Source organism: Ylistrum balloti, unplaced genomic scaffold (assembly GCF_031769215.1).
Source record: "Ylistrum balloti isolate Yb309-2 unplaced genomic scaffold, AGI_CSIRO_Ybal_v1 Utg369622, whole genome shotgun sequence".
In the NCBI taxonomy this organism is placed as follows: domain Eukaryota; kingdom Metazoa; phylum Mollusca; class Bivalvia; order Pectinida; family Pectinidae; genus Ylistrum; species Ylistrum balloti.
The window spans coordinates 701,920-769,293 of NW_026781892.1; the positions used below are offsets into that span (position 1 = coordinate 701,920).

General features: G+C 36.1%; 4 protein-coding genes and 1 pseudogene across 4 annotated transcripts in view; 3 read left to right on the top strand and 2 right to left on the bottom strand.

Moving 5' to 3' along the window:
- The first annotated feature begins 31,345 nt into the window (after window positions 1–31,345).
- LOC132550034 (uncharacterized) lies at window positions 31,346–35,288 on the top strand (annotated as a pseudogene).
- A 4,838-nt stretch (window positions 35,289–40,126) lies between these two features.
- On the bottom strand, window positions 40,127–42,195 carry LOC132550043 (thyroglobulin-like). Its single transcript, XM_060214045.1, has 4 exons — window positions 42,114–42,195; window positions 41,262–41,412; window positions 40,611–40,687; window positions 40,127–40,317 (listed from the first exon to the last, which is right to left on the bottom strand). The coding sequence occupies exons 1-4, from the start codon at window positions 42,193–42,195 to the stop codon at window positions 40,127–40,129; spliced, it is 501 nt and encodes a 166-aa protein (XP_060070028.1).
- A 2,719-nt stretch (window positions 42,196–44,914) lies between these two features.
- Window positions 44,915–47,804, top strand: LOC132549720 (thyroglobulin-like). The gene is made up of 4 exons (XM_060213678.1): window positions 44,915–44,990; window positions 45,119–45,305; window positions 46,505–46,584; window positions 47,617–47,804. Exons 1-4 carry the CDS (start codon window positions 44,915–44,917, stop codon window positions 47,802–47,804), a joined length of 531 nt encoding a protein of 176 aa, XP_060069661.1.
- Window positions 47,805–55,492: 7,688 nt separating this feature from the next.
- LOC132550277 (thyroglobulin-like) lies at window positions 55,493–57,803 on the top strand. Its single transcript, XM_060214325.1, has 4 exons — window positions 55,493–55,547; window positions 56,089–56,248; window positions 56,585–56,661; window positions 57,616–57,803. Exons 1-4 carry the CDS (start codon window positions 55,493–55,495, stop codon window positions 57,801–57,803), a joined length of 480 nt encoding a protein of 159 aa, XP_060070308.1.
- A 9,141-nt stretch (window positions 57,804–66,944) lies between these two features.
- The window catches only part of LOC132550054 (toll-like receptor 4), a 4,285-nt gene continuing 3,855 nt past the window's right edge, over window positions 66,945–67,374 (bottom strand). The window contains 1 exon segment of the mRNA XM_060214055.1: window positions 66,945–67,374. This exon segment is cut by the window's right edge and continues 2,221 nt beyond it. Within this exon segment, the coding sequence (XP_060070038.1) occupies window positions 66,945–67,374 (430 nt within the window).

Genomic DNA, 67,374 nt, shown 5'->3' on the forward strand with positions numbered 1-67,374 from the left:
ATGTATACCATCATAGATGGAAACTGAAATGGGGAACAACCAGATTTACTTTACTTGGAATAGATTTTTCTGTCAATTTGGAAGACATGGTTCATTTAAATTTCAATAAAACAATTAGCGCTATTGATAGCAAACTACAACAATGGTCGAAAAGAATTTTAACACCTATAGAGAGAATAACTGTTCTTAAATCACTTATCATTGCAAAAAAAAATACATTTGTTTATATCTACCTTCTCCAAGTAAAGAGTTCATACAATCTCTGAACAAAAGATTCTTTAATTTCATTTGGCAATCTCCAATTGATTGAATAAAACACTTAACAATTATTCAAGATTATTGTGAGGGTGGGCTCAAAATGACTGATTTACAGAATTTTATATATGGCCTGAAAACTACTTGGATTAGGAGATTTCTCCTTTCAAAAGATAGTGAATGGTCAAACTTGAGAGACAATGATATAAGAGCGCATAATTTATCTATTCAAAAACTTTTTATACCTTTCCACATTAATGTGATATTAAAAAATAAACAAGAGCAGAGCTGAACCATATACGCCAGTCCCAATTCATTCAAGAATAACCCAGAAACTATGCATGCGAGACGGGCAATTTTTATACGCGACACTCCGGCATCTCTAGACATACATGTGTACAAATTATGGTGACCAGAGAGCAAGGCGTCACAAAGTTATGGCCCGGACAAAGGAAGTTTACGAAAAATCAACTAAGGAGGAATAACTCAGAAACAATGAATGAAAGGCAACAATTTTTAAACGCGACACTCCATCACCTTGAGATATACATGTATACAAAGTATGGTGACAATAGATCAAGGACTCACAAAGTTATGGTTGGACAAGGAAAGTTTATGACGGATGGACGGACAGACGCCATACCATAATATGTCCCATCATATGACGGGCATATAAAAATGGATAACTGACTTGGGACTAATCAAAATGGAAATGGATATCCGGCCTTTGGTGTTGAACTCTCATGTGGAATGTCAAAAATATAATGTACTGTACCCCCATTTACACACATATTATTAGATCTTTCAAGCACTATACGACATACTGGAACAGATATGGATAGTAATCAATTTCATTCAGGTTTATAATGTATATACCTTCAGAAAACTACAACACTAACGGAAATATGTCAACATAAGTAACATATTGACAAAGGAGCTTCATACTAATGCACATCCTACTTGATTTTATAATTTCAGGAACAAATCTAGCTCACTCATATGCTCTTGACAAATAGAGTAACCAAGGTGTAAAACAAGCACTTGCGTGATGGCCTAGTTTTGTATAGGCAAACAAAGTCATATCATTAAAATAAAACATAGCAGAAAATATTTTCTTGACTGCTTCAACGTACATGAAAAAGAAATGAAACCAGTAAGAAGTGAACGCATATAGGTATCAAGATAAGTCGTAGATACAGAGATTTGAACTGGGGTGAAGGTAGGGGTCCGGAAAAGCACTCGTCCGGTCGTCATGAATGAGTGAAAATTGTCTCGGACAACCAGATTTATCTTTGTCAGTCGTCCGTCAGATGACTACCTTTCTCCTATGAAATTAATGTTATTACTTCAATTTCAATAAAAATGTAAAGAAAATTTAAAACAAAGAAACATGCTTACAATATTTCGAAAACAAAATATTCCAGTCTGCACTCTAACTTTTGATTACACAGGAACTCCCATGGCGTCAAATATTGCATTCGGAATACCTTAGTCATTTTCCTGCGGTCATACTGATGTCAGGAGCTCTCGGGAGGTACCAACATGTACCGGTCTGTATTTAGCAGCTCCTAGTCAGTAGGATATAAACAAACTCTACAGCTAGGCCTAAGTCGCGCACAATGTCAGACGCAAAGCAGCCATCACTGCAAAGTTTTTTCACTAAAACTTAAAATGAAAAGAGAAAAAAAGTCAAATGTCACATCCTTGCTAATTCAGTTGCCATTTCATGGCTGAATTTGGACGAGTAAATTTCCAATACGTACAAGTAAATTTCGCAGTCCACTAGTCCTGTGCCTAGTGGTTTAAAATATTTTTCCAGACCCCATATGGGGCTTTTATCAAGCGCAACACTGATGCAGACTACAAACATTTTAATTCTCAATATTAAAAAAATAAAAACTACCAAGAGATTTATTATGTAGAGAACAAATCAATATCACTTGTTTCTTATCAATTAAGTCAATTCAAGCCATAGCACTTTCAGGTAAGATTTCCGAGTTACATACTAGATGCAGATTAGAATATTTTCGGCCTTTCAAAATTGACAGGACACAATAGAAACCATACCTGTACAGGTCTACAAAATTATGATACGAGAATTATGAAATACTGAAGCAATTGTTTTTGTAGGATTTTTGCGGGCGAGTCAAGATTACCTTTCAAAAATAAATGAAAAATTACTGAAGTTATTGAGGGAAAAACTATTTTGCAAATGTCCCAAGGGCCATAACTCTGTAAATAATCTGTAAAAAATTATTCAAGTTATCAAATGGAAACCGATGTGTGGTTGCCCGCCTGCCACTGCCCATGTGAAAACAATACGTCCCATCTTTCTACGGGCATATAAAAAGTAGGGACATGTACAATACTCTCATTAACCAATAAAATACACAAACACAGCAATAGACAAATAATATCTATTAACCAGTCCTGTTCAAATATTAAGTGGAAAGCAAGTTTTGCTCTCCTTTTCAAAATTACAAAAGACAGCAGTATTCAATGGTTTATTTTTAGACTTATTTCTAGAATACTTCCTCTTAATCACTATCTAAAAATAACTGGAATTAGACAATGTGATTTATGTAACCTGTGTAAAGAAAGCAAAGAAACCATTTAACACCTTTTTCTTATGATTTTAAAAAAAATTTTATGATTGTAAAACAACACAATTTCAAGTGGGACATATGCAGATGGATACACTTAAAAAAACAACCAATCTCTTGTAATTAAAATTAAAAAAGATTATTTTATTCAGTTTTGATTTGGTAAAAAAAACCTGATAAATTATTTATCTACAGTAGCTCTAAGACAGAAAAGAAATCCAAGTTTGACCGAGTTCAAAAAATACTTAACTACCAGGTAATATGTATGAAACTGACAAGGTGAGAGCCAAAGGGAAGTATGAAAGTGAGAAGATATGGGAATTATGGTCAGGTATTTTTATCATTTACAAAAAATATAAGAAAGTATGAAGCCAATTATATTACAGCATATCCTCTACAAGTCAAGATGAAATCATAGCTGAAAACAGTGACTGTCCGTTGGATAAATATCTAAACAGTAGAACTCAACATATCTTTTTTCTCTCATATGAGTGTGATGAATAACAACTGTGAGAGGGATTCATGTACGTCAGCCATGCATTTTATTGTTGTCTCATACTAATACAAAAAGTGGTTGCCGGTTAGCTTTATCCAGACTTGGGTACAAACTAATAAAATGATATACAATAATTTCTGGATTTCAGTTATCTCCCTTTGACCATCCCCCTGTTCTCCATGCCCAGTACACATACTAATATAGAATCACAACACGAGACAAAAAATAAAATTCTAGACAATATAGTGGCAGTGGAACAAGGTATCATTACATTTATATGCAAAATAAAAAAAATATTCTACCACCTCCGACCCACTTCGTTGTAGGGGGTATCAATATTTATGTCTATATAGTAATATTGAAAAGAGACCAGTCAAACAAAACAATAGAATATAATTCTGATCCCTGCAGAAATTGTTTATAAGTGAACACAGCATGCAAGTCTGAATCTGGGATCCAGTTGGCCTAAATGCATTATACCAGTATTTAGACCAATTGACTTTCAACATGGCTGCTGAGAAGTGTACACACTGCTTTCTTGCTCTGCATTTTTTAGATCATTTCTGTCATTTCTAGAGGTTGAAATATGTTGACAGTTTGCCAGTAGTAACATTGTTTGTCTCAGTAACACGAATATGAACTTGAACTCTGAAAATTTTGTCGGAGAAGTGTGTTTTGAGAGATTTTTTACTGTGAATTCTGAAGTGTGAAAACTGTTCACTGGTCTTACTTGTGTGATGAATAACAACTGCGAGAGGGATTTACGTCATCCTCCATGCATTTTATTGTTGTCTCATACTAATACAAAAAGTGGTTGGCAGTTAGTTTTATCCGGACTTAGGTACAAACTAATAAAATGATATACAATAATTTCCTGATTTCAGTTATCTCCCTTTGACCATCCCCCTGTTCTCCATGCCCAGTACCCATACTAATATAGAATCACAACACTGGATTTACCTGGCCACATCACTAAAATATATATATTACATTTTTATCATGAACTAGGTCTAATTTATATACATATAAATTATCTTAAATATACTTTGATTAATGTAACATTAATTTATTTAATATCTGGTCCGAGAGAAAATAACATTTGACAATTCCGGATTTCCGAGTCCGGATTTCTACTTTTATTATAGTCTCTATAAGATAACTTCCGGTAAGGCTATAGACTTCCGGTATATCGGGCAGAGTGATCTTGTGTCATTAAAAGTACTATGTTTGTAGTAGAGCGAGCAAGGCATTCATGTTGAGTAGCTGTTTAGAATTTTAAACAAAAACGAGAGAGGAAGTTAGTAAGTATGTTTAAGGAAAACTTTACTGAAAAGGGGAGAGGGTTGTTTGGGAGAGTCCAGGCATGTCGTTACTGATCATAGAATATTGTTAAGTACAGTCTTTTTATATTTATCATGTTTATATTTACCATTTTATTAACCAACTCTAAAGGTTTTGTCATGGCTGGACTCTCTCCCTAGTGAGTAAGAAATGTAGGACATATGACATTCAATGTGATTTAAGTGTGTGCGTGCGAGTTTGAGAATCTGTATGTGTGCGAGTTTGAGAATCTGTATGTGTGCATGACCTGTGAGTGTGTGCAAGATGCAGGTACCAGCTGTACATATGGTTAAACTATAGTATGATTATACAGGCCCAGATTGTATGTTCTTTCCTTAAAGGAGTACATGCACCTTATTAATATATAACATATGATAAGTGCATATTTTGGTCTGGATCTGTGGTTGTGTGAACAAGTGTAGGCCACTGTATATGTGTGTTAATCCATACCTGTGTTAAGAGAAAATAGCATCAGTGAGTATGTATTCTATACATTGAGTGTTGGTAGTTGGGTGTCTAGTGATGGCTAGGTCTGTATATAGTATTTGTATCTATTGTATTTATCAACAGTGATTATATATGACAATCATTTATGAAACTACATAGTAAAATGATGAATGTGTGAAGCGGTGTGCGAGAGCCCCCCCGTGAGGGGACACAATTTGTTTATGAAGGCTGACCGGAAGGCCCCAAACGGACCTTGGCAGTCTGCCAATATAATCATGAATAAATGTTTTGTGAAAAAAAAAGTCTGATGATGATGATGATGACGATGACGAATGGATGACAATGTTATGACACAGATGATCAAGTTTGATCATCAAGTATGATGTTCTTATATCATCTAGTATTAAGTATGATGATGATGATGATGATGATGGGATGATTGTTGTGATGATGAGGATGATGAATGCAGCAGTGTTGTTGATCTGTAATGATTTTCTTGTAATTGTATAACTGTCTACAATGTATTGGAAAAAAGAAAATTAATTAAAAAAAAAAAAAAAATTCCAAACAGGCTATGGTTGAACTTGTCAGCTAAAGATCTTTGCTTATCTAGGAGACTATGTTTATCTGCACACCACACAGACAGGAAAAGAAACTTCAGCCTCTCTATAATGTACCCTTTGTTGTGGACCAAGTGTGTTCTGATCATCAGGTTATGCTCAGTGACCCTACTTCCGGGGAATGACAACCACAGCCTATTCATGTAAGCCGTCTGAAGATGGCATATGTCAGTCAGCCATCTCCTCGTCCCTACCTCACAAGTTCTATTGCCACAAGAAAGGACACGCTCAGTGGCAATTGTAGTGTTCAGACAGAAAATCCTTCTCTTCACAATGATACAACCCTTCAAAAGGAACCTCAACCAAAGAGGGCGCCTGTACAAGTGCGTCCCAAACAAAACTGTGGGAAACTTGTCTGCTATCAGGACATGGAATCCACAGATATGAGGGTAGATTCTGATAGTGTACCATACTACAAAGTTAAATGTGTTGTAGGCCAAAAGGAAACAGGATCTTCACTAAAGTACTCATCACAATTTGCTGGCAAACCTACACAGAATGCAGTATGGGTTGATGCCTGTGTTTTAAACCAAGGGTATGTGTCAAGCAGTTAAGGCACACCCACCCCTATCCTGGAATACTAGTGTACTTGTATTAAAAATGAACTCAAATTGACAGCTCAATATATTTCAATTCAGCTTTTCAACTTTAATGTTTTAGCTTGTCAGAGTACATGTCCATTAAATAGTTTGTAATTTTGATAAACAGAAATATTTGGATAGTTGATTAGAATGCTTAAAGAATTGAACAGTTTGGATAATGATAAGACCATTAACTAGTTCTGTTTCCTATATTTGTTCAATCAAATTCCAGGGCTCTTGATCTGCCAAATTCCCAATGCAAAATAGTATCTTTTTTCCCAATTTAGACCCCAAGTTTCCCCAATTCTAAGGAAAACACCATTATTTTTCCCAATTCTAAGGGCCCCAGGCCCCAGTCCCAAAATGGGGTGCGAGAGCCCTGAATTCCATTCTAGTCTAATTGTTAATGACTGTAGTAGTCTGTTCTTGACAATTCTTATATTAGGTCTTAAGTTCTGATTATGTGCCAAGACAGGTATTTAAATAATGTAATTTCATTTTTATGGAGTTATCTCCCTTGGTAATTGATGAGATTGCTGATTGAATTTACCTTATTGTTTCAAAGTGACTGTTATAATTATGAAGAAAACATCATCTATATTGACATATTTCATTAAATACCAGAGGTCTGATTCAATTAATTTAAGTCCTGTAACAATTATGAGATTATGATTCATAGAAAAATGTTACAAATTAGAATGTTAAATTGGTGATTTAGCCATGTTTGTAATGGATACACTATGAAGTTAGCGTGTGTACTATATAGTAACATGGATAAGAGTATTTCTGATAGTTGTGTCTGAAAGGCATAGTACAAACCGATGTAGGAGTTGGTTCTACTGTTAGACGGCAGTTTTGGTATTTTCATACGTTCCAGCCAATCAGAGCCGAGGATTGACTGTGACATACCTGTAGAAACTGATCCTCATGCTGAAGATAAGTCTTCGTGGTGACGATGATTTCACAAGATGACGTAACTAAAGCATCGATTGTTCATGATGTGTTTCAGGTAACATCCTCCTGTGCGCCAACCAGTCATTCCATATCGAAACACACCACATAGTTTTAGTCCTAGTTTTTTTTCGGAATCCTTTCCATATGTATCTTTGCGACATCGTCTGATGTAAGAGCGGGACCAAACCTTGTAGAATTGTGTTTTGTTTCATTTCCAATGCCGACAACGACTGTGTCGGCATAGAATATTCCAATTGTGTCACAGAAATGTCTTCACATTCTGTTTTCAAAATATCGATAAAATCGTCCCTAAAAATGTCCGCAAGGGGTACCTCAACTGATCGTTCCCCTTGCTGTATGAGATCAGTAACAAATATTAAAATCTGCCTCACTCACATAATACAACATGCTTACACCGGCAAAATTTTCATAAAAATGAACCATGTGGTCGGGAGCAAATAGAAAATACTGCCCTTTTTCAGCATCTTTCAATCAACGCATTGCCTTACATCGGTTAACCAATCATGTGCAAGCATACCCTTAATTGGACCATAATTGACTCCGCCTTGTACCACTCAGTCAGAGCACCGGAGCTGACACCTGCCAGGGTGGTGGGAGAAGGGTCAAAGGTTAAATGCATATGTAGCCGTCTAAATCTTTACATTGATCTGTCAGAGTACAAATTAATGTGATGTTTTTTCACTTAATCCTGATTGTAGTACATGAATGTGCATACATATCTAATGCCTTGGTGCATGATTTAATGGCAATGAAATCACTGTCTATGAATCTACTAGTATATTTCATACTGTATATAAATTTCAAAACCATGATGGAATGCTAATACAACTCTTTGAGTAAATGAATACTTTAGTGTAAAATCAATGTAATGCTTCAATTTCTTAAATTTGTAATGGATGGTTTTACTGACCAAACCGATAATTGTGAATCGATATTTTATTTCCATAAGATAAGGGAATCTCGGTGAATCAGATTATTTTCCGTGTTTCTTTACAGTCCGTATCAGTTTGATAGTTTGCTGACCAAATTTTTTTCGGGGGGTGGGGGGGATTAAACCTATATATAGGACTGGGGGCTATCCTTACCCCTTAGGACTATTAGTCTCTTGTAATAATAAAAATCACTAATGATCAAGCCCATCATCCTACATATATGACTATAGATGTATTCCAGAATATGTTATGACAGCTCATATATCAAATAGTCCAATTCATTGATTAAATCCAATTGAGTAAACTAAGTGAAAAACAACAAGCTTAAATGTGTTAGGATTATCATACATGTAAATACATGCCAAAGTTTGGTTATGAGAGTCTTAATAAAGTTCTTCATCGAGTTACACGGATACCCTATTGATTAGCTAAATGCATTGACAAAGTCCAATTCATAGTGAACTTTAGGCAAATTTTTTAACCTGAAATGTATGTTTGGATTGTTATATACCGATATAAGTACCCTGTATGTTCCAGGTTTAGTTCCGATAGCTTATGGACTAAGCGAGAAATAAAACTGAATATGGAGATGAATTCAAAACATGTACGAAGATGTTCCTTATTAAATATAACGATTACACAGGTATGGTGATTACAACTCTTGTGATTTAATTGTATAACTTTTAAATTAAAAAAAAAATGCTGTTTTCATAAAACGTATTTCAAACGTTTCTGATAGTTTTCACGTTTTATACCTATGGGCAACATCTTTTACACGAAATTGATTGATCGATTTGTGGAAGACATGTTTTATTAATGAATGAAACGTAATGAAATAGATGGTCAGCTCCCGCTTAGTCACTCACTGGCATATTAAATAGCTTAGGATTTTTCTAATGATATATTTTTTCTATGAGAGTTACTTCCCTTATATCGCATCTAGGTTCCAATTCTTGTGTAGAGAGATAGGCGGACTAAAAAAAATGAAATATATCACCCGCTCCCTGCAGTTGGCCATAAATTGAAATGGATTTCGGAACAAACATTGTTGAGTACTTGAAACTCTAAAACCAGAAAATTTATGACATTTGTATCAAAGATTGGCCATTTCAATTTTTTGTTATTATCGTATTTTTTTAATTAGATATGGAATATTTTGATCAGCTGTTGGAAACGAGGGCAAAACATGTGCAATATAAATCCAGAATAACGATAGGAGGGCTAGGATTTTAAGCATTCACTCACTTTCCCATATTGTGTCCAGCTCCTCCCTCCCCAGGAGGCCGAGACTTACGTCTATACACTTGGGGATGTTAGTCTCTGTTATAACAGGAATCAATAATGATCACGCCCATAAACCTAAATATATAGGACTAGGGACTATCCTTACCCCTTAGGACTATTAAACACTTGTAATAGAAATCATTAATGGTCGCGTCCTTAAACCTATGTATGGACTGAGAATTGTCCTTACCCCTGAGGACTGAGTCTCTTGTTATTAATAGAAACCAGTAATGGTCGCGTCCTAAAACCTATATATAGGACTGAGGATTATCCTTACCCCTGAGGACTACAGTGTATTAGTCTTTTATAACAGCTGTAATTATCCCACTCATGAACTTTTTTATAGAACTGGGGGCTATCCTTACCCCTCAGGACTTTAAGTCTCTTGTTATAACAGAAAGCAGAAATTATCCCGCCCATTAACCTTTATAGGACTGGGGGCTTCATACATCTTAGGACCAAAAGGTTTCTTTGTTATACCAGAACAGTAATTTCCCTCCCAAATTATTTTCATGGTTCTCACAATGTTTTAATTTAAACTACGACATGACTATGGCGAGACTCAATTTAGCTGTAAGAACTCACAAATGTTCTCTTACTCCCGTGAAAAGAATGAGATATCGTCACTACAAGAGTACAATAAGATTTGTATGGCCACACCGGGTCACACAAAGGGACAAACATGTACTTTTCCTCGTGCGTGTATACTCTACAGTCGCAACATACATCTAAAGGTTATGTTTAAAACATAAAAGAATTCTTATTTCTTTAAGTTTTACACTTAGTACATCAATAAATATGAGAAAAATGTCGCTTACATGTCGGTTCCGCAGCAGTTGTTTTCTGAATGACCAGTCTCGTGCCAAACGCTAAATTTTTTGTCGCAGCGCTGAGCAGACTTCATAATAGTCCAAGCTCATTGGTTGGCCCTTTTCTCTAACGTTTTCATTGGCCAATACGATCTTGGGACGCAAAATTCTTGCACGTGCTTGACGCACAGCTCAGGTGTACACTGTGTTATTGAAACAATAAAGCGCCCCAGCAAAGCATGGTTCTTAAATTTATCTAAAAAAACACATTGGACGAAAAGATGAAAATTTCAAGAGTATGATGATGATGATAATATTGATATTTTTTTGTTTTGTATTTATTGGAATTAAGGTTGAGATGGAGGTGGGGAAGGGGGTCGACTGTAACCAGCTTAATTACAAACTATATACATTTTTTTTTGTATAGGCACACAGGGAATTAAGATATGTATCCACATCTTAATATGTCAGGTTAAAAAATAACAGCAGTTTCAAAAGATGTTTTATATATCTACGGTACTCTGTATCTTCTATTCACATTAGAGACATTCTTCTAGCCTCATGTGTTCGTTGTATATTCAATAAAATTTGACATATTCATAACACATTTATAATAAATTGAACTTCAGGTAAAAAATCAAGAACACCGCAAACGGACGTGCGACATCCGTCTGACCAGGGACGTGTAACATATATGTCACTGATCTGACCCAGGCTGATTTTTTTCTCTTCGATTAGGCGGGTTCTGCTAGACAGAATTGCTTGAAATGTTGTTGTTGGTTTTTTTTCTTCCTCAAAACATTTTATTTCTTACGTCCTTAAATTTATACTGTCACTCTTTATCAGATCCCCCCATTCTTACCGGGGACGATTCATGTAGCTCAACAAGACTGCACTAAAATTGTCTTAATCAAATATAAACTAAAATATTTTCAGTGGTACATGGTGTAAGTACAACGTGTTTGATAGCAAATAGTTAAAGTCATATGGAACCTAATTCGTGTGCCATGCTCTCATAGGGTTTCAGAAGAGGTTTCTATTGTCTGGATGTGTGGACGGACGGACAATCTGAATCCCACCGGCAAGTTATGAACGTATTCCACGGCTGAAAGTGATATTTTTTTTTTTTTTAAACATAATATACATTGGTTATTTTATGGTTCAAATAATACACGTTTTTGTATATTTAACATAAAGTCAAAACAATAATTCTTAAAACAATCCATTGTATAACAATCAGGTATTCATGCAAGTGTATGTAGTGAAAACCGAGGTGAATTATCTCCCCTGGTTGTCACCGCTGACATATCTCGTGGAGCTCCTGTGACAGTTTGGCGCGAGACAATCGGACAGCCTTCTCTTGACTCTTGACCGGCAAACCGAACGGACGTGACTCACAAAACGTGAGTAACCTCACTGTACCATTTGTTGTTTTGGGAGCTGGGAGCAACCGTGGTGGTTCCTGTGTGTTATTCACACATTGGACAGCACTACATTTTGTGTCAGAAGTCGGCGGACTATCGCCGTATTTTGATATTTTTCAGGTTTTTTTTCGTTGTATAGTGCACGTGCTGCAGCGCGTGGTCGCCATTTTTGGCAGCTCGTGGGCACACGTGTGCAATACCTCGTATTAGTTTAGGTTTTTATTTTTGTTCATTAGATTGATTTTAGGTAGTTTGGAGCAAGCCTAGCGCTGCTCCAGCCCCTTTGTTAGGTTATATTAGTTTTTTTTTTTTATATATTGTCCTATCGCACCTGATCATGTGGGCTGGGCACTATTTGCCCAGCATGCAAAGGCCGGGTGCGTGACCTTGGACATAGGGACCTAGTGTAGGCATTATTTTTCATTATTATTTAGAATAGGTAGTGTTAGGTTTAGTAGTTAGGTTAATATTTTAGTTTAGGGTAGTTTAGGTATATTTTTGTATTTGCCGCGTAGTTGTCCTATTTTTAGAATATTGCGTCGGCACAACATTCGTCATGCTTCGGAGGAACAACTGGGTACCCTCCGTGGAATAGGCCCAGTGTTTGCTCAGAGGATCATTAGTGCTAGGCAGAGTGAAGACATTACTCTGCAGATGTTGGTAAGAAATACCAACTTAGGTATGGATGTTTGTCAGGGTTGGCTCTCAGAAGGTACTATCACAGGCTTCAGTATCACTGTGCCTGACAACAACAATTACCAAACTCGTTCCCCAAGTATACAGGAACCTAGTGATAGGATAGAGATGGACCTGTTAGATATGAAGAACCAGTTCAGAGAACTGCAACAGGAATTTAGAAAGATTTCTGTTGACAGAAACTGAGGTCCTAGTTAGGTCAGAGGCTTCATGTAGCTCTAACCCTGCTACTGTCACATGGACAACACCTAGGGGCAGTCAGTATGTCAATACCCAGGGTTATGATGCACCATTTTGGTCCTTATGGGATAGTAAACAAGTCAATACAGAAGTACAGGCACCAACAACCTTATCTCGCATTGAGGAGGTTGATAATTGTTTTGGACCCATATTACAGGCCATGCCTAGAGATGGCAGGTATGTGAGGGAACAAAATACACATATGTCAACATTATCAGGTGCTAAACCTAAAGCTAGTAAGTGGGGATTTAAGCTGGAATCAGACCCTTCTAATTTACAGGGGGAGAGTGTCTACCCAGGGGTTATTCAGTTAACATGTGATAACCAAAATCCTAATCTTGCACCGGGTTTTGGTACCCAGGCTAGTAATGTACCCGCGTGCACTTGTCTACCCAAGGGTAGGGACATATCCTCAGGTATCAGTGTATCCTCATGCCAACATCCACCCTTAGGTCACTTTTAGTCACCAGATGATAACAATACAGGTGCCTTGCCATATACCAACCAAAGTAACATGTCCCAGAGTTATACCTGCCACCCAGGACATACCCAGGTATTACCGGGGGGGTGATGTGTTTACACATACAGCAGGCAAACAACCCCAGGCTAAGTCCCCCTTGCTAGGGTACATAAACACCAAGCCAGCACTTAGCAATGCTAGGAGTGAGAACCCCATTCATAATAGAGGTAATCCTAGTGTTAAAGAAGGTACACAAGTAGATACATACAAGGGTTCTACTATTAGACTAAACCCTACTAGCCTTACCCAAGATGGATATAGGCATAGAGAGGGTAATACTGGTTTTGACCATCGTGGCTCGTGACGCAGATCGTTTGACCGTCGGGACATGGGTTCACGTCGTCCACGTGACCAATATCGGGGTATTTTTAGAGGTAGACATGCACATTCCTCCAGCAGTAACTCCTCAAGGTCGGACAACTCCAGTCAAGGGGAGGGGAGTAGCCAAGACTCCAGTAACGATTCCGACCATGGACGGAGGGGGCGTCATGGTCGCCACAGAAGTAAAAGCCCACAGAGACATAAAATGCCCACATATTCAGGGAAGGAGAGATGGGAGCCCTTTTTCCTCAAGTTCGAGAGGATAACAGAGGAGAATGCATGGTCGGACAGAAAAAAAATTACATGGTTTTTTGACTGCTTAGTTGGCGATGCATTAGAATATGCAGACAAGCTCCCTGTAATTTCCTTCCAAAGACTAAAGAAAAGATGAAGGAAAGGTTTAGCAGCAAAGATGTACCTGTAGTGGCTCGCCGAGAACTCCAATGTGCTAAACAAGAGGAAACCGAGAGTTTAGCAGAGTTTGCTCAGAGAATACAAACATTAACCTCAGACGAGTTTTCCCATGCTGACAACATAACACAGGATCAGCTGGCTACAGAGGCATTCCTAAAAGGCTGTAGAGAAAAATTAGCAGCACAATGTGCAATGGAAAGGAACCCTAAAACTATACATAAGGCACTGAAGTACATCAAGGCATCAGTTGCTAACAAAAGGGCATTGTTTGGATCTCGAGTCCCACACTACCCAGCCAGGCAGGTAGGATTTGCTGAGGGCACCAAAGATGATGATGAGAAAGAAACCCTAAAAACACTTCAACAAGAAATAAAGGAGTTAAAAAAATTGTTGTTACTTATTCATGCAGGTACAAGAGGTCAGAGACCATACTCACCGCCACCGTATGGAAGAGATCATTATGGTTACCCCCCATACCACAATGGTAACCAAAGAGGTAACCAAGGTAACCAGCTGGGGTACCCACCTTCAAGTCAAGGGTACAATGAAGCCAAGTATAGGGATAAAGGCAGTGAACAACATCAAGCCAGAAACCAGACTCGGAACCATAATCAGTCACCCGGTTACCAGGAGCAACCACAAAGGAGGCAACTAATGTGGAGAGAACCACCCGAGAGGGGATCTACAACTTCCACAAGTAACCATCCCAACCAAACATGGGATAGAGGCCGAGGTAACCAGGACAGGGGACAGAGTCCCTATCATTCAAGGAGACCCCGTTCCATGTCTCCCGAACCCGGTAGAAACTTTCAAAGTCGGTCAAGGTCTCCGACTCCATCACATACACCATCAAGGAACCAATCTCCTATGAGGGAGGTAAAGCTAGCGGTTGCTGAAGGAAGTAGCCTTGTCATACCACTTACCCTCAATGGAACTCCTGTCAGTGCTGTAGTGGACACAGCAGCCACCATGACACTAGTACGACGTGGTTTACTAGATAAATTAAATGGTCCACTTGTACTTGGAAAGCATGTTCAACTGCATGGTTTCAATGGCAATGTAGAAATTGTTTGGGAAATAAGACTTACACATAGGTATTGGTAACTCTGATATACCATGGACAGTGTTTGAAGCTCCTATCATGTTAGGAATTGACTTTTTATCCCATAACAACTTTGTGTTGGATTTGAATACAGGGGTACTTCCAATGGAAAATCAAGCAATTCCACTCACCGCCTGTAAGGAGGAACAGAGAAACCAATCGGTGGTTTCTGCTTCACAGACAACAACGAATACTGTTGAACATCTCAAAGTAGACTGAGAAACTCCAACAAAGGATATGGCCATGATACAGCCTACCCATCCACCTGGGGGACCACTGCTCAGCAACTCGCTGGTTCCCCCTGGAACCCAACATACAGTGATGAGAGTCCTAAATGACTACAGAAACCAGGGTACCTGAGTTCCTATTGGGCTGGATGCTGCTCAACAGCACCAACTTGAGGATTTATTAGTAGAATACTAAGACACATTCGCCCAACATGACTTAGACATAGGCTGTCTAATGGAAATCACACATAAAATAGACACCGGAAACGAAGAACCAGTCAAACAGAGAATGAGACGGACACCCGCCAGGAAAGGGAACATTTGGACAAAATGTTGGCCGCAGGTGTAATTCAACCCTCCTGTTCCGAGTGGTCCTCAGCACCAGTGCTGGTAAGGAAAAAAGACGGAAGTCTCAGATGGTGCATAGACTATCGTGCACTTAATGACAAGACGGTCAAAGATCGTTTTCCTCTACCGAACATCAAGGGGATTAAATACTTCTCAACACTGGATATGGCTTTCGGTTATTACCAAACAATCCTAGATGAAAAAGATCACAAGAAAACAGCATTCATCACAAGATATGGGTTATATGAACACACCAGGATGGGTTGCGGACTGTGTAATGCACCTGCAACTTTTCAACGCGCCATGAACCTCGTCCTCAGAGGATTGACTTGGTCCGAGGTATTAGTGTATCTGGATGACATTGTGATATTAGGGAAATCTTTTCAGGACACTCAACAAGCTGAGAAATGTCTTTGAATGTTTCCGGAAGCATGGACTCAAACTCAAACCTAAAAAGTGTGAGTTATTCCGGAAGGAAGCAGTATTCCAAGGAAGACTCGTGAACGAGTCTGGAATTTCCATGGATCCTAAGAAAGTGGAGGCAGTGAAAACTTGGCCGGTTCCAGTGGATCGAATCAAGCTGATATCGTTTCTAGGATTCGCGAATTACCACAGGAACCATATCACTAACTATGCTGGAATAACACAGCCTTTATACGAACTCACCAAGCTTACAACCAACTTCCGGTGGGGGGAGGAGCATCAGAAAGCTTTTGAGGATGTTAAATCTGCCCTATGTGGTGCACAATGCTTGTCATACCCGGATGGGAACGGGGACTTCATACTGGACACAGATGCTTCCGAGTCGGCTATAGGGGCCGAGTTATCTCAAGTTCAAAATGGCAAGGTCAAGGTCATTGCCTATGCCAGCCATGTACTGATACCAGCACAGCGGAAGTACTGCACTACACGCAAAGAACTCTTAGCAGTAGTTAAGTTCTGCAGACATTTCCGCCACTACCTACTTGGACGGAAGTTCTATATCCGCACAGACCAAAACAGTCTAGTATGGTTGACAAGATTCAAGCACATAGAGGGACAACTATCTCGCTGGTTGGAAGAACTTGCTCAGTAGGATATGCAGATCCTTCATAGGCCTGGAAAAACCCATGGCAATGCAGATGGACTGGCGCGTATCCCTAGTGATAAGGAAGTCTGTAACTGCTACCTCGCGGGGGCACAGGTGGAAGATCTCCCTTGTAGGGGGGGTGCTCATTTTGTCAGAAAGCTCATCTGCAATGGGAACGGTTCAGTGAAGAGGTGGACTATATTGTACCATTAGCCTACCGAGCCAGTAGCCCTCAAGTTAAAGACTCCTGTACCCATCCACCTATAGTCATTCAAGTCGTCAACACTGTACAAGGGGAGGATACCTCGTCTTCATCAGAGGAGGAGGATGAAACCGACCACGAAGTCGACCCTAGTAACCAACAATCAAATTCCCATGAATTGATCAACTGGATGAATGGATTGTGTCGAGTGGACCTCTCAAACCAGCAAAATGAGGATCCTAATGTGGGACCAGTGAAAGCATGGCTACAGGGAGGGACCAGCCCCTCCCAAGAGGAACTGTTTACACATAGTCGTGCTGTGAAGGCCTTGTGGTTAATGAGAATGTCTGGTCCTCAAAGAGGATGTGTTGTATCATGTCCTGCCGAGCCACAAGCGGCCCAGAGTGATACTTCCTGTTTCTCTCAAGGAAATAGCCTTAACATGTGCCCATGATAACCATGTGGGAGGACATTTGGGAGAACACAAGACATACACCAAATTAAAACACCACGTATGGTGGTACACCATGAGATTGGACTCCAAGCTCCATGTTAAGTCTTGTGTTACATGCGCTCGAAACAAAAAATCACCTCGTTCTAAGGCTAAACTGAGGTCATTCCATGCAGGATTCCCAATGGAAAGGGTTCACATTGACATATTGGGACCATTTTCACCCAGCAAGATGGGCAACAAATACATTTTGATGATGGTGGATCAGTTTACCAAATGGGTAGAATTAGAGGCACTTCCCACCCAATCAGCCGAGACTGTAGCTTATAGCCTAGTGAAAAACATTTTGTCAACGTTAGGCTGCCCTCTACAGATCCATACAGATCAGGGAACTAATTTCGGGAGTCAACTTTTCTCAGAGTTATGTGAACTACCCGAGATTACCAAAACCCGCACAACTCCCTACCACCCTTCCTCAAATGGACAGGAGGAACGGCTGAACCAAACAGTGCTACAAATGATCCGATATCAACAGTAAAGATGATACATGGGACCATTACTTGCCTCTAATTAAGATTTCACGCCACTGAACACAGGGGTACAGGGTTTACCCCAAACATGATGATGTTAGGCAGAGAAACACTGCAACCACTAGACTTGTTACTAGGGGCACCAAATCCTCCAGGAGCGATGGAACCTCACGAATGGGTAAAACACCTCCAGGATTCCCTTACAGAAGTGCACACCATTGCTAGACAGCATGTTGGGAAGTATCAGCGACGTCAGAAACGAGACTATGACGTCGGAACTACCGACAATTTGTTCAATGCAGGAGATGTGGTCTATAAAAGGGATTCCTCCACCAAAGTGGGAAAAAGCTCCAAGCTCAAGCCTCCCTGGCTAGGGCCATTCCTGGTTGTTGACACCAAACACCCCTTGTACAGGATCAAGAACCGCAAAGGCTCAAAATACTGCCACCATGATAGACTGAAGCATTATGTTGGTGGATAAATCCCTCTGTGGCTACGCCGGTTGAAGCACACTCTCAATCGGGGGGAGAGCAATGAACACAACGAACACTTTGATGATGAGGAAGGCCTCAAGCTCTCTCCAAGGGAACCTCGTGTACCAACTCGTGAAAGCGATCTCCCGTGTGGTCCCAGACCACCCGCGCACGCTACTGAGGGTCAAACCCGCGACACTAGGGAGAGCCCTGTTGAAGGGTCACAGGTTCCTGTAACCCTCACTCGCCGAGGAAGGCAGACAAGGGCTCCTCGGAAATTTGACAATTATGTCCTTCAGTAAGAGAGGGGAGAGGGAACCCATATGGGAATGGGTTCAGCCAGTGTAGGTAGGATAGTGTAGGTTTGATAGTGTAGGTTTATCTTCGCTGTTAGAACTTTAGACCTTAGTTTTAGAAATTAAAAGTTCTGACCAACCCCAGTTCACTAACCAGCATTGAGAAGTGATACCTCCTACACCTTCATTGGTTTACAAAGATTTAGAAGCGTTTACACTGTGTCATACATGTGGGAACAGGGAATTAAGTATACTTTGGTACCTCTTGAAGTGATTGAGTCCCTTTTCCAAGGGAATCAGTCTACCCTTAATCCTATGTCCCGCATATGATACCATCCTCATATGAAGACACCCTGTGGTTTCCGCTGTGTTGGCAAAGCCATAACGGGGTTAACCACAGGGGTGCCTCCTTAGAGGATGGAGTCCACCTAGCAGGAACAGTTCCCAGCCAGAAGGCTGGGACCTTTCCCTACTTTAGTGTAACAGCTACTTAGGTGTACTTTGCAAGAGCTGATATCCTTGAGAGGAGTGGATCCATGGCGTTACTGTGTAGCTCTGCCAGGGAATCTTCTCCCCTCAGAGGGTTGAATCCGTCACTGTTTAACCCTTACATAAAGGATCCTGTTTTATGACCGGAACCTGTGAGGGTGTCAGTATTGTCTTGTTGTATTCTCTCATATAGGTCTCTGCCTCACAACTGTGGAACATGGAACCTGGTGGGAGAAGCCTTTTCGTCCGTCAAAGTCTATATATAGTGGTAGCCCTCCGGAAACAGGAAAGAGGGAGTAGAGTAGCCCTTAGAAATCCTAGAACCCCAATAATATAGTTTATTTTGTTAGAACTGTAGAACCGTGGGTACAAATCTACAGGATGATGGACCAGGCCATTAATTTTATGGTAAGGGTTCATACCCTGGACTTGAAACCCATAGGTTAATTTACCCTCACTATGAGGGCTATTGAATTGTATAGGTCCCTTAGTATTATAGGTTAGGTATAGTCTCCAGGCACAATTAAATGTCTCGTCACAAGCTCACTTGAGCTTAAGGGTGCTCACTACCTAAGTACCCTGACGTCCTGCAACACTGATGCTCATCAAGACTTGTCAACTACTGCTTGGGCCAAATTGATCACCCTCCAGAAGTTTTGTTCCCACTATATACAGCAGGAACTCAAGAGAGGGCCTTCATAAAACGGGGAGGAGTGTAGTGAAAACCGGGGTGAATTATCTCCCCTGGTTGTCACTGCTGACATACGATGACATTGACACCGCGAGATCTCGTGGAGAACCTGTGACAGTTTGGCGCGAGACCATCGGACAGCCTTCTCTTGACTCTTGACCAGCAAACCGAATGGATGTGATTCACAAAACGTGAGTAACCTCACTGTACCATTTGTTGGTTTTGGAGCTGGGAGCAACCGTGGTGGTTCCTGTGTGTTATACACACATTGGACATCACCACATGTATGACAGTAAAGACACTTGTAACGCTGCTTGATTTCTGTAAGCTAGAAAATTAACTAAACCAACGTAAACCATAAGTTAGTGATTCCAATTAAGAACCGGACTATACCAATCGAGCGGTGGTCCCAAACCACGGATGCCTAAATATGGTATTATCACATGGGAGAGGCAAATGGCCAATCGCTAAAAGAGTATCATCACTCACATTTCCGGCATCACTGAGCATGCACGAGATACCAAATCTATGGCGGATGCGAGAGTCGCGTGGCTCTAAAACCTGAGAAAGCTAGTTTCATTAACAAAAGATTTTGACTTAAAACTACATAGTAAAGTGGTAAATACAGGTAAACTTTCGTTGTTTGGAAAGATTCAACACAGCATTTCTAAAAGGTTGTGAAGCACAGATGCTCGATCGGAATGAAAATGCCGATGAAGACGAAGTAACGTAACCACTTACTAGGCCACACTAGAGTAAATAGATCCAGAGACATACATAACACGATATATACGTCTCTGATCGATCGTAGGAAATGTTTTGTTGAAAGTTTACGTATTCGAATTGTTAGTTAAGTCATGTTTAAGACATTGGCTGTAATGAGTGGATTTATAGAAATGGAATGTCAAAGCTTTTATGTAATGGGAAAGATTAATGAAAAAATAAGGAGACCTGTACTGTCAGTGCCACTGCTGCACCTTCACAAGGTCTAGCTGTGTGACCCCGAAGACAACAACATCCCAGGTATGATATCTCCAAGGATGCATCAGAGTCTGCGATAGCTTCTACCATAGAGTGGTCAAAGGCACCAGATCTAATAGGAATGAATTATGAAAATCACCTTGCCATCAATGGGGTTTGAACCAGCAACACTTCGATCACGAGCTAGAGAATCTACTGTTGACTAAAGGGGCATTCCAACAAGCTGAGGCTAGTATGACTATCTCTATGCTCGTCTTATACAATTACATGAATTTGTGTATCTGAGCACAAGGACATGAAAATTTGCAACATAAAGTCAACTATATTTGGAATTAAGTAAGGCTAAGGACAACTTTCATGAGGGTAATATCAACATTTGGTAAATTGTGTGACTACTCCCACAGAGCCATAAGATATGTCCCTGTCATTATGTCTCGATAACATATAACAAATAAGTATATTTTAAACTAGCTAAAATCAGCGATACCTATTTGGTGGTGATGATTTCAGGCAATTAATCATTTTGTCTACATTTACCTAATAACGCCTTTTGAAGTGTGCAAAGGCAGAGAATATTATGATCAGGAAAATGCTAGGAAAAAGGGGGTTTTGATGACTTCATGGCTCAATACGTCTCAAGGAGGCTTCCCTGTAGGATATTCTTAGGGACATTCAAATTTTATGAATGTAGGAGGCCAAGAACTTAAAACACATGATATATAGTAAAACTGTGGGTATTTTGTCGATTTGTCGACTCAAAATGCATGTTTTGGGGAGTCAGGGGGAGGGGGGTGAGCTGTCATTTCATATTACTGTACATGCATTTCATATTCTCATGATGTCATTTGTATTATTTAATTGATACAAATTAATTCATAACATATTACAGCCATGTAAATATGTTAATCATAAGAGGTTGCTGGTTGACAAATTTGTTATCGAATGTTATAACATTCATGTCTCTGTGGCATCTTATGTTACAACCTTTGATCGGGGCATGCGCAGATGGAAATCTTCAGTATTGGTAATATTTGGAAACACAAACTACTTCATTGGTGGTGCGCTTTTGGTTGAAACAAAATGTAGAATGTATTTGTGTGTGTATATATATTGAAAGATATTATATATGTTGTGGAAAAAATTTCATCACTTAACCTTTATCAGAACAAATATTATCTCAAGTCCATTATGGATCTTAGGTACATATATACCAGAGATTACAGGGCTCTTGATCTGCCAGATTTGGGGCCGAATAATAAATGCAAAATAGTATCTTTTTTTCCCAATTTCCCAATTCTAAGGAAAACACCATTATTTTTCCCAATTCTAAGGGCCCCGGGCCCCAGTCCCAAAATGGGGTGTGAGAGCCCTGTATTGTCATTTCACGAATCTCATTTCAGATAGCAACCAGGGATATGATGGGAAGCACAACAGGAGTTTGGATAATTGAAAGCATGATGTGATGTTCAGATCTTGTTGATGGCATCCGTGCAGCATCACTGACTGGTTATTTCTGCAGTGTTTCTCGAAGACTCCGATATACACAAAAGACCTGTTATATCAGGTTTGTGCTGTGGTAAGTTCTGGTATTGATGTAATACACTTACCTTAAGGTTAAATAAACATACTGGATTTATGTTTACTACTGTATGCACATGGATTTTCTTCATAGACTCTGGTTTCCATCCCAAGTAATCTTGTGCCATATCATGTATGACAACTAGACAGTCGAAGAATAACCAAGATATTTTGAGGATTTCATATGATTTATACCTAAAAAAAGCTGTGTGTATTGTGCTTAAATCTGCAACATTGTTTATGCAAAATTTTAGCCCAACATCATCAAATAGTTGGCTGTTCAAGCCTTTAGCTGTTTTCTGTCATCTATCCATTACCTGTCAGTTCACAATCCTTGTTATCATTGTTTCTCTAGAGTTAAACAAATTACCAGAGATAAATTTCTCAAACATCTTATGCAGATTATAGCCTGGTTGTGCACATTCAATTTTGAATCTGATCAGTGAAGGATATTTTTCAAACTTATGTAGGTTCCCCTTTGCCCTTAATTGTGCCAAATGTAGTTTTGAGACGGAACAGTGAAACAAAATGGCCAACAGACAGCCATCTTGGATTTTGACAGTTGAAGTTTGTTATCATTAGTTCTTATGAATCCCTTAATATATATATCTCAGACTTAGCATTATGGTAAGATGGGTACTTCCTTTCTCTAGTTGTGTTCATTCAATGTTGAGTTAGATTAAAAAACAAAATGGTCGACATGTGGCAGTCTTCGCTTTGACAGTTAATGTTTGTTTTGCTAATTTCTTAAGAAGAGTACAGAAAGGATCTCTCATATTTCATATAAAGGTTCTTTTTGGTCCCTAGTTGTACCTTTTAATCTGTGTTTGATCAGAAAAGCAAAATCTTGGATTTGACAGTAAAGAAGGGAAAATATGTTACAGTTTTAAAGATCAAACAGTAGTGGGCACCACGATCCTAGACAGACTTCTTAATTCTTTATTATTGTAATGTGTATTACAGTAGTGAACTTAAAGATATTTTATTGAATTTTAAAATGTTGGTATTGTCTCATTTTATTCAAAATTTGGAATGCATGCTATTATATTACAAGCATTAAAGCCCCAATATACGTAAAAATCACTGTTAAAAAAACAAACTTTATCTTATTTTCCCCGTAATATATGTAACAAAACAAATACTTTCCTTTAATTAAAGAAAATAAAACTGTCTGTTTTCAATTTAAATAAAAATTGAAAAAATCGGAAAATAAACAATGTGGGACCCACAATAATTCATACATTACCGCTCGTAGCGATGACATTGCGCATGCGCATATTCCGCGTGTGTAAACATGGCAGACACAGTACAGACGTTCACCAGTCGCTTCCTTTTTTCCCAATCATACATCTGGCCAATTTTGAATTCTTGCGTTATAATTGTGCGTCGTATCGTTTCTAAACTAATTATTCCTTTTAATAATTTCCCAAAAACTGAATGTTTATCACAGGAATACCTCAAGTCTTCGACAAGACTTCGCAAACAATAATTGTAAACAAAAACTTACGGTAGACATATCTGCATGTGCTTCCTCTATGAGTAGAAACCTCAACTCTTGCGAGATCAGGTCATGAACTTTCCGATGTGGTTGGCAACCATCGTAATTTCGGTGGCGGCGTGTTTAAAATGGAGGTGTGTTTACAAATAGCGAGTTTCAACTGCTCATATATCAATACTTTATGCACAAAGTCATGGTAACTATTGTTTGAATAACTTAATTTTAACTACATCATAGAGAATATCTCAATAATTATGTGTGATTCTACACTGAATTTTTATTGGTAAATGTTACGTATATTGGGGCTTTAATATAATGCCACTTTTGCTTCCTGGTTGAACAAAATGACTGCTGTTGAGTCAATGTGGCTTCTTACTGAAAATTTACACATTGTCCAATGAGAAACATTTGTCGCAAATCACATAGAGTAATCCCCCCTGATTTATAGGTGACGCGTTCAGGTCCCGGAGTATATAGGCTATTAAACAGATACGCTTATACACTTATCTCACATTACAATTATGAGTGAGACAAAAGCTTCCTATGGGTTACGGGATCTTCCAAATCTTAGGAGGGCGTTAAGAGCCAGGGGAGCATGGATATCAGGCAGAAAGAAAGAGTTAATTGAAAGGTTGGGATTTTTTTCTTTTTTTTTTTTGTTGCACTAGGCTGGCTACAGTACTGTAACTGGCCTATCACTCCGTAATGTAGAATTTGTGGATCCAACCTTCACTAACATCCTAATTACAAAGTTTAACCATTATCTACGACTGAAAATAGTTTTTAAAATGTCTAGATACAATTAAATGTGGAAAACAGATAGCTTGTAGTGTTAAATGCGGTCTGTGTCTGATAGACTAGGCCAAATGTACTAGGCTATTCATACCATTGTTAATCATGTTTAAAAGAAACATTAGATCAAACTTCATCATTTTGTTTTTATAACTTCACTAATGAGGGTCCATTTGCTTGAATCCCAATTCATAGAAACTCCGGGATGTCAGTTGTCTGTCAGGCATGGAGTGATAACGTGGATTATAATAAGTGATGATTTGTTGGTCATCTGTCAGGTATACATCTATACCCTGTAATAGAATGACATAAATGTATATGAAATGTAGTTTTGAAATATACTTTTTATGCCAATATTGTTTTTAGTCTGTCAGTCTGTCTGTTTTAAGGTTTCTGTCTAATAATTTGGGATTTTTTTCAGGTTTTAACTAAATTTGGTGTTGTTTTCTATTGATAAGGATCTTCATTGAGTTTAATATTGGTTGAAATCTGTCAACACTTTCCACAGTTTGTGGATTTAAAAATCCTCAAAATAGACCATTTCTCCATGTCCATCAAATAATGTCTTTCTGTCAGATTTTAACCAAATTCTGTATATTGCTTTATGTTACTGAGCTTTCAAATGTGTTCACTATTGGTCCATTTACATTTGTCAGAGCTATGTAACTTAAATGATCAAAACAACAATAAGACACGGGGTAAAACAACAAGTCCCCTGCTTTGTTTAGGCTTTAGTTGTATTTTCGCTTTCTTTGATTTGTGGAGTATGTCCTATAGTCTACATTCCAAACTTTAGTTCATCTTAAGTCAATTGCCTTTTACAGGAAGAGCAATGTGCGTTTTGGAAAGTCTGGTCTTGGAACTCCTACAAAACCAAATGAATATTTCCAGGATTTCCTTGAGAGAAACCATATAATCCAGTCCTGTAAGTTGATGAAGAATCGTGTTCACTGATAAACTTACATTATAAATATATTTATAATAAGACAGCAGAGCTATGATTGGTTTGGAGTTCCCTTTATTTCACTTCAGTATGACAACCATGATTATTTTACAGCTGCTGACAAATATACTGTTCTTACTTATATTATGTGATATATTTGATAATTAACAGGATTTTGTGGACTATGAACTGTTCATGAGGTTTTGAGGATGCTGAAACGGGACAGAGGTTTAAGCCTTGGGAGGATTCTGTGATTAGTCTTCTTGAAGATGCCAACAAGACAATTTATACATCTACTGATTTGGAAATGCTTTTGCTCTTTGATGTGGACAGAAGGTAAAAGATGAATGATGAATGAAAGACTGATGTGTAATCTCATCATACCACACAATGGACTTGAATTTCAAGCCTTTAACATGCTTCAGCATGATCTGTTCCTCATGCCAATCTTGTCCAATTTCGCCAAATTACACAATTTACTTGAGTCTATTAGTAGTCATCACCTAATAACCTATACAAACTAGAAAACTGGTGCACAATGTCAATGTTTTTAAGCTATATACTGGTTGGTGGCTGTACTTTCCTGCTGAATTCCTTCACCCAGCACTTGATATTTGCAGAAGGGGAATACTCTCTATAAATGTCAGTCGATCACTCTTCAATGTGTTTCGGAATTTTAACATCCCAAGACTAGAAACTAAAGTAGCTAAGACAAGGGTATTTTACTGTCCTACCAATAAAAGTGTGTGAGGCTGAAAATGTTTTATACCCACATGGATATAACATAACTATAATATATATACAATATAACACTAACACCAGAATTATATATACATTATAACACTAACACCAGCCATCTATATATAGCAGAATACTAACACCAGCCTTCTATATACAGTATAACACTAACACAAGCCTTCTATATACAGTATAACACTTAACACCAGGCTTATATATACAGTATAACACTAACACCAGCCTTCTATATACAGTATAACACTTAACACCAGCCTTCTATATACAGTATAACACTTAACACCAGCCTTCTATATACAGTATAACACTAACACCAGCCTTCTATATACAGTATAACACTAACACCAGGCTTATATATACAATACAACACTAACACCAGGCTTATATATACAGTATAACACTTAACACCAGGCTTATATATACAGTATAACACTTAACACCAGGCTTATATATACAGTATAACACTTAACACCAGGCTTATATATACAGTATAACACTTATACAAACCTTCTATATACAGTATAACACTTAACACCAGGCTTATATATACAGTATAACACTAACACCAGCCTTCTATATACAGTATAACACTTAACACCAGCCTTCTATATACAGTATAACACTTAACACCAGGCTTATATATACAGTATAACACTAACACCAGCCTTCTATATACAGTATAACACTAACACCAGGCTTATATATACAATACAACACTAACACCAGGCTTATATATACAGTATAACACTTAACACCAGCCTTCTATATACAGTATAACACTAACACCAGACTTATATATACAGTATAACACTAACACCAGGCTTATATATACAATACAACACTAACACCAGGCTTATATATACAGTATAACACTAACGCCAGCTTATATATACAGTACAACACTAACACCAGGCTTATATATACAGTATAACACTTAACACCAGCCTTCTATATACAGTATAACACTAACACCAGGCTTATATATACAGTATAACACTAACACCAGGCTTATATATACAGTATAACACTAACGCCAGCTTATATATACAGTACAACACTTAACACCAGCCTTCTATATACAGTATAACACTTAACACCAGCCTTCTATATACAGTATTACACTAACACCAGGCCTATAACACTTATACAAACCTTCTATATACAATACAACACAAACACCAGGCTTCTATATACAGTATAACACTAACACCAGCCTTCTCTTTCTAGTATAACACTTATACAAACCTTCTATATACAATATAACACAAACACCAGGCTTATATATACAGTATTACACTAACACCAGGCTTATATATACAGTATAACACTTATACAAACCTTCTATATACAGTATAACACTAACACCAGGCTTATATATACAATACAACACTAACACCAGGCTTATATATATAGTATAACAATAACACCAGCCTTCTATATACAGTATAACACTAACACCAGGCTTATATATACAATACAACACTAACACCTGGCTTATATATACAGTATAACACTAACACCAGGCTTATATATACAGTATAACACTTAACACCAGCCTTCTATATACAGTATAACACTTAACACCAGCCTTCTATATACAGTATAACACTAACACCAGGCTTATATATACAGTATAACACTAACACCAGGCTTATATATACAGTATAACACTAACGCCAGCTTATATATACAGTATAACACTTAACACCAGCCTTCTATATACAGTATAACACTTAACACCAGCCTTCTATATACAGTATAACACTAACACCAGGCTTATATATACAGTATAACACTAACACCAGGCTTATATATACAGTATAACACTAACGCCAGCTTATATATACAGTACAACACTAACACCAGCCTTCTATATACAGTATAACACTAACACCAGGCTTATATATACAGTATAACACTTAACACCAGCCTTCTATATACAGTATAACACTTAACACCAGCCTTCTATATACAGTATAACACTAACACCAGGCTTATATATACAGTATAACACTTATACAAACCTTCTATATACAATACAACACAAACACCAGGCTTATATATACAGTATAACACTAACACCAGCCTTCTCTTTCTAGTATAACACTTATACAAACCTTCTATATACAATATAACACAAACACCAGGCTTATATATACAGTATTACACTAACACCAGGCTTATATATACAGTATAACACTTATACAAACCTTCTATATACAGTATAACACTAACACCAGGCTTATATATACAATACAACACTAACACCAGGCTTATATATATAGTATAACAATAACACCAGCCTTCTATATACAGTATAACACTAACACCAGGCTTATATATACAGTATAACACTAACACCAGGCTTATATATACAATACAACACTAACACCAGGCTTATATATACAGTATAACACTTAACACCAGGCTTATATATACAGTATAACACTAACACCAGGCTTATATATACAGTATAACACTAACGCCAGCTTATATATACAGTACAACACTAACACCAGCCTTCTATATACAGTACAACACTAACACCAGCCTTCTATATACAGTATAACACTAACACCAGGCTTATATATACAGTATAACACTTATACAAACCTTCTATATACAGTACTACACTAACACCAGTCTTCCCTATATAGTATAACACTTAAACCTTCTATATACAATATAACACAAACACCAGACTTATATATACAGTATTACACTAACACCAGGCTTATATATACAGTATAACACTTATACAAACCTTCTATATACAGTATAACACTAACACCAGGCTTATATATACAATACAACACTAACACCAGGCTTATATATACAGTATAACACTAACACCAGCCTTCTATATACAGTATAACACTTAACACCAGCCTTCTATATACAGTATAACACTAACACCAGGCTTATATATACAATACAACACTAACACCAGGCTTATATATACAGTATAACACTAACACCAGGCTTATATATACAATACAACACTAACACCAGGCTTATATATACAGTATAACACTTAACACCAGCCTTCCCTATATAGTATAACACTTAAACCTTCTATATACAATATAACACAAACACCAGGCTTATATATACAGTATAACACTAACACCAGGCTTATATATACAGTATAACACTTAACACCAGGCTTATATATACAGTATAACACTAACACCAGGCTTATATATGCAGTATAACACTAACGCCAGCTTCTATTTACAGTACAACACTAACACCAGCCTTCTATATACAGTACATCACTAACACCAGCCTTCTATATACAGTATAACACTAACACCAGGCTTATATATACAGTATAACACTTATACAAACCTTCTATATACAGTACTACGCTAACACCAGTCTTCCCTATATAGTATAACACTTAAACCTTCTATATACAATATAACACAAACACCAGGCTTATATATACAGTATAACACTAACACCAGGCTTATATATACAGTATAACACTAACACCAGTGTACTGAAGTCGGAGGAAGTCAGAGGACCCTCATTCAACATCAGTCGAGATAGACATATCTCAACGAAAGATAAAAGATACACATTGCATTTGCAAAGCAGGGTATGAGATTGCTGTCATGTTTAGCAGTTCTCATTTCTTTCTATGTTCTATCTCCAATTCATGTTTGAAGACGACTCCAATCACAAATGCGATGATCCAGGAACAGGCCTACCATTGAATCCAGTAAATATATCTGCTAGTTTGCATTAGAATTATGAAGTCAAACACACAAGTAAGGCGTTACCATAGTAAAGAGTGTGAGTTTGGGTTATACCAATATACATGTATATTAATATGTTATGTATATCATAAACAATGTAGATTCAGGGGATCCATCTATCTAAAGTCTTAACTATAAGTCATCCCCTCATTTATTCCAAACAATAAAATTCATCCAATGCATGTTTCTTGGGTTTTTTTACGGAATTTGTAGGAGTATTAATATATGTCTATCTGCCAATGAAAATATTTATTGAAATATGCATGTGCATCAAAATGATATTATGCTTCTGTGGTGACATGTACATTCGTTTTTGTAAGCAGTATAAATATGTAATCTACTTTATTGAAGTCTAGCCAGGTGTACCTGCTAATTAATACAACATGTGATGCTAAAATCAGTTTTACCTGGATCATTGCATACTGCTCAAATTTCGAGTTCATTCATTCAGATCATGTTTTGTTCATTTTTACCTAATTTTTAAAAATTGGTATGTGTAATAGTAAAATGGAGACCCTAATATCTTAATGGTATCAAATTTTGAAGTTAATTTAATAGCAAAGTACATTTAGGCCTAAAATCTTATTGCAATATGCTAGTATTACACTTTTGATATAATGAATTAATCTTTAAGCTATTACACACGTTTGTTTTAACTGTTTTGTATATTGAATTAATCTTTAAGCTATTACACACATTTGTTTTAACTGTTTTGTATATTGAATTAATCTTTAAGCTATTACACACATTTGTTTTAACTGTTTTGTATATTGAATTAATCTTTAAGCTATTACACACATTTGTTTTAACTGTTTTATATAATGAATTAATCTTTAAGCTATTACACACGTTTGTTTTAACTGTTGTATATAAATACATGTATAATACTTTTCATTTTCCAGAAGTTCAGAATGGCTCACAGATTTTGTTGGATGTTCCAGATATTAACAAATTGACGCTGTTCGTCATTTTCAAATATTAACCACTGGGTATGTATAAATGTGATATGCACAAATTCAATTTTACCAGAATGTAAATATAAAAATGCAAATTTTTAAGATGCCATTCATATTTTTGCTTTTGTTTTTTTGGTTTTTTTCCTCGATTTTAATAAAGCCAAAATATAGATCAAGTTTGACTTTTCAGCATATGAATTACATATCAATTGATCAACTTTGCAGAATATATCGACAGTGTGCTCATGTTCTCGGTGTGATAGTGTTGGTAGAAGAATGGAAAATTGCTGGTTTAAAGGAATGCCATCTCGGCCTTCTTCAACAAGTTTGCCACAACAGTGGGACAAACCAAGGGGAGCAAAACTCAAGTCAGAGCCAGTGACACATGATAATATCCAGGTCATTTAACATAAACAGAAAGAGAAAACCTGTTAATGCACATTTTGTTGATAAAAGGTACATAATACTATTTTTAGAAGTAGAGACTACAAGTTGCACAATTTCTGTTGGTAAACACAAGTACATTGTGTATTAGTAAAAATTAACTCATAAAAGTCAAATCATTTTCTTGGACTTCGTTTGGTATAGTAATATAAATCATATCTCAAATAAGATTTCAGTTTATGTTCAAAATAAAATATTACTGCTGAGCTTGGTTCAAACATACAAACTGATTTGATACTTCATAGACACTTAAAATTTTCTTTATTTTCAGAATAATTCCTTAGAAGTCATCAGACATTCTGCATTTGAAAAGTTTGAGTAAAAGCCCCATTTCATACTTGGTGGAAGACGGGAGTACCACTGTCAACACCCCATTAAGCCCTCATCACATAGGTTCAGCTCTCAGCTGTCAGGTACGTTATTAACAATAAAATGAATGGGGAAAACCAAAGACCTATTCAGGATGATAAATGTTTGTGAGCGGGTCTAGCTGGAATGTTTGTGAGCTGGTCTAGCTGAAATGTTTGTGAGCTGGTCTAGCTGGAATGTTTGTGAGCTGGTCTAGCTGAAATGTTTGTGAGCTGGTCTAGCTGGAATGTTTGTGAGCTGGTCTAGCTGAAATGTTTGTGAGCTGGTCTAGCTGAAATGTTTGTGAGCTGGTCTTGCTGGAATGTTTGTGAGCTGGTCTAGCTGGAATGTTTGTGTGCTGGTCTAGCTGAAATGTTTGTGAGCTGGTCTAGCTGAAATGTTTGTGAGCTGGTCTAGCTGAAATGTTTGTGAGCTGGTCTAGCTGAAATGTTTGTGAGCTGGTCTTGCTGGAATGTTTGTGAGCTGGTCTAGCTGAAATGTTTGTGAGCTGGTCTTGCTGGAAAATAGATAGCAAGTGATTATAGAACATTATGTAACAGATTAATATCTGAGGCTATGTCATTATAATGAAAAAAGTGACAGCAAGACTTTGCAGTCATGTTTTAAACCCTTCTTCACATCAAATGCCTCTGTGAATTAATGATGAGTTTTCACAATAACTGAACATTATTATATAAAGTGTTGATGGCTTGAATAAAGTTACCATGGATACCAAATTGTCCCGTATTTATTTAAAGGTTAAGGAGTTCACAACTACCACTATCAAATGCCTTTTCCATATCAACAATGCAAACAATTGTGGAATGTTTCTGTATTTTCTTGATTTGTTTAAAATGGATTATAAAACATACTGTTTATTATAACATGTTTTTTATAAAACAATTCTTTCTTTTGTTCTTTTAGTCTCCAGCCATTTGGATAAATGCTTGTTTAGAATATCAGCATAGGTTAGATATTTAGGAAATACCTATTAACATAAAGGTGAAATAGGTGCTTTCAGTGCTGTATTTTACCGGTTATAGGTTCATGCCTTGAAATAAGCCCACCCATGCTTCTGAAATGCCAAGTACAAATCCACTGTGAAAAAGCAATAAAATATTTTGGTGATTGGTATAAAATTTATTATACTAGTGTTGTCAATTAAATCCCTTTTCTTCAACGTCATCAGCACTGACAATAAAATCAGTCACCACATCTTGCATTGAAATTACCCAATACATCTTTCCTACATTTCAGTGAAGATATACATCGTCTAACAGGTCAGTCTCGTATAAAAAATGGCATAAAATTAGTTAACAAGCAACAGACCAACCATATCTGATTTATACATCCAAATAAAGACCGACACAATTTTGAATTGTTTGATGCGTGCAATAGCTCTTTCTACATGAACTCTGTGCTTTGCAATTTTTATTTTTTTAAGACATCCTGCAGCTTCATCCGAACTCCCTTTGTAGCAAAAGAAGGAATGTTTAACTTCAGACCAAGGTCTTTTATTTCATCTTCTATAAGGAAAACTTTGTCAGTCATTACGCCTTCACCCCTCTTCACTTTTTGTTGCTGAATCTTTTAGATGATTTAGGATTTAGAAAGCCACTGTTTTTGGTCAATTCTTTATCAGATATGGAACCAGAAAAAAACATTGATGAAAACATCACTGACCCTCTAGGATCAACTCCAACTAAAGCCTTCACGGTTGTACAGGACTTGTAGTCTGAGTAACACTGCGCTTGTCTCTTCAAAGCACTAGGTGTCTGTATCTTAAGTTTTATGCTGTCTATAATAACAAGAGTATCTGGAAAGTCTACTTTGTATTTTATGGGCATGCTGTTTATTACTTCATCTCTGTGAGGCCAAATCAATAAAGAGCCAAGACGACAGAACATGTATCAAATTAAAAATAATGAATAACATTCCTGGTATTATAAACCAAATAAATGACTCATATGCACAAAATCAAAGTCCCGTCTCGGCTTCATCCTCACAAGTAACAGCTGATCCTCCAAAGACAAAGTTTTCGTTCCAGTCATAGTTTTTGTCCATTTGAAAGGTTCCTCCTTGTCTGTTGGGACCAGAAACAGCTTGTGATATCTATCAAAGGAAAGTCCAGTATAGTACTGGTAATCTGTGACTTTTCGACTGTGAATATTACCTTATGACATTCTGATTCTTCATCATTCCCCTTTTCATTCTCATCTAAAGGAGCTGAATTTCTGTGTAAGTCTTCAACCTGTAGAATAAGTTTTGGATATTCCTTGCCTGGCTTTGTATTGATTTCATTTCAATACAGTCTTCTTCCAATCTTTTGTTTTCTGCTGCAAGAGCTAAAAGGTTTAAAGATGGAGTATCTGAAAAAAGAAAGCATTCATGTAAACAAGAAGCAGTTAAAAGTTTATCCTGTATCAGTTGTGTGATGTATAACACACATGGTGATAGGTCAGAGGTCACATATGGTGATAGGCCAGAGGTCACAAGAAATACACATCTAAGACAATAGTAGCAGCAAACAAACCTCTTAACATTTAAATAGTATTCTAGTTTCTTTGTTATATGTACATGTGGCTGTGCGTTATGGTTAATATGGTATTATCATCACTTCAGGCTCCCCTTATACAGCCAGTCATGCACCCGAGGGAAGAAAATTCCAACAAATGTGGAACCCAAAGAACTTCCTGACTGTTGATGTTGAAAACATGGAAAATCAAAAAGATGAATGGAGCCAAGTAAGCCTAACCTTGGTTGAGGCTATAAACATTGGAAAATCAGCACGTCCCCAGTCTGATTCACCTCTCTGGTTTCAAGAAAGGAGTGAGAGGATTACTGCCTCAAACTTTGGACGCATAATAACCAGAAAGAAGGATGTCAATGATGCTTTCCAAGGCTCGTTTCAGAGACAAAGCTCTACATCAGCTCCAACTTCTTATGGAAAAGCAAATGTACATAGAACAAACAGGCAACCACATTCATGACATTGGTTTATTAATAAACCTTGATCTCCCATTCCTCGGAGCTTCTCCAGACGCAATAGTCTGTGAAAAGATGGTCACGGGGTTAGTGGAAATCAAATGCCCATATTCTGTCAGAGATATGATAATTGAAGATGCAGGTATCAACACATTTTTCTTACAAAAACATGAAGAAAATTACAAACTGTCTCCGAAGCATGTGTACTGGTATCGGGTACAAGGACAGCTATTGGTGTCTGGTGCCCAGTTTTGTGACTTTGTTACATATACAAAGCAGGACTTCTACATTGAAAGAATCCTTCAAATGGAGAAACATGGAAAACCCTGGTTGGGAAACTTACCCCATTTTACATTAACCATTTTAAACCATATTTTGCCACGTCCAATGTAAATGCAGCATCATGATGTTACCTCACCTTTGAATGACAAACTGTTGTCTGTCAGTAAGTCTGATTCTTGCACAGGTTGTCTAACATTCTCTGACTTGATAATGTAAATTAGGTAGAAGAAAAATATACATAAAGTTCTTGTGTTGACATCAAAACAAGCAAGTCAATTCCTTGGTGATACATGGATCACTGTGTAGTGCATTCTGTGTTTGTCTAGGTTCGAGTCCTGAACGGTAACATCAACTTTGGCAATCACAATGATAAGCTTGTGTAATTATTAGTTTTTAACATGACTGTATATCTTTGAACTGATAAAAGTAAAAGTAAGGTGGATTTGTATTGATTGCAGAGGACTCGTTGAAGTTCACAGGAAAAAGCTTAATTACTAAATGTTTATTGTATGAATTTATTGTAATGTATCTTGTTCACAATAGGGATATTAGATCTGTTGCAAGGAAATAAACTGAAAATGAAAAAAATATATAAAACAATTAAAATTTATGTGTCTGTCTCATCCAGAATTCCTTTTTGTTTAATGATTTTTCATGCATCAGTTTTGGGAAGGGGTCTTTTTCTGCATGGAGTATTCTTATATCAAAGTGCAGACTTCGGATTTGGATATGCTTCTGACAGCTTCACATCAACAAAATGCTACAAAATAAAATTCAGTTTTAAGGAAAATCCTATTTTTTCTTGAAATTTAGTGATGACTTTAAAACATTTTTTGAAATCAATATTTAAACATTTTTGATAATTTTGAAGTTGGTCATGGCATATATAAATTATTAGGACAGTTATCACTAATGTCAGAATGCATCAATATTGTCACCAGGAACTTTTTTTTCAAACTGACCATTACATAAAGATTGACCCGACAACTACTATGTACACTACTCATGAGCCTAGAAGGCTCACATCGGATTAAAAAAAAATGTTTTGTTTTATCCATCCATATATTTGATGTGCACATGTAGCTGTTCTAATATATTTTGTGCAATGTACATTGTAAGTTTATATACAAAGTGTAGATGTATGGCAAAAGTAACACTGACAGGTGATTATAACCTACCTTTGAACAAACGAATGGATGTTTGGCCCTTCCACATTCACGAAGGATTGCTTGGTTTAGTTGTGAATGTGGCCATCATTAAGTAAACTATCCTTGTTATTGCTATATCTTCTGAAGTACTGGAGATGTTTCAGATCAAAGTAGAAAATTATAACAATGATCAGTGTCATATATAAAGATCATTCAATGTTGGGTGCCAAATTCCCTCTCTTGTTCAAAACAGATGATTTCAACTTTGCATTTGCAATATAGTTTAACCAATGTACAAGGAAAGAAATGTACACTTTTCAACATTTAGCTCAACATTTACATAGTTCAGGTGCAATTTTGGTTGCAAAAGGAATGTTAAATTGAGTAAGGACAAAAATACCATTTTTGATGCAAATAAAAATATGTACATGTTACACTATATGCTTAGTTCTGTCTAGGAGCAAAAAGATTGTACATCACATCATAATCATTGAACAAAGTGTAAGGGTGATCTAGCCGTGATGATATCATTCCTCCAGACCTTTACAAGGAAATCAAGGATGCATACCTGATGAAATAAACCAGTGAAAATATTTCTTCTTTTTATTTTGTATTACTGGAACCACCCTACCTATGTATTTAGTTAAGCAATAAAAGTTAAGGAAGTTGTACAACTTTGATAAGTGCTTTACCCTCAGTATATATATCTAAATATATATGCAAACATTTTGTCAGTATTCACGATCAACAACTCCACCTAAAATATCACTATTCAGTCTTTTAGCAAATCAGCTTAGTGTTGTAATCAAATAACTAACATTTTTGCTGCAGGTGAAGAACCTGTAGACTGGAATTTAATCCATTTCATCACGAACTATAATTGTAATATAGATCTGCCATTAAGTCATTAAGACACCAGATATTATTGTCACTTGTATTTGTAAAACAAATTTCAACTACACAACCAAAAAATGGTTCTAATATATTGTCACCGGTATCCTTATGTTCAAGCTTAAGATGCAGGTAGCCTTATTACTTATTATTTGGGAAGATTATTGCAAAGAAATTTAAGCCGAAACAGAGTTACATTTTAGACACGAATGGACATTCGCAAATACGTAGCTGCATCTGAAGTCCACATTAGACTTCCAGTATTCGGACACAGCTATCGTTTATGAGATTCATCTTTACTTGGCATTACTACAGCATACCTGTGTCTGCTATCGATCACTTAGAAAATAAAATAAAATGTTATATACAGACTATATGAGATGGTTAATTTGCTAAATATATATTAAAATACTTTGTTTAATTGTACCTTAAGAGTTATTTCCCTTTCCATGTTAATTCCGGATATTTCATTCCGTATCCTTTTTCATTTAATTATAATTTACTTTTTCCGGATGATTGGTTTCTTATGTTATGTAATCTTTGTCGTGAAGAAGTTTGAAAAATACAGAAGTTTGAGAAGCCAAAATTGAGATGCGTCCTTGTTTTGAATGTTTTCCTGTACTGCACAACATATTCAAAATCCCATTATGAATACATTCACTAATATCAAACATTACCAAATCTGACGTTTTTGTCATCTGCTAGATACTCGTCCGATAATTCAGTGTCATATCCGAGTTTTCCAAAAAACAAACAGTTTTCCATCAACACTATATAAATGTTTCGCGCTCTTGAGTTTATACGCTTGCTTTAGAATGTCTTGGTTCCTTTTGAAGATTTAACTTCGATAAGAAAAACTTTAAAGCCATTTTGTATAAAGTCTTGGACTCCTGTTTGAAGTGTTTATATAATAATATCACTTATGATATCACAAATTAAACCATCTATTTAGAGCTCTTCCAAATCTAGATCAAAAATTATTTCGGTAAAACAGCAAAAACAAAGAACATAAAATTTCCATGAAACTGAAACAACAGAGCATACTTTCTGGGAATGTGACAAATCAACAGTTGACATTAGATTAGGACTTGCACATTTAACCATTAACATATAGTAACTCCTGAAGAAGGTACACATGAATATATGGTACCATTATACAACTCAAACCCAACTCACAAATCGCACGATCTTTCGGTATGAAGATGTACTGATCTATCAATTGTAAGAGAAAAAAAAATAAAATCGCGTTCATTGACGACCCTACTGTAATTTTTGTTTGTTTTTTTTTTTCTTCTTTTTTGTCATTGTGCTAATGAGCAATTAAACCTTGCAAATGGGAAAACATATAGTAAGTTGGAAATTACGACAAATAAAATGAGCAAAGAAGTTCAACTAATAATATTAAGAATATGGAAGCAAACATGCGAAAATTAAGTAAATGAATTTCATTTCAACAGTTTATATCTATAAACGTATGAACTGGATTGGACAGCAGTCTGGAAGCCTATGTAATTCTTGTCTGAATCACAGTGGTCAAGATGTGATGGTTTGTATATCTAACCACAATATTGACTATTTACAACACATGCTTAAAGGGAAACAAATTTTGTTTTGAATTTTAAAAAAATGGCTAAAAGACGGTTAACACTGCATATATGTAACGACATCACACATTTCCAATCTCGAATCAAGACCTGTTCCTGTGTGGGACAAAAGACCATCTTTGACAACCACGGAATCTTCCATCTCCTGGTACGAAAGCCCACGCTATTATTAGAATGTCGGTATTTTGTTTTTGTTTTTTTTTTTACTTTTATGTCGCTTTAACAGTCGGGATAAGCGACGTAAAAGACTCATCATCACCCAGTTATAACCATTGTTTTACATCGGTGAAAATAACCTGATAACTTTATAACCCTGTTTAATTATCTGTCACTAGATGTAGTTAGCCACTTATAACCTCAAATGCCGGACTTTGATTTAATTGCATTGGTAAAATATTTGAAATATTACCCTGTTCTTGACGTTCTTATGAAATTTAAAATTTGAATTTAAGATTATTGAAGACGTGAAATTAGTTGAATAATGAAGAAAGTTTGTCACTTTTGAGATGTATTTCGAGAGATTCGACAAGTTGCCTGTTCTGTATTATAAAGAGGGTTATAAGATGTGAAAAGTGTACAATTATAGCCACGAGAATATAAATGGTTTACTATCATCAACTTGATAACATCACTTATTATCACTAATTGACAAAAGAATAGGGGTTCTTCTAAACACTTTAAACAGTCATTACATCTTTTCTTCCTATATCTATGGGATTCCCATCAGACAGATAACATTACATATCTAATTTTATCGTGGTACATTCTTGGACAATCTACACCATGAATTATGATAAAGAAAAAATAGCTCTCGTATTTCATTACAATTCGTACCTTCAGCAATTTAACTAACATCAGTGTAACGCTGATATCAGATTCTCTTTACAGCTACGTTTTATTTGGAAGTTGTTTCCGAAAACATTGTAATGACTATTACTGTTCGTCTTTAACAATACTGATCAGCTGTAGTTTATGGTTATATGTACATGACCTTTGACCCAAAGATATGTCAACAGCTTATAAACGTTTGCATCACTGCTGTGTTTTGTCTGCGAGTAAATAACGGGCTGACGGGCCGTACTAGCGAGCATCGAACACGTCCAATGTCGTGTTGCACAAAGAAATAGACTATTTCACAATCAGGTTATTATGATGACCTTAAAACCCCTGCAAAATCATCATCTTTCATCTTTTTATGATTATTAAAAGGACGATAAGTATACAGACACAACTCGTAGTGTTCAACGACTGATTCCAAACAAATACACTGCATGAAATACAACAGGACTTCAAATATCATACTTTTGTTTTATTAAATACTCAACTGCATGTTAGGGTGTCAATTAAATCGATATTGACTTTTTCCTGACCAAGTTGTTCCCCGTGACTGTCACTACAGTAACACACACTTCCGGTACACTGAACAGGCGCGTAACTTCCGATGTCAGTACAGCTGAAAGTTTTGCCAACAATATTCAACTCCATATACTCATGCTGATCCCGTGCACAAGCTGAAAATAACAAATTGAGTCACGTGATTCTTAAGGGGAAAAAAAGGAACTCCCGAAGTGAAAACATTAAAGTCAGTGAGGGTTACCGAAATCGAATTGATTTCGATTTATTTGCCAACAGTAGCTTATTAATAACTCTATCGAAAACGCAAACATGTTTAAAGGAGATAATTTTTGTAATGTTTAAAATGTGACTTTACGAGTTAGACAATATGTTATGCTTGTTCAGAATGTTTGGTCAAACTTTGTCTGAATAATCAGCTAATATAAATATATATATATAAAAAACTTACAACAATCGGTATTAACGGCTTGACCGATGCTGAAGTCCTCGGTAAGTTTGGTTCCGTTAGCAGTTACACAGTTACAGCTGGAAATAAAGAAGACTGTTCACTTCCGGTATGTCACAATAATATAGCGGTAAATTTAGAAAATATTATTTTAACTTTAATCCGTAACGCTTTATTATATTTGTATAAACATGCGTATTCTAAACCACAACACATTGGTGTACATTAGGGTATCCGAACAACGAATGATACCATACCTTTGGGGCACCGGAGTTCCCTAGATAAATTACTGAGTGTTAGCAATGGCTAGTATCAAAATACTTGGAGCGATCTGAATTCAATGACCAGTATCGTTTAAAATTTGAAAAAACCTAGCAAATTTTTCCGGACCGTTTTCAAATTTGAGCGTTTCAATCTTTTCTTTTTTAAATTTAATCCAGTTTATCTGTTTAAAAGCTACTGTTACACATTTTTTTGTTTTCTGTTTTTGTTTTTGTATTCATCTTGATTTCAGACAATGATTTGTAGAAGTATCTTACGAGTACATAGGATAAATTGTCCCTTTGATAAGGATTAGAGACGAATATTCTAATCAAGTTGAATGAATGAGAAGGATGAGGGCGTCTTGTGTTTGAGCACTTCATGTATACTTACACGGAACCCCGACACTGACGGGGGGCGTATGTACCGTCCTCCAGACACTGAGGTTTGAGAGCCCCAATAGGATAAGATCCGGTCTGTTCTATAATTTCCGATATCTCTGCTTCAATCTCGTCCATTTCGTCTTGACAAGGCATGGAATCGACTGTTATATTCAATACGAATCAATTTATTATCGGATATACATTTAAAAAAAAATAGTTATTTGTTATAAAGTACGCTGATTATAAAAGTACTTCAAAACGACAGTGTTTGAAACTTTGATATTTTAGAAGGAACATATATCGGTTTAATGTAACACGGTATTATCTTCATCAGATCGGCAAAATCCTACCAATAGGCATGTAGGTTACATAATGTTTTATACAGTTTGTAAACAAATCTTCTGTATGTATGCTTATTGTTTAATGTGACGTAGACGTACAGTATATAACGCTTGTATTTGCCAACATATTAAAAAAATATTGCGAACATCATGTTTTTTCTATCTTCTTAATGAAAAAATATAAATATTTTACGTCACTTCTGAAACTTAACGACGTGTTCCTCTACCGGCCTTAAGGAAAAACCAACTGATAAACTGACCAGCTACATAACTAGTAACTTCCGCTTGTTATTGATAGTCTCTATTGGTGCTGTAATATCATTTGTACGATAGACAAAATGCATTTACTTAGATTAATACACTAAGTACGATTCCTTGGCACTGTAACACTGACTGATAAGCCTACTGTTATGACAGTATTATGATAGTTCATTGATATATAAACTTTAGTTTTTAATGCAAAATTATTCATCCGGTTATATTGATGTTATACATTCAAGCTAAATTACAGAAAAACTTACCTTCATCTCCGGAATCCGAAACTGTGTCATCAGCATAGGTAATTCCAAAAACAACGAGGAGGGTGAGAAAGGCAATCTTCATTTTGTCTGCTACACTGAATATTATGGTCGATGTTTTTGTCTAGGATAGTGAGGCACGAACTACACTTTTTTTATAATGCAGTGTCCACACTGATGTTACCTTAAATACTAGACAAGTGGCAACAGATTGCGTTGGTCAGTGCAGCACGAGGTGTAAATCCATTAACTAAATGGACATACGTGTGACATATGTAACAGCGTATATTAGATAATACATGCGCAATTTAGATACAATGTACCATTGTAGTCCTAAAAAGGCATGATGTCTGTATATCACAAGTAAACCATTCGTTTAAGAGTAATTCCCTCCGACTTTAGTTTCAGTAAGTTACATTTTTTTGGTCTTTTTAACATACTTCTTTAGCGGTGTGAGTCTTTACACACAATCGACAATGGTTTAGTACTAGTTATTGTCTACTGTTGACTAAGACGTTTAATTGTGAAGTACGACGTTGCCAGCAACAGGTGAAAAAAGACAATGAAGAGCTAACAGGAACCATATTCTTTTCAGTCACGTCACACAATTTTTTAAACATTAAAATGGTGTAACAAATACAGTATTTTAAGAGACAATTAAATGAATTTGTGAATTATTTGCCAAAGTCTCGCTGTGGTGCTTTGGTTTCCGACAATGATGTGAATCCTTTCTGTAATCCTATAAATTAGTTACACTTGAAACGTGATATTTTGATAAACTGTTTAAATTTTGAATATTGGTTTTATCATTCGCATCGTTCTGTTGATCGGACATAGAAGAGTTATGATCAGACAGAATGTAACGATGGAATTAAAAGGCAAGAATGGTCTTCAACGAGCGAATATATAAGAAGTTAATAACTTAATAAAAAAAAGTACAAAAAATATAATAATTATGATAATAATAAGAAGAAAAACAACAAACAAGTGTGACCCAGTTAATCAGTCAGTTAAAGCATCTGGGACGCATTTTGGTTTTATCTGTACGATCGGTTTGAGGATTGCCTAATGCAGCTAAAAGAAATACAACGTTTTCATGCAATTGATAGTAACCTGTCCACAAACATCAAGGGTTTGTATTGATATCTACGTCCGGGCATGGTCATCACAGATGTGGAAATACCTCGGGCAAGACTGACCATTACAGGTTTAAAATCAGAACATCTACAAATAACAATGTGCCTGGGGAAACACAGATCGCTCCTGGTGTAACGGATGATTTCGACACACGAGCTAGCATAACATATGGAAAGCGAACATAGATTGTAGTGCGTCAATATTGTGACACCTGGCGATATATCTTGTAGGAGGTATGGCGGATGTGCATGAATTGGTCCTTTATCGGATTCTGCGCGTCGGAGAAAAAAAAACTCTCGTCATACACCGTGAGATTTTAGGGACAGAAATGTGACAATAGAATACCTCTCTAAAAGAAGATAAATCAAACATGTCCACTTCTACAAATATTCATAATATAATTAATATTAATAAGAAAAAAAGTATCTCAATGAATTAAGATGGTAAAGTTGAAATGACAATGAGATTTCAATTAAATAAAATATTTATATAATAATAATAATATTTTTATTGCGGGGAGGGTGGGGGATGGGTGTGTGTGTTTGTGTGTGAGCTTTCTACGAGGTACAATCCATGCCATCTGGAGTTATCTCCCTTCAATGAACATTTCATTTACAATGAATATTGTTAATTTACTGATGGTGAGTGAATCAGTATTACCAGAATATACTATTATTCATTCAGGATATATTTTGCCAACATCTCTATTATGTATTTATGTTTCTTGTTCGTTGAATAAATGTTGTTATTATTGTAAATATCCAAGTGATTAAACTGATTCCAAACTTTTAAGATTACAATGATGGTTAAATATCTAACGCCGGTGAGCTTGTAAAAAACAAGAATACATGTAATAATAAAAACACGCTTTGGTGATCGAAAATATTCCTTGAGGAGGGATCATCATCGTTTCCAGCCAAAATCAAAACATGATTAATGGCAATTTTTAAATTGTTGCCCACATAAAACGTCTTATAACGCCTTCATTTCAAAAGAGTTCCAAACCGCGACTACATTACCTACTTTCTCTTTGCCAAGGCGAGAAACATTACTACGGCACAATTTATATATGATTCGTAACTTTTAATACGAAAAGAAAAAAAAAACTTTATTGAATAAAAGTTTTCATACCTTGCATGAATGGTGTTTATTAATTGAAGTAGTTTCTAGGGCACCACGTTTATCATGCATGCTTCAGGATTTGAATGTGATTACAATGTGTTATATATATATTCTATAAACTTTGTTTTCCAATATCAAAATATTTTTTTGCATATCTACCTAAGCTACGTTTGGTGAATCGGAGTGAGTATGTGATATTATATATACATTTGTATATAACTTTATTTTGCTGGTCCAATCATAATGGCAGGATTTACGAAACAGAAATGAAGTATCCCTTCAACGTCACTTTGAAATGTGTGAATATAATAAATCATTACTTATCTGCGACATTTAACATTTACACGATAGTGTGATATTTATTGTTTTAAAACCTCTACATTCCCCGCTATTCACGCGACACATCCATGGTCAGTAATTTATCAGCCTGTCGAACAGGGATGTTACCCATCTGAGTGGTCAGTATTTAAGGACACCACTTCAGTCTCATCAGCCAATTAATTGTACAACCTCAATAGAACAGGCAAACCAGAATATAAAGTACAATGAAGGGTATTATTATAGTTCTGATGATCGTAATCGGAGTCGTCTTTGCTGATGATTCAGATTCCGGAACCGAAGGTACCGGTTTTTCTTTTGAATTATAGTATTATGATATATTGTGGCGAACTCTTTGCCGGTTTTAATTGGTATTATTGTGAAAAAGTTATGAAATGTATAATACATGTCACGTGTTCGCATATTTCCAGCACCAATAGCTGTGACAGACGTCCCGGAGTCAGAGGAGACTACAGAAGCATGTCAGAGGGAGTATGATTACATCGAGGAACTGGAGAACCAGGTTTGGGAGGAAACAGGTGTCCGGCCGTCCGGAACAACCAAACCTCAATGTCTAGAGGATGGCACTTACGCTCCTCGCCAGTGTATGTACGGCCAGTAAGTATCTCTATATAACTTATACAGTATTGCCGTAGTAGGCAAACTAAATAATATGTTCGTTTATATCTGTAGACTGAAGAATGAAAATGTTAATAAAGAAATAAGTTCAGATAGCTTTTTCAATCTAATACACGTTGAAACAACAATTATGGCGAGCTACTTCGATGAAAACGATCGAAAATTATTCACGCACCTAACAGCAGTGGTCTTGGAAGGACCGCACCGTAAGATTTTATTTAACGTTTGGTGTAGCATCTATCGTGCTTTAAATGTGTTGGGCTCATCTCCGGATTGAACATGATTTAGTCTTGTTGTAAAACCACCAGTCAACACATGTGTTCCATTACACTCAACAACTTTTGTTTTTACTTAAAAAAAACTTAAGAGTTCAACATTTCATATAGAGAGTTATGTCCCTTTACCTATCTGGTATTCTCATTGACAGATACCACATTTGACTATATCTAATTCTGAGGATTGACAGGTGATATTTAAGATATACAGAAATCTTTCTATAAGAGATACAATATCAGCCTACAAAATTAGATTCTAGTATTTTAACTGTAGTTCGCTGAGTCTGATGGTAATTAAAGATCAATGCTTAGGGGAGACAACTTGGTCAAGTCAAGCAGAACTTTTCCATTTCTTCTTGGTTTTGATAAATTCTGATAATCAACTCCGCGATGTGAACATACAAAAAGAGCACAGCGGATTTGTCCGAGTTTCTTTTGACCCCCAACACAGACAGTAAGCATGATTCATGTACGATAAAGTTTGTGTGGAGTATAATATCCTAACTGTGCAATTCCTTTATCTATACTGAAGAGACCAAACGGAAATGATCGACTTTATAACTACATGTAGGTTTGAAAATACTTAAATTACCATTTAAGGTAAGATTGATGCAAGTTTACATTCCACAATATTGTCAGTATCCAAAATACTTAATTACACGCAATTTGTTTTCGGGAGATATCCGCGTAACACCGGTATTCTTTTGTTGTACTCAAGGTCTGTCATTTGAAACGTTTAGTTAGTACGTAACGGACGAGACGCTTGCATCCTACAGGTAGCTCATTGCTGATGATTCTCCTTTGTGTAGTTATGTAAATCTGATGTATTTGGACTAGTGGGGACGTTGGAGATGTCGGCTGCAGTAACAGTTAATATATATTTGTATATCGCGTCTGTTTCAGCTGTCGATGTGTCGCTGCTGATGGAACTATCTTGACAAAGACAGATTTCTCGGAAGCCCAAGCCGTTGATACTGACTGTTGTAAGTACATGATTACGATGATTTACATATGTGTTTTCTTTTTGCATTGAAGTACGATGTCTTAAGGTGTTAAAGTAAGTGATATTGGTATTTTCACACGCGTTTGACGAAGGAGATCTTAACTGAAAACAGCATAGCTTGTACGCATAGAAAACCGTGAGATTAATTAATCATAGTGTTGTCAATATGATTAATCCAAAGAATGGTGACCGTAATATAACATATGACAGACAAAAGTATTGACGTTTACCTTAAACGCTTCGCCATCTTAGAGCAAAGCTCACTTTTTACTATAATTACTGATAACAATTCATCTGAATGAACATATTACAGTGCCACGCTTGCTGTTTTTCATGACTTTAAGTTAATTTACATGTATCTCTTACATGGAACTTAATAATTCGGCGATGTATTTTTAAGAGAGCACAGTTATAAATAAGACGGAAGATTTACGGAACAAACTACGTACCATATGTGATTTTGAAAGACAAATTTTTTAGGTAAACGAACGAGTGTCACATGAATCACTCGGTGCTGTGAGATCGGATTTACACTTATACAGTGTAAAATGATGTTATATTCGTATGGTATACTGTTTTAAGTACATGTATGCATCAGTGTTGGTAATCAGTTTTAAGTATTGTAAATTTATGAAATCAGTGATATTGCTTTTGAGTGACAATTTGGGCATAAATGGGGCTTAAAAAATAATTTTTTTTAAAAAATCAATATTTACAAACATATAAATATTTATAAACGAACGTTGACATAGCGAGTGTCGTCAATGAAGAAGATGACACTTACTCTTCCGGAATACCTGGTCTTATTCTACTTGTACTTTTTGCAGCAGTCTCTGTTAAAATTTTTCTTTTGGTCATATTTTGCCCTGGTTTTATGGAATTTGAGTTTGAATTATGATTATGTTGCCATGCTGGTATTTTCTTGATGCTTTTATCTATTATATAAAAACTATAAGAATGCGTTAATGGTACCCATTACTTCATTACATTTGTTTATCTTTATTTTTTGCAGCCTGTAAACGTCAACAACACGAGCATTCGCAGCTACAAATGGTCGGAAAGATTTTTCGTTGTACTGACATTGGAAGCTTTGATCAAATTCAATGCACCGGAAGCGTTTGTTTCTGTGCAGACGCACGAGGTGAACAATTGGGAGAGGAAACCGTGAACATCGGACTCATCGACACGCTTAAGTGTTAACGCCAGCACAATATACAATATTACCGACACACATATTTAGTAATGCATTAGATATAAGAGAGCTGGCTTTATAAACAACAATATATTCAAACAGAACGAATTATCTTCTAACAAATCGAATTGTTCATGACTATAAATTGGTACTTCAATTTTCGTTTTACTTGTTCACGTTCACGTTGCGAAAACGTTACAGAACTACAGACCATTGTCACACAGGCACTGATATTTACGTGACATTCAAAGTCATTTTACCGAAATAAAACTTAAAATTAAAATCTGAATCTAGTTCATTATTTGTGTTATAATCATACCAGTAATGAAATTGGAGAATAAGACGAGGTGTTATGGAAGAGTAAGCGTCTTCTGCTTCATCGACGACACCCGTAATGTAAACATTTATCAAAGTAAGTAAGTAAGTAATGACACGTTCTCAAATTAGAACAAGGTATACAACAATGGAGCCAACAGGCAAACTAACGAGCATCAAACACGTCCAGCCTTACGTCAACATAAATATTCCAAACATGTAGAATTTGCGTTTTGTAATATGAAACATAATAGACAAGGACGTATACCTTCTCAATATACAGAAGGGTTGATAACTTGTAATGCGGATAATTTGGCATCTTTGAAGTTGGGAAAAATAACTATTAAATATTTTCTAAAAAGGTCACATATATTTCTTTTAAAAATAGGAAAAAGCAAAAGTTAACCCTTTATCATGCGAGAGAACTGATATTAAAAAGATAAACTTAAATTTTTGTAATTCAACACATGTACGTATTCCAACAAGTTACAAACAAAAAGTCAGCAGAGTTGATACATCCTTTAACTGAGTTTTGAAATTATCTCCAGTGATACACATGTATTACAGTAATAATGAAACTGCATCCTACCGCTTGGTTGTCTTTTAGGATTCGATGTTAGGGACCTACATTGTTGAAATCTAGAAATCAACCAGTGAAAATCCTAAATTAGAAATAAATGTGAAAAACCAGACGAGGATTTTAACTGAATGAATCTTTAAATTGATTAATCATGCCTGGTATCATGTAAATGCTCGTTTGTCAGTTTCGGCGTCGTGTTAATGTTCTCATAGTTTTTACACAGTACCTGTAACTCTGGTCTGGCGAAGTCGTATTGGACCTAGCCTGTAAATTGGCCTACAAATCTCTGTGACTGGTAAGGTATCATTTCTCCATTATTATACGCAACGGGAAACAGTTTAGCCAATATCGCATTCTCTAAATCTGACCATATGTCTTCAACAGTTGTGATCCGAGATATAAAAAAACAAATATCAGATACCCTTGAATGTAGCAAAGAACTACTAGAACAGGCCAATATATCTTTAACTCTGCTATCAGCAATCATTTTCCTACCTGAATGCCCTCGGGTGTGCAGTTGCGGGCATATTTGTTTTGTACTGTCTGTTTGTATGTTGTCAACATTAACCTTGCCCATAACTTTTGAACCATAAGAGTTAGGGCTTTCATATTTGACATGTGTGTCCTAGTGATAATACCTTACCGGTGGTACCAAAAGTGTTAACCATGTGACCTTGACCGTGACCTTACATTTGATGAAAATGAACATTGGCCACAACTATTGCATAATCGGAGTTATGGCTTTCATTGTTGGCATGTGTATTCCTTGTGACGAAACCTTTTTGACCATGTGATCTTTGACCTACATGATCTTTGTCCTACATGACCTTTGACATACATTTGAAAGTAAAAACAATCAGTAAATCATCACAATGAAAGCAAAAATGTGCATGCAAATAGCACAAGTTTTACACAGTACAGTTTTAATATCTCACTTCAGAATTTTGTTGCAACCTGAGGTATAGTGTTTCATAAAAACCTCTTGTTTTCATTGTGTTAATTGCTGACAAAACATTATATATATTTACCTGTGTCCCCAACCTTTGATGTGTACATATCTTAGCTTATTTGATATTCAACGACCTGTTCCCTTTATCACAATTATCACACTTTTCACAACACAGGGTTTCAATATTCAATTTGTTCGATATGAAGCTGGACGTGGTTGATCCCCGTTAGTTTGCCTGTTTGTGGTCCGTTGTTGCATATTAGCTCTCAACTGAGAAAGTGACTTACTTGGATTGACCAATGCTTACATGGCGGGCGTCGTCGATGAAGCAGAGTACGGAACACCAGGTCTTATTATCCTTTTACTGTTCCAGGAGTCTCCACATAAATTTTCCTTTTTTTCAAATTTTTCCCATTGAATTTGAAGTTTGGCTTAAGATCCCGATAACAGATAACCATTTTTTATCGTTCTTTAGTGATCTCTTGTTATATTGTCTATAGTGAGATTTTCGTTTTGAAAGATCTGATGCTGTGAAAACGATAAGTAGCTACAACTGGAAATCGTGAACTGTAAATTTTATAAGTAATTTTTCTCTAGAATATTTTAGCTATGGCTATGCAATAATCTCGTGCCAAAAATCCTGTTACCCCTTGTGAAGGTCGTAAGATGGTGGAGATATAGGTGTTTCGTAGATACCTCTCATTAATCTTCTGATGTGAGGTTATTGTCAGTACAACACACAGGTAAAGTACCAGGATTGTCCATCCCTTCAGAACGCCGTATGCTTTACTTTTAAGTTGAAGCTGCCTTCGTCGTCGCCGCTGTTGCTTGTCCATTGGCTTATTACAAGGGTTCTCTACTGCCGGAGTTGAATGTTTCCCTACGGAAAACAATTTTGTTTTAAAATTGTACAGCTACCTCTAAATTAAATGATATCTTCATGGATACATAATTGGAAGATATTGAAATACATGCCATTCTGTGTAGATTAGATTCGTTTGAAATCGGCATGGAAATTGATTAAAAAATATTCACTTTGAGTATGTGTCACTTAAAGACTCACATGATAAAAGCATATTTGAATACAAATTTGAAGTTAGATAAGAAAACGCCAAATAAGGAATGACACTATATCGAACAGCTGTTCTGGCCATCTGCATTTCAATAGGAATGTTAAACGGAAAATTGTGATATCTTAGGGGCGACTAAGGAAGATAAAAAAAACGTGGCATACAGCCTTAAAAAAGCTGAACAGCTAGTATAGAAAACGTGACGGGCCAGGCGTTGAAAAGCTTAAGAACTAGTTCACGAACATGGCATGCAGGGCACTGAAAAGTTGAAGAACTAGTTCACGAACGTGGCATGCAGGGTCATGAAAAGTTGAAGAACTAGTTCACGAACATGGCATGCAGGGTCATGAAAAGTTGAAGAACTAGTTCACGAACGTGGCATGCAGGGTCATGAAAAGTTGAAGAACTAGTTCACGAACGTGGCATGCAGCACCCTGAAAAGCTGAAGAACTAGTTCACGAACGTAGCATGCAGGGTCATGAAAAGATGAGGAACTAGTTCACGAACGTGGCATGCAGCACCCTGAAAAGCTGAAGAACTTGTTCACAAACACGGCATGCAGGGCACTGAAAAGATATTTAAGATGTCTATCTTTTTCTACAGAATTCACACGAAAAAAATATTCATATACAGTCCAAAAGCAGGTCTTCTTATAGACAACAAATGATTCAGTATCATGTTAATATCAACAAAATCACTGTAGCTGTAAAACCAATATTCTCTGCCATTCCTGTATTTTACTTGTTTACTTACCTTTGCAGCTGTAATGAGGAAGTGACGGTAAGAGGTATAGTTTGTCGTCTACTTTCTCAAAGCAACAGGAGACAACCAGCATTGCCAAAATGAATGCCTAGAAAATAAAGAAACACGAAGCCAGTTTTAGAATTCGTATTGTAGCAGTATTTGAGAGCTATAAGTCAGTCTTGAGTACATTGTCATATTTTGCAGCAGAGGGGAATTCATTGGCATATGGGTTATTCAAATACTTCTCTCAATACAAGACCATTTTGCTTGTAGGGTTGCTGTTAGACATCCACAATACCATTGCTATGTTGAATTGCCAGCTGCAGACGAACACTTTGCTGTTCAGTGAGATTCAGCCTTTGATGGATGGGACCATCTCAAAGTTGGAATCTATTCAGGAAAAGGATGGGGAAAGTCTGAGCAAAATCAAAGCAGACATAGAGATTAATGACAATGAGGTCAGGTTCAAAGATGAGAAGTTGAGAAAATATAGTCCAAATATTGACCAAGAGTTTCAGAGCTTGAGAGACATCTACCTGAATTCTCTGAAGAAGAATATCAGGCACATGTTTTGTAAGAAAGGCAGTGATATTCTTCTTGAACCAATCACAACTAACAGTGTTTCAGCAAAAGAAGCAGAAGAAGCCCTGGAATGTGTTTCAGACTTTTACTGTACAGCCAAACAAACAAAGCTAGGAATAAGTAATCTGGTTCATGGATACACATGTTGACAGTCTGTTGGATAGGGGTATACTAGAGCAGGAGTGGCCGGTTCTGAAAGGGATGATAGCAGGAGCTTAAAAAGAGTTGTCAACATAGATACTATGCCTTAGAGTGATAACTGGTCACAATGATTTGCTTCCAGAATTCTCTAAGTTGTGCAAAATTGCACTTTGCTTTAGTGTTAAAAGTGTGGAGTGTGAGAGAAGCTTTAGCTTACAGAACAGGCAAAAGAGACAGAAAGTGTTGAAACACTGATAACTATACACATGTGTAAGAAAGAGCTTGAAGCATTTGACTTCACCAAACCTGTCAAGATGTGGCTTGCAAAGAAGAGAAGGCGTAAGGCCAGGCTGATGCAGAGGTACAAGCCTAGGGCAAAAGAGGGCCCAGCTATCAGTAATCGATAACTCTTAGACACACTTTACTGTTTAAAAGTTAATTGTTACTTCAATTATTCAGTTATCAAGTTTTCTTTGAACAATCATCGTAGAAAATACTACACTGAAAGGAGTTCTATCCTAAGTTTCAAGTGATTTAAATTTAGATTGCACAGAAGTACAACTAAATGACATTTTATACATAATGGTGGAGGTTTCTGGTTGAGAAGAATGTTTCATACAGGTAAATGTTCAGATTTTCAGCATTTGATTTTGGTTTTCAGCATTGAAGTACAATATCTGAGAGTACGTACTCATTGCATGAAAAAATTATCTGGAGCACTGATGAAGGCTTAAAAAATATTTTGTCGGTCAAAATCATTTTTGATCCATTCAACAGATCGGCAGTTCTCATTGCATGCTGCGGTAAGTGTATTGTGGGTAATGAAGTTCCAGTTTGTTGGAGTTGAATTACCTCACACAATACCGTAAAGTGTTCGCTATTAGAAGTGAGTTGGGATTAGAGTGTTATTTTAACTTTTTAAAATCTAATTGTAGAGGAGTTAAGTAATAATTGTGAAATTAAGGTTAACAAAGAAAGGAAAGACTTGACCGTGAATTTCCTATATATTATTTATTATCTAAATATTATATGAAATGAAGTTGGTCAACAAGATGCACATTTTGAACTGCCTGATCCATGTCTGCACTGAAGTGTATTTTTAAAATTTATTGTATGTTTCGCAAGATTTTAACAAAACATTGGCACATACACATGTACCGATTAATCATCATCATCATCATCATCATCATCATCATCATCATCATCATCATCATCATCATCATCATCATCATCTTCTTCTTCTTCTTCTTCTTCTTCTAGAAAACAGTGCATCATCATGATCAGGCGGTGGTTTGGCGGCACAGTTGTAACAAATTGTCTTTCATCTAGCCGTCCGGGTTCGATTCCCCGAAGGGATACAGGTTTCATCCCATTGTTAAACCCCTCAAATGCTTACAACTAATGTGTGATTTTTATAATTTGACATAATAAAGTTTCCATATGTAAAGTCATGTGATTACAATCATACAACATGAAGGCAATGAAGAACAAAACAAAAGACGACAAGATAGCGCAGTTTGACATTATCCCCGTGCCCCGCTGTTTAAAAGAAAGATGCACAATCATATTTATATGTTAATATTACAATATTTCTATTTTATAGTTTTTAATTGTTGCATACAAAGTATTGAAATTGAGAGCTTCTTCTAGAGCACTAGCTTGATATGTGTACAAAGTTTCGAGTAACAAGTAATTACCTTGAACAGTTTAAGAGAACTTTGTAATTCGGCCTATCTGTTCCCATAGTAACAGTTAAAGCATTTTAATGGTTAACTTCTCCATAGCAAAAGATACTACAAGCTGAATAAATGTAAAAACAAGTTATGTGCAATTATCTTGAATGGTTTCAGAGCACTGGGTCAGGAAAACTGAAATTTGTGATGAGGGTTATCTGTTTCCACGGTAACAGTAATGTATTAAGTCTTTGACAACATATCTAGATTCTCTGTTTCTCTCTCTTTGTCTCTCTGTCTGTCTGTCTCTCTCTCTCTCTCTCTCTCTCTCTCTCTCTCTCTCTCTCTCTCTCTCTCTCTCTCTCTCTCTCTGTGTCTGTCTGTCTGTCTGTCTCTCTGTCTCTCTCTCTGTGTCTGTCTTTGTCTGTCTGTCTCTCTCTCTCTCAACGTGTATATTTTGCATTTCTACTCTGTATCTGCCTTTCTCATGATACATGTTATTGCCGATATGTTGAAAATACGATAATAAATTTTTGAAAAGTTGATATTGTTAACTAATCTAGTACTCACAGACAAAACATATAGAAACATTAAAAGTTATATTTATAAGAATGGATAAAATATCAACTATTCAACATTAATATATAAAGAGATGAACAACATGTAAATATAAACATTTACAATAACAACAAAATTAAAAAAAAAAACAACAAAAAAACCCCACTAAGTAATCGGTATTCCATTATTTAAAAAAAGCAACATTTATGATGCATATATCTTAAAGATTAACGCATTTTTAATACTAAGTAAATTTAAATGATAATGAATTGCTCAAACTGATTGGCACCTCCGCACCTTTCAATCTTAAGCAATCAGTTTAACATAACAATGAATAAAGCTATATATTCGAGTTTTTCTAAATTATTGAAATATAGGAGGCGTCTCAGAAATGTTCCGAAATAAATGTCAACGGTGACATCAACTTTTTACATTGTTCTATTAATGAATAATTTTCAATATAAGGAAATTTTGAGCTGGATATGTTTTGAACCATGTAACAATACAGATACATTAGAACCTGTCATGAAATTATAAATGAGGTGACTAATTATTAATAAAAGTTGGGATGCTGTTATAGATGGATTAAAATGGTAAATAATTTGGAGTTCACAGTTACTGTCAAAAATGTTTCAATAATTATGGTATCTAGTTGTCATGGATTTAAAATGTCTGTTATCATAACTGTTAGAGCAACAGAAAAGTCAAACTTGCTTTCGGACTGTGCGTAACACGATTCATTGGACGCTAGAGGAAGATCTTTTGTCCAAGGAAGGGACAGGTCTACACTGGAGACTGGACTTAAATGAGTTTCCGTTACATGAATGGCAATTGTAATATTAACAGGATGTTTTAACCATATCTACTTCAGTATCACTACACGTTAACGTTTGTATATCTGGGATCAAACTGCTGACGACTGCATGTCCACAGGGCACTTAATTAATAAATCTATCACCTACCTGCATCTGTTATGTGGGTACGTGGCGACAGCAGGTCAGTCTGTATATAAAGGTGTTTCTCCGTTGCAGCATCACAGACCAGATACACCGTTCAGACAGGATACAACACTCTAGTGTACAAGATGAAGATTGCCATACTTACCGTTCTCCTCGCTTTCATCGTTGCCTTTGCTGCCGGTTAGTATTATTAACACGTATCGTTCCCTTCAGGTTAAAGCCAATCTTTGTCTTATCAAATGCTTTCAGTATTCCACACTCTTTGGTGAACGTTTAAGTTAAATTCATGTATCAAGAATAGAGTTCAACAGCCATTTCATTTGTTTGAAACGAGATAAGTTTTAAAAAAAACCCAAAAAAACAATAACATGCTATTGGTTTTAAAACCCTTGTGCAACCAAATTTATTTAAGCTTTACAAAGTGTGTCAGCACAGACTCGCACAACTACAATTCGTTTTCTGGCACAAAAGGGGATTGGGATTGATGATCGTTTTTGAATCTGTTTTAAACGCTTACTCTTCCGGAGCACCAGGTTTTATTCCCCCCTTTTTTAGAAGTCTCCGTGCAGATCTTTCTCTTGTTCATTTATTGCCGTAGTGTTATGGAATTTGGTTTTGAATTATGTTGTCATGTTGGAAGTTTTTTTGGCCTGATAAGATATCATTATCAATCTTGAACTCCAACCCAAGCTCAATATTAACTGTGCTAATGCTCTCTCAGGGGTTTCCCTACCGGTGACTTGCGAAATGGAACTCGCCGCAATCGAGGCTGAGATTGCAGAACTTACGGCTCAAAATAATGGCATGCCTCCAGTTGGGTACATGAAACCTGATTGCCTGGTAGACGGCACCTATGCCCCTCGTCAGTGTCTTGGATCTGTGTGAGTAGCCATATTTTGAAAACTCTTTGTCTTGCAAATAGTGTTTATACTGATTTTATCCTTTCTAACTAGTTGTATTGTGTTTTAAAGTTCATATCACGTCTTCAATACATTTTGACAATATCTTGTTACTGTAACATCAAAAGCGATGCGTCGACGAACGTGATTTCAATTTCAACTGATAAATAAGTAACTTTTGAAAGCCAATAGATCTTTCTATATGCGTTAATGTGTTATAGAATGACAAAAATACTTTTATGTAACTGAGTTTTCCATAGGTGTATGGTTATAGTGGTATGTGGAGTGCTGACTGAATGTCACTATTATCATTTGTAGGTGTAAATGTGTAACCGCTGAGGGTTCCAAACTCACGGAGGATTTCAGTATTGGCTTCGCATACAAATCGGACTGTGGTATGTAGACATTTGGGGTCCTCTGTAGATAACAGTTGTTCCTTTCCCAATCTTCCATTAACGATAACGTCCTTCGTTATACCATATATAAAAATCAAATATATTTTTGTCATAAGGGACTGTAGTAGAGCTTGGTGTGTACTCCAAAAGCGTAGTTTGTTTTAAAAAAAAAGACACACACAAATCGCCCTTTTAAAATGATTAACCCAATCGTAATTATGTTTTCGAAATCAATTATCTTTCAAATAAATAAATAAAACCAAAACAAAGACAACACCATCTAGATACTTTGAGGAACATTGTTTGAAAATGGAATTTTAAAAAATCGAAAAAAAATATACATGAAAAATTGACATAGAAGACTAGATCGCGCAATGTATGAATTAGACACTCCCTGTCATCCTTGAAAATATAAAAATAAGAATCAGGTCTATTTTATATGAATGTTATTCTCGCGGGTTATAGTCACTAATAGTTATTCATTTTTTTTAACAAATATGAATTCTAACTTGAAACCAAGTACAAAGTGATTTTTTTTCTGGATCACAACACTACTTCGATCTTAACCCAAATGTTATTTAATGGAATAGTTTAATTTTAACCAAATGACAAGTGTCATTTTTTAAATCTTCCTGTTGTTAATTTACCTCTTCAGAACAATGATGTCTGACTTTTCCATAGTCTAAATTTACATTATGTGCTTATCATACTTTGTACTCTAAGATAAATATTGCCAGTTGCTGGTGGAAATTTATGTCAATTTCTATGTTGATTATATACCTCCAAACTGAAGTAATCAACCTTTTTTTCCTTGCACACATTGAAGATATGCACGTGAACCAAATCTAGTTTGTGATATTCTCGTTTTTCGGCGAGATTTAAGGACTGGTTTCTTGAACGATACGAACTGTATTTAACCTATAAAGCCACGAAATATCATTTTATTTATTCCAGCATGTGCACGAAGGAAACACGAGTATTCTCTAAAGAAAATGTATGGCAAGTTCTTCGATTGTAACCCGATAGGCAGTTACAATCCAATCCAGTGTACCGGAAGTGTCTGTTACTGTGTGGACTACCAAGGTAACCAGGTTGGACCAGAAACAGCCAACATTGGTTCACAAGACCGGCTCAACTGTTAGACGTCTAATAAAGTTATATGTGTGTTTAAAATTTTGATGGTTGTATTTATTTCTTTATGAGAGATACCGTATTTTGAAACAGAAAAAAAAAGAAAAAAAACAAAAAAACAAAAAAAACAACAGAACCCCCCACCCCCACCCCCCGGAAAAAAAAAACAAAAAAAACGGGGAATTTAATTCTCATGATGTTGATAAATGAGTATATCTTATTTATATTGTATTACACCAAATATCAATTTTCAAACAAGTGACGTCTGATGTAACATTTTCGAACAAGAATGATTCAATCATTCAATCAGATAAAGCTATAGGCTAAACATACAAGAGCATACTAAAATATCAACATAATCATAATCCAAATTCAAATTCAATAAAACTAGGGCAAAATATGAACAAGAGAAACATTTACACAGAGACTCCTAAAACAGTACAAGGAGAATAAGATCATGTGTTCCGGAAGAGCAAGCGTCTTCTCCTTCATCGACAACTCCCGCCATACAAGAGCATACTAAAATATCAACATAATCATAATCCAAATTCAAATTCAATAAAACTAGGGCAAAATATGAACAAGAGAAACATTTACACAGAGACTCCTAAAACAGTACAAGGAGAATAAGATCATGTGTTCCGGAAGAGCAAGCGTCTTCTCCTTCATCGACAACTCCCGCCATGTAAACCTTTTTAAATCCAAGTAAGTAATGTCAGATTCTCAAATGAGTGCAAGGTATACAAAACGGAACCATCAGGCAAACAATGGAGCATTAAACACACCCAGCTTCATATCGCACAAATAGATAGAATATTTTCTCAATGAGATCACTATCACAAAAATTATTGATTAGGAATTTGGCTATTTTTTTTTTTTTTTTTTAGATTAAATGGCAAAATATTTTAGCTTCATCCTGAATGATCAAGTATTAAAAGCAATACTTCAATGTTAAAATAAATATATCTATCAAATCTTGTGATGACGAATATTATGTATCATCAACATAAAACCAAATTCTCTCACAGGAGGTAATAAAAAGAAATTATAATCAACGATGGAAATCTAATCAGTAACAATGATTAAAAAAAAATAATAAACCCTTTATGGCGGTCAAGGGATTTACAAAATCGAACGAACCACTTAAACTGGATATCTTGCGCATACTATTAACCAGAATATATTTTCAAATTTCCCATGAATTACAGCCACGCAGTCTCCACTTTTACCTTACTTACTCTGTTTAGAGAGTAATGTAGATTTGATATTGTAAACAAACGCCGGAATTCACTTTCAATTAATTAAAATACACTGGTTGATCTATTTGAGGTACTATGCACACAGAAGTTGTTAGTATAAAGGAATGCAGTATAATCCAGACAATAAACTGATATATGCACATATGTCGTATGATATTGGATCTACTTTATCATTAGGAATTTCGTGATTACATTATCAGGTAAAATTCGTGAGAAGTCACGAAATTTTATATAAATCTTTAAAGTGACATCTATTATCATTCAAGAGATTAAAACGTCAGTGATCAGCAAGGCACAATCATTTGATGCTCAAAGCAACCAGCTTTCATTATCGTACGTGTCTCTATTTCCAAAACTTCCTAAAATTAATGTCAATGCCTTATCGACTCTATCTCTCTTTCCGAACAACATTGTAAATATTTTTCTTAGTTATCCAATATTAAAGGTCCATTTTCCTATCTTTCCTTTAAAATAATTATTTTGACAAAATGTTTGCATCATTGCCATTTAAGTATCAATAGTTTGGTAGACTCCTGACATCACTTATAGACAGGGCGATAATTTAAACCTGACATCAAAGAAGAACAGAATATTCCAAATTATCTGATATCACGAAATTACAAGATCAATTCCATTATGTGTCTAATGCATCTCCCCAACCTCTGTTTGGACTTTCGATTAGTTAGGATTTTCCTCATCCAAGGCTTCACAATTAAGGCCCTTGGCATTTCTGACGAGTTCTAGAAGGACGAATTACCTTTATGATTCAGTTTATCGAATGCCTTCTGTTAATCAATCTGTCATAACGATTCCAATCTCTATCAAAACCGTCCGACAAACTGATGTGATTTGGTTATTATGTTAGGGCTTAAGTATTCAGCAACTGTTCTGTGACCAAAAGGTGATTTTGTTTAAAAGATAGCGACCGTTCTGTAACCATAGGTGACTCTGTTTGGGAGCCACACCTGTCATGATGGTACGTCACGACTACAGGTCAGTCAGTATATAGAGTTGTTCCTCGGTTGCAGCATCCTAGAATAGAAATAGATTTTCCAGACTTGATCCGACATTCAATAGTGCTGGATTTAGATTGCCTTGCTTCTTCCCTTTCTGTTTCGTCATCAAAGTTGTATGTGTTGCTTGATAGTATGTCATGTTATATCATTCACTTGAGGTTAAAGCAAATCTAAGTCGTATCATGCTTGGTCAGTATTTCAAAGTGTTTAATAACAGTATAGAACAATAGTTAACTTCAAGCAGTCGCGAATAGAGCAAAAATGTTCGTGCAGTTGTTGTTTTAAATTTTGAGTATGAAAAAATTGACATTGGTGTGAAATCTGTACTTATTGACCAAAGCCTGGCGAGACGGATCTCAACAGCATTTCCGTGTTGTATGTATCATACTGTATCAATATTGTAATCGTTCTCAGTGCTTACTCGGGAGACAGCTGCTGCTGACAGGTTACAACAAAAACGAACGAGAGATGTATGGTGATTAATGTTATCAGGAAGTTTTAAGGTCAACACATAATCTCAACGGGGAAATATTCTATGTTGTATATCCGTGAGATCCGGGAGATAATATATCACCTTATTAAAGTGGATTCGTTCTTGTAAACGTATTCGTTATCTAACCAAGATTCAAACTTCCGGGGTACCTATTCAAATTCCCCTGTTTTTTTCCGTATTTCACACCCGTTTTAACAATTTTGAGGTTGACACTAATTTTGTTTCTTCCGTTTTTTTCTCATATGACGCTTTGTATCTAAATTTACAGGTTCAATTTCAACTTCCTGTATGATAAGCGTAACGGTTTCAATTTCCTGCCGTTGAATTTCCACTTTCTATTCATTGCCTGCAAACCTACATATGTACATTTATATTGCAGAAGATTGGTTTTGAGGACTCATTTCCAAAACCTCTTCCCATGATAATTCTCCAACTGTTTGGCATTTGGTATGGATCCCATACATTGACTTTTGTCGGAGATAGTACCAAACATGCTCAATCGGGTTCACGCCTAGCGACACTAAAGGCCATGAGAGGGTCTGCATCTTTTCGTGTTGAAGATGGTCTTACTATAGGCGGACTCAGTATGTTTTAGTATTGCCATTCATTAGGACCTCTTCTCATTATCACGATTTTCGTGCAAGAAGTCATCAACTGACTGAAGCTGGACGTGTTTGATGCTCGTTAGGTGGCCTGTTCGGTCCCTTGTTGTATACATTGTTCTCATTTAAGACATCATTCACATGGATTGACCAAGGTTTACATGACAGGTCGATGAAGCAGAAGACGCTAACTCTTCCTGAACACCTGGTCTTATTCTCTTTGTACGTTTTCCGGAGTCCTCGTGTAAATGTTTCTTTTGTTCATATTTTGCCCTAGTTTTATTGGATTTGAGTTTGAATTATGATTATGTTGCCATGTTGGTATTTTCTTGATGTTTTTATAGACCTTACTGTCCATGGTTGAGCATCAAAATGCTTAACTACGAAAGGCCGAAATATCTGTTACGGGAGTTTTGTCCGTTTACAGTTCCTCCAAGGGCATGTAAGCAAAGTTTACAGTTCAGAGGAAAAAATGTGACACCGCCATCATCAAATGCAGTTATGCAAAGAATGAGAGTCTGGTGACAGGCAGACCTCTTGGTCTCCATACATGGACCCTTCCGTTTGTAGGACAAAATAAAAACCGGCTTTCGTCAGACCAGTGGACTTACCGCAAAGACCTGATATTCCATATCCGGTGTTCATATCCCCATTTCATTCTTGTTTGTGCCTTCCAGCTAACAGAGGGCGCTTCGATAATTGATTAAGCAGTATACTTATATTCAAATAAACATGTCTTTCTTTTTTTCAATATTTTTAAATACACTACATAATCACAGCACTAGATCATCATCATCATCATCATCATCATCATCATCATCATCGTCATCGTCATCATCATCATCATCATCGTCAATTTTTCTATTATCATCATCGTCGTCGTCGTCATCATGAATATGCAAATGAGAAACTCACAAACGGCATATTGTTGCTATAGTTACTATTCATTTCTTTCACAAATAACAAGATATCATCTTGAAGGATTTACGGATTTATTTTTTCTATTTAGCATTTGAAAGCATTTTTGACATTCTGATAGTCTATGCAGCAACACTAAAATTAACACAACACTCATAAAACCAGATTTCTATTCGGTTTCCACAGTAAAGAATCTGCACTTCAGGCAAAGATTTCACTGCCCTACTACCAAATATAAGACATATCCTTTCAATTTATCATTTTATAATTGACAATACCACTACCAAGAAATAGCTAGATTTGACTAGACCTTTACAAGTGGATTTACACAGGAAGGGTACAAGACTAGGTGTTATTTTCTGTACTGTATCGTTGGGTATTGACATTGAGGTAATTACATATTGCTTGGTACATAGCACGCCAAATTAAGCGTGTAGTTACCCTTATTTAAAAACACTTTGGCGTAAGCATAGAAAATGATGATTAATATAGCACATATTTTATTGAAGCATTTAAAACTTAAACACATCGTTACAGCAATTGCTGATTCAATTAAGCTACCAAATATTATTCTATCGGATGATATAGGATAGCGCTGCCTTGGCATTATTGACAACAAAATAGTTTAAAGAGTAAAGGATCAAATTAATATTTAAGTTCACTCTTTGCAAATACAAAAAGCATGTCACATCATATCTAGATCGCTTAGATATCTCGTTACATTGTTGTGTTTATATACATTTAGGATTGTAAGCGAACATTTACATCTGGTTTAAGTGACATTAAAATATACTCTTGTCTACTCGCCATTCGTAGATATTGATAAATAAAAACATTGTGTTTGTTAAGTTGCATCTAGAGATTAAGCGTTGCAAGTATAAATACTATTGATTTAAATTTCACAAGCGAACATGTACATATTAACTCAGGGATGGCTCATTTGTGAACATTTCAGACCGAGTCAATTAGAGTGCTTTCCCCTGATTAAGCCTCGTTTACAATCCACTTCTAAATTTATAAAGAGGCGAATAAAGTTGCTATGTTGAATGTTCTGATGTATAGATAAATTCCAGCAAAAATGTATAAAAATACTTAATCACCTAACTCTATATGTCACTATTTCTCTGTGGAGACATACCGACATGTATTAAATACTTAATCACCTAACTCTATATGTCACTATTTCTCTGTGGAGACATACCGACATGTATTAAATACTTAATCACCTAACTCTATATGTCACTATTTCTCTGTGGAGACATACCGACATGTATTAAATACTTAATCACCTAACTCTATATGTCACTATTTCACTGATGGACTGTTGAGATATACTGACATGTATTAAATACTTAATGACCTAACTCTATATGTCACTATTTCTCTGATGGACTGTTGAGATATACCGACATGTATTAAATACTTAATCACCTAACTCTATATGTCACTATTTCTCTGTGGAGACATACCGACATGTATTAAATACTTAATCGCCTAACTCTATATGTCACTATTTCTCTGTGGAGACATACCGACATGTATTAAATACTTAATCACCTAACTCTATATGTCACTATTTCTCTGCGGAGACATACCGACATGTATTAAATACTTAATCACCTAACTCTATATGTCACTATTTCTCTGTGGAGACATACCGACATGTATTAAATACTTATTCACCTAACTGTATATGTCACTATTTCTCTGTGGAGACATACCGACATGTATTAAATACTTAATCACCTAACTCTATATGTCACTATTTCTCTGTGGAGACATACCGACATGTATTAAATACTTCATCACCTAACTCTATATGTCACTATTTCACTGATGGACTGTTGAGACATACCGACATGTATTAAATACTTAATCACCTAATTCTATATGTCACTATTTCTCTGTGGAGACATACCGACATGTATTAAATACTTAATCACCTAACTCTATATGTCACTATTTCATTGATGGACTGTTGAGATATACCGACATGTATTAAATACTTAATGAACTAACTCCATATGTCACTATTTCTCTGATGGACTGTTGAGATATACCGACATGTATTAAATACTTAATCACCGAACTCTATAAGTCACTATTTCACTGATGGACTGTTGAGATATACTGACATGTATTAAATACTTAATCACCTAACTCTATATGTCACTATTTCACTGATGGACTGTTGAGATATACCGACATGTATTAAATACTTAATCACCTAACTCTATATGTCACTATTTCTCTGCGGAGATATACCGACATGTATTAAATACTTAATCACCTAACTCTATATGTCACTATTTCACTGATGGACTGTTGAGATATACCGACATGTATTAAATACTTAATGACCTAACTCTATATGTCACTATTTCTCTGTGGAGACATACCGACATGTATTAAATACTTAATCACCTAACTCTATATGTCACTATTTCACTGATGGACTGTTGAGATATACCGACATGTATTAAATACTTAATGACCTAACTCTATATGTCACTATTTCTCTGATGGACTGTTGAGATATACCGACATGTATTAAATACTTAATCACCTAACTCTATATGTCACTATTTCTCTGTGGAGACATACCGACATGTATTAAATACTTAATCACCTAACTCTATATGTCATTATTTCTCTGTGGAGACATACCGACATGTATTAAATACTTAATCACCTAACTCTATATGTCACTATTTCTCTGTGGAGACATACCGACATGTATTAAATACTTAATCACCTAACTCTATATGTCACTATTTCTCTGTGGAGACATACCGACATGTATTAAATACTTAATGACCTAACTCTATATGTCACTATTTCTCTGATGGACTGTTGAGACATACCGACATGTATTAAATACTTAATCACCTAACTCTATATGTCACTATTTCTCTGTGGAGACATACCGACATGTATTAAATACTTAATCACCTAACTCTATATGTCACTATTTCTCTGTGGAGACATACCGACATGTATTAAATACTTAATCACCTAACTCTATATGTCACTATTTCACTGATGGACTGTTGAGATATACCGACATGTGTTAAATACTTAATGACCTAACTCTATATGTCACTATTTCTCTGATGGACTGTTGAGACATACCGACATGTATTAAATACTTAATCACCTAACTCTATATGTCACTATTTCTCTGTGGAGACATACCGACATGTATTAAATACTTAATCACCTAACTCTATATGTCACTATTTCTCTGTGGAGACATACCGACATGTATTAAATACTTAATCACCTAACTCTATATGTCACTATTTCACTGATGGACTGTTGAGATATACCGACATGTGTTAAATACTTAATGACCTAACTCTATATGTCACTATTTCTCTGATGGACTGTTGAGATATACCGACATGTATTAAATACTTAATCACCTAACTCTATATGTCATTATTTCTCTGTGGAGACATACCGACATGTATTAAATACTTAATCACCTAACTCTATAAGTCACTATTTCACTGATGGACTGTTGAGATATACCGACATGTATTAAATACTTAATCACCTAACTCTATATGTCACTATTTCACTGATGGACTGTTGAGATATACCGACATGTATTAAATACTTAATCACCTAACTCTATATGTCACTATTTCTCTGTGGAGACATACCGACATGTATTAAATACTTAATCACCTAACTCTATATGTCATTATTTCTCTGTGGAGACATACCGACATGTATTAAATACTTAATCACCTAACTCTATAAGTCACTATTTCACTGATGGACTGTTGAGATATACCGACATGTATTAAATACTTAATCACCTAACTCTATATGTCACTATTTCTCTGTGAAGACATACCGACATGTATTAAATACTTAATCACCTAACTCTATATGTCATTTTTTCTCTGTGAAGACATACCGACATGTATTAAATACTTAATCACCTAACTCTATATGTCACTATTTCTCTGTGGAGACATACCGACATGTATTAAATACTTAATCACCTAACTCTATATGTCACTATTTCTCTGTGGAGACATACCGACATGTATTTAATACTTAATCACCTAACTCTATAAGTCACTATTTCACTGATGGACTGTTGAGATATACCGACATGTGTTAAATACTTAATGACCTAACTCTATATGTCACTATTTCTCTGTGGAGACATACCGACATGTATTAAATACTTAATCACCTAAATCTATATGTCACTATTTCTCTGATGGACTGTGGAGACATACCGACATATATATAATACCTAGTCACCTAACTCTATTTACAATGTCCTGCCGAAAAATGTTGAAATACGATTCTTCAGAATAAATACACTCGACCAAGGAACCTCCAAATAAAAGCAAGATGTCAAGTCGATGTGTTGAGTTTACGTTAAAGGTTTGGTGCGGACTTGGGTATTCACGTACTGACGGGTGTAGAGACGAAACGACTGCACAACATTTATATCGTCAGATAAAGTATTACTTATCTTTTCCGTGCAAAAAATAGCGTGTATCTCTCAGTCGAGCAACAGTCAGTCAAAGCCTAAAAAGTCACTATAATCTTCATTAGGATATAACGGTGAATAATGATACGTATTCCAGTTACCGTCACTGGTTCTTACAAGTATATATAACCAACAGGCCACGAGAGAGTAATCCGATAATATAAAGAGGTCAATTTTTTAATATCTCCGAAACTGAAGAGTAGCATCAGATAATGTCCAATCATCTACATTGGCATATTGGACGAATGGATGGAATACAAACAATGCATACAATTTACTCTTTTCGAACGAGAATCTAAATAGGCAGACTTACTGGGAAAGGGTCTCTGCCATAAATAGGCAGACTTACTGGGAAAGGGTCTCTGCCAGTTTTTCCCAGAAAACAACATTACCTTGTTCATCTCGCGGATATTCAATATATGACTCATTCGCAATAACGTCCATCACATTAAACGGAAGGTATTCCGGGTTTACGCTCTCATAAAACACCAACAGCAAAACACACCTCCCGTCTCTAGAGTAAATACTCTCCATACGAGCCATGTTGAATTCATACCTACACCAGTAAGACTCGATATAACTCCTGGAAACGATTGCCACTGTTTTCCTACTTTGATTGATAGCTTTTGTAATATTTTCTGCTATATCTTGCCCTGGCATGAAGTCACGTTGATGTAGACACAGTGATAAGCCCCTTCGGTTCTCCAGTTCATTTAAAAGGTCATGTCTGATAAATCTGCCGTCCTGTTCGCAGTACGATATGAAGGCGTCATAA

Coding starts and splice junctions, on each gene's coding strand:
- LOC132550043 (XM_060214045.1), bottom strand. CDS start 42,195: ATGAAGATTGCCTTTCTCACCCTCCTCGTTGTTTTTGGAATTACCTAT. Junction 41,413..42,113: donor TTCGGATTCCGGAGATGAAG/GTAAGTTTTTCT, acceptor TGAATATAACAG/TCGATTCCATGCCTTGTCAA. Junction 40,318..40,610: donor AGCCGTTAATACCGATTGTT/GTAAGTTTTTTA, acceptor TGTTATTTTCAG/CTTGTGCACGGGATCAGCAT.
- LOC132549720 (XM_060213678.1), top strand. CDS start 44,915: ATGAAGGGTATTATTATAGTTCTGATGATCGTAATCGGAGTCGTCTTT. Junction 44,991..45,118: donor TTCAGATTCCGGAACCGAAG/GTACCGGTTTTT, acceptor GCATATTTCCAG/CACCAATAGCTGTGACAGAC. Junction 46,585..47,616: donor AGCCGTTGATACTGACTGTT/GTAAGTACATGA, acceptor TATTTTTTGCAG/CCTGTAAACGTCAACAACAC.
- LOC132550277 (XM_060214325.1), top strand. CDS start 55,493: ATGAAGATTGCCATACTTACCGTTCTCCTCGCTTTCATCGTTGCCTTT. Junction 55,548..56,088: donor CATCGTTGCCTTTGCTGCCG/GTTAGTATTATT, acceptor ATGCTCTCTCAG/GGGTTTCCCTACCGGTGACT. Junction 56,249..56,584: donor CGTCAGTGTCTTGGATCTGT/GTGAGTAGCCAT, acceptor TATCATTTGTAG/GTGTAAATGTGTAACCGCTG.